The sequence below is a fragment of the Prionailurus bengalensis genome, chromosome A1, assembly GCF_016509475.1.
Source record: "Prionailurus bengalensis isolate Pbe53 chromosome A1, Fcat_Pben_1.1_paternal_pri, whole genome shotgun sequence".
NCBI classification, from domain to species: Eukaryota; Metazoa; Chordata; class Mammalia; order Carnivora; family Felidae; genus Prionailurus; species Prionailurus bengalensis.
In genome coordinates, this window is record NC_057343.1 from 62,254,494 (window position 1) to 62,326,582 (window position 72,089).

Consider the following 72,089-nt stretch of genomic DNA (forward strand, 5'->3'; position numbering starts at 1 on the left):
TTTCAAGACCAGGTAGACTAATGTGAATAGGGAGGTTTATAATGGGATATCACATTGACAGTAATGAAAAATAACAGCTGACACATTGATTGCACAGAGAGAGAGAATGACAAACAACACCCTCAAAAATGCACAAAGCTTAGACGTCAAGAAAATTTAGCAGAGTGAGTTATTTATATACTTACTTGGGTTCTGTGGATGTGTTGTATTATAAGAGGATGTAAAATAGACATTCTCAACAGTCACCTGAAATCATTAAGATAACTTAAATCTATTTTGAATATTTGTCTTATATCAGTGGGGAATATTGCCCTTGCCTATTTCATCCTTGTGTCAGCTATTGCCAATGAGCAGTTGTAATAAAAAAATGTAGGGGCGCCTGGGTGGCGCAGTCGGTTAAGCGTCCGACTTCAGCCAGGTCACGATCTCGCGGTCCGTGAGTTCGAGCCCCGCGTCGGGCTCTGGGCTGATGGCTCAGAGCCTGGAGCCTGTTTCCGATTCTGTGTCTCCCTCTCTCTCTGCCCCTCCCCCGTTCATGCTCTGTCTCTCTCTGTCCCAAAAATAAATAAACGTTGAAAAAAAAATTAAAAAAAAATGTAGAGTCTTTGTATTAAAAGACACCATTTCCTGAAAGTATTCATTCAATTAAATAATAAAAATAAAATAATAATAATAATAATAGAATGTGCATTTAATGAAATTCAATTGCCTTCTTTTCCTTAACTCCTAGGTGTAGATCTCATCAAATTATTAGGGTTATTTAGGCATGTTGTCTTATGCAAGAAGTCTGAAACACAGCCCACTAAGTTCATATTTATATTTACACAATTGGATAAATTAAAAAGGACTGATAAGTTTACAAATGTATTAGATAACATGTTATAGTCACAAATTCTTTCTAAAAATGAACCTACCTACTAGTGAGTGCTACTAGACATTAAGGGTTTGTTTTGTTTTTTTTTTTTTTCATTTTTTAAATGTTTATTTATTTTTGAAAGAAAGAAAGAAAGGCAAACAGAGTGTGAGCTGTGAGCAGGGCAGGGGCACAGAGAGGAAGACATAAAATAAAATCCAAAGTAGGCTTCGGTCTCTGAGCTGTTACAACAGAGTCCATGGCAGGGTTCGAACTCACGAACTGTGAGATCATGATCTGAGCCTAAGTTTGACGCTAAACAGACTCCTAGACATTATTTTTTAAAAATAAACAGCATAAATATTTATGTCTAGCAGATCAAATATACTTGAAAACATTTCAGCCTACTCCAAAATGGTGTAATACTGTTCAAAATCAGATATTGTAAGTAGAAATCTTTAATGGCTAACACTATAGTTGGTACTATCACTATTTACTCTTTCCATGTCAAATTTAATTGCACGTATCAAATGAGTATTATGTCTTCAGCAGATACACATATCTTTTCATTGTCTTTTAAAGAAATATTTGGTTTATATACCAGAGAAGATACATTGAGTGTTCACCAAAACAAATACATGTCAGCATTCTTAGCTTTCAATATAAGAATGAAACCTTAAGCCTTGATCACTTATTTCTTAGGCATATATAAATTTGTCAGCATACAGTAAAGAATATTTATACCTCAGACACTTCTCTGTTTAACATATCTTCTTAAATATATATTTTAGGAAGGTCTCTCAAATATTTTTTATGATAGGTCAAATTGTATAGTTGAAACCAATATAATTGTATTATCTTTAGAACTACTAAAGAACTTCGATAGCCAATAAGATCAAATCTATTCTATAAAAAGCAAGAAGGTAAGATATGTGTAATATAACTGTATAAGAGATGGAATTATCAGGGACTAGCATATTATTCTATTTAAAAAATAATTGTGTTTATTTATTTTGAGCGAGAGAGAGAGAGAGAGAGATCAGGGGAGAAACAAAGAGAGAGAGGGAGGGAGAGAGAGAATCCCAAGCAGGCTCTGTGCCAACGTGGGGCTCAAACCCATGAACCATGAGATCATGACCTGATCAAAATGAAAAGTAGGATGAATAACTGGCTGAGTCACCCAGGCATCCTCCTATTTTTTTTTTAGTATTTTTAACCTATTCTTGATTTGCCCATTGCCTATGAATAAATTGACCTATTTTAGGGGCACCTGGGTGGCTCAGTCGGTTAAGCATCCGACTTCGGCTCAGGTCATGATCCACAGTTTATGTGTTCGAGCCTCATGTTGGGCTCTGTGCGGACAGCTCGGAGCCTGGAGCCTGCTTCAATTCTGTGTCTCCCTCCCTCTCTGCTCCTCCCTGGCTCACACTCTCTTTCTCTCCCTCAAAAATAAATAAACATTAAAAAATAATAAAATAAATGGACCTATTTTATTTCCTGGTGAGACATTGTAAAAAGGATTCATAGGAGTCAATAAATGATTTAATAACAGTAAAACACTATGCATACATTGACAACTATTTCCATTCTAAAAGTGACATGAATAGAACATACAAATATAGGCGCCCATGGCCCAGGATGGGAATATAAGGAGCAGGAACTATGGTAAATATCTATTTTTCCTTTTAATTTTCTCCATGCTGTTATTAAAGTGACATGATAAACATGATTAACCTATGCAAATACATAAGGTAGAACTAAAATTGCATTGTTACAACTCTTAAATCTACTTAAAAGCTATCTGCAAGACATAAGAGATCATACAAGGGACACGTTTAGATTTTTTAATGTTTTTAGCTATTATATATCTATCAAGTTAAAATCTCCTAAAACTACATTTGGTTTACAACTCTCTGGCTTCCTATAGTAACCTGTTGGCATGGCTCCAATTCCATGTAATATTCATTTGAATTGATGGAATTCATTTTTTTCTTTTTTTTTCCAATTTTATTTTTTTAATTTACATCCAAATTAGTTAGCATACAGTGCAACAATGAGTTCAGGAATAGATTCCTTAATGCCCCTTAGCCATTTAGCCCATCCCCCATCCCACAAATCCTCCTTAACTCTATGTTTGTTCTCCATATTTAAGAGTATCTTCTGTTTTGTTCCCCTCCCTGTTTTTATGTTATTTTTGCTTCTCTTCCCTTTTGTTCATCTGTTCTGTGTCTTAAAGTTCTCATATGAGTGAAGTCATATGATGTTTGTCTTTCTCTGACTAATTTCGCTTAGCATAATACCCTCTAGTTCCATCCATGTAGCTGCGAATGGCAAGATTTCATTCTTTTTGATTGAGTAGCAATTTACATATTCAATGCAATCCCTATCAAAATAACACCAGCATTCTTCACAGAGCTAGAACAAACAATTCTAAAATTTGTACGGAACCAGAAAAGACCCTGAATAGCCAAAGCAATCTTGAAAAAGAGAACCAAAGCAAGAGGCATCACAATCCTGGGCTTCAAGCTATACTACAAAGCTGTAAATATCAAGACAGTATGGTACTGGCACAAGAACAGACACTCAGATCAATGGAACAGAATAGAGAACCCAGAAATGGACCCACAAACATACGGCCAACTAATCTCTGACAAAGCAAGAAAGAATATCCAATGGAATAAAGACAGGCTCTTCAGCAAGTGCTGTTGGGAAAACTGGACAGCGGCATGCAGAAGGATGATGGAATTCATTATAAGGCATGTATATTTTATGCACACTTTGAAGAAATAAAATTCAGAATAATGCTTATTATGTTACTTTATTATTTTTATAAAGTGACCCATGTGCTACATTTTTATTTGAATTCAATGCTAGGAAAAAATTTTATCTTTACAGAAAAACAAAACAAATCACTACAAGTAAAACACCAAACAAGTAAAAACAAGAAAAACTTAAACAGTTTTATTTGTGACACAATGAGAACTGAACATCTTTTCAAGGTTTTTTTTTTTAAATGACTTGCTTCCAGAAATCTAACAACAACATAAATATTTTAACCTGATTAGTTTTGCCAAATGTTGCCTGTTAAGTAATTTGCTTGTATAATCATGATGCTCTGTTTAATATTTATTAAATATATACATACATTTGTGTATTTTATATGACTTTACCTAATATTCTATATGCCAGAGAAATTTGATTTATAAAGATATAATCTGTATTTCAGTAAAAATGTGGATTGTTTTGCTAAACAACAAAACCCTTATTTGCTATTAAAGCCATATTGTGTATTGTTGGATCTTATATGGCTTGATAGGTTATGTAATGGTACAAAAGTATTTTCTAATACTTTTCTTCCCTCTTGGCCAGTCCATTTTTTTAATGATTTATTGTTTCTAGGAATACAATTTGAAGATATTTATTTTTTTCACATTTTAAAAATATATTGATTCATTAATACACTTAAGAAATATTTAAATAATATTTAACAATTTATTCATTTTTCTAAATATTATAATTCATTGCATATATGAAATGATACTTAAAAATTATGACTTTATTAACTCTGAAAATTTTGCTTTATGTTTATTTAGATAACTTAGAGGAAAATTAATTAACTTTTTATTATAGTCTAATAGAGAGCCATCCAAACTTGTGCACAAGCACAAACATACAAAGTTTAATTTTTGCAAAAATGGTGCAGTTATTTACCCCTTAAATAAGAAAACTCGCGTACATTAAATGCATGTATTCCACGGCTAACTTCAAAAAATTATTTGACTGATGGAGTGCCTCCATGGTTCAGTCAGTTGAGCATCTGATTTGATTTCAGCTCAAGTCATGATCTCAGGTTTAGTGAGATTGAGCCCCTCATTGGGCTCTGTGCTGACAGTGCAGAGCCTGCTTGGGATTTTCTCTCTCCCTCTCTCTGCCCTTTCCTTACTCATGCTCTCTCTCTCTTCTTTCTCTCTCCAAATAAATGAACAAATAAACAAACTATCTAACTAACTAAAAAATAACTTGATTGAAACATATTAAATTGTCAAATTTGTTTTTTAAAAATAGTTTAAATTCATAAATTTCACTTGGCTCAGTCTAAACCAGAATCTTTGTAAAAATATACCTTATCAGCTTGGTTATTGCTATTCTTTCTAATAAAGGTTACATACCTGAGAGATTAAACAAAAGTTTATAGTTAATCTGAAAAATATAAAGAGCTCAACTGTAATCAGAAAGAGAGCATTTAAGTATTTAATCTTACATAACCTGAGTGGTCTCTTCCTTCACATTCTTCCTATGGCCACTGGAATATAAATAGGTCTTAACTTTCTGTATTTCATATTTGAGGATATTTTCAATACAGCACTTGATTATTTTGTCAAAAACATCATTGTAGGTTTTTGATAAAATACAATTGTAATAAATTGTTTAACTCAGATCAAAGAGATTATTGATTTGTAGTAATCATTTCCATACTTGCCAGAAAATCATATATATCAGGTACAATTTCCAAAATTACATTGCTTTTCTTCAACATAGGCCAGTACATACACTGATGACTACAATGAAGAAATAAAATCATTACTAGAATTCCTTCTTTCACAAATATTTCATCAACACAGTAGCAGTTATTAATATTTCCATTTAAACAAGGAGGTAATTGCACACCAAGAATTTCAGACAAAAGAAGATCTGTTAGTTTGTTTAGCTCTCATAACTCAGGTGTTCAGGGCAGGTGCAAATTGTTCTAATTATAAGACCAGAGTCTATTATTTAACTCTGTGCCCTGTAAATTGGCCTTACACCCAGAGTCTACACTGAGATCTCCAAAAGGCTGATGAGTCTCATTTTCTTCAACAGTCTTTTGCCTCATAATCTCATACTATCACTATACATATTCTCATAATTAAGTGATGCAAGTTTTTGGAAGCTATAAAAACCCAAGATGAAATAATTCATGTTTTCTCTGTTTGTATTATATACCACACTACCCTATTTGTGGGCCTAATTGACATTAACATATGATAAATGTTCAATAAATATGTAAATAGGCTTCAGTATTACTAAAACTACTCTTTTTTAATTGTTAAAAGTAGACCCCGAATATATATATGGATATATATGCACACACACACATATATATGGATATATATACATACAGACATATATAAATTACTGCATCTAGAAACTGTGTTCCCCATCTAAATATTTGTAAACCCTGGTTTATTTTGGTTACATGGGACCATTAGAGTGCTTTGCTCTGTATTTGGGGCATGTTCACAACTCAGGAAAGTGATGTCCTCCTATGTTCAGAATCTTTATCAAAGAAAATTCACCTTGATCACAGACTTGCTTTGGTGTGACATCTAATTTCTTTCCATCTGAAGCCCAGCTGACTCTAAGCTGACACAAACTATTTCTAAGTGAGAAATTTCTAGTTTCACGTTAGCCCCTGTTGCCTCCTACATGGTGCCTCTGATGGTGAAAAGTGCTTTCCATGATGTGAGAATGCGGATGGGAAATTCCTGCCACACCTGGAAATTTTGCTTGGTGTAGCTTTATCGGGTCTCTTAGGTCCAGTGACACAGCAATGAATGCTGTTGACATGTAGCACCATAATTGGATCCAATTTAAATTATCCCCATCTTTTCAGTAGCCTTCTCTTTAACTCCAAATTACAGAAGTTTACTGTGCTTTTTCAGGATTCCCCCAATTTTTTTTCATGGCATTGTATTAATTTTTGTGATGGGAAATGAGTCAGACATCGATGCTTTCTGTCAGTATGATTCTACACCTAGATTAAAACTCCAAATCCTTCTCAAGCCTTAAAGGTGCCATAAAATCTGACCCATTGTTATGGCACTGGTTTCATTTCTTTCTGCCCGTCCTCTTGAGCCATACAAGCCATCTATTATACCAAGCATGTTCCCACCTCAGGGCATGTTCTCTCAGGTAAATTCATCCATCAGTTGTTCCCAAAGATTACTGCTTCACTTTATTCAAGTCTTATCAAGACTTCTCCCTATATTATTTTGTTTTTCTTCATATCACTCAACACTATCCAGCATTTCATATATGTATATATGTGTATGAATACTTGTGTGTGTGTGTTTCAAATAGAATGTAACATTCATCCATGTAGGACTTTCAGTCTTACCGGTCTTGTCCATCACTTTATGCTCACTGTACAAAACAGTAACCGGGCCATAATAAGACTTCAATAAATATTGCTTGAAAAAACGAACTGTAGAGTAAATGAATCTGTACCTAAGAAATACTACTGGGGCGCCTGGGTGGCGCAGTCGGTTAAGCGTCCGACTTCAGCCAGGTCACGATCTCGCGGTCCATGAGTTCGAGCCCCGCGTCGGGCTCTGGGCTGATGGCTCAGAGCCTGGAGCCTGTTTCCGATTCTGTGTCTCCCTCTCTCTGCCCCTCGCCCGTTCATGCTCTGTCTCTCTCTGTCCCAAAAATAAATAAACGTTGAAAAAAAAATTAAAAAAAAAAAGAAATACTACTGAAAAATTATAAATTGTGCTTGAAACCATCCTCATATTTTAAATATGATGTATATTGCCTGATCATATGTATTTAATAACTGGTAGTTCATTTCTGGATGTTTGTTCTACCATCATTTTTTTAGAAGTCTTATGACATATGAAATACCAATCAGTGTTAATAACATTTCTGTGGCTTATGTTTGGATACATGGACTCCTTATATATTTAATTAGATTTAACTTTACTTAATATAATTTATATTAGTGTTCAAATTTTTTTAGACTATGGGCCATAATATAAATAATATAGCCACTTTTTGTTGCTAAAATGAAGTTTTAATGATTTCCTCCCATCTGATAGTGTGACATATGTATGGTCTTTCCTGCCCCAAACTTGGTTAATCTTCGTGTGTGTGTGTGTGTGTGTGTGTGCATTGTAGGTATAGTATATTCATGTATATATATCTGAAATGTAAAATCATATTTATTGTTAGGAATAATAAAAGCACTGTTTTTCAAGAATGTAAGTTACATTCAATCATCATTACACCATTTCTCTGATTAGAGTTCTACTAAAGCTACCTTACTGCTTTGTTCCCTAATAAATTCTAATGGCTTAATCTGAAATAGTCATTTAAAGAGAACTCTAAGTCCCTATCACTCTACTTTTTATAGACTTTTTTAACCAAAAAGCAAAAAGTATTACATTTTGAATTGTATAGCAGGAAATATATATGAATATGAATCTTTTGAGTGGTATTTAACATTCAATCCATATAAAATAAATTGAAGGCAATAGGCTAAAGTTGATGACAAACAGAGCTTACAAAATATTGTAATATTTTTATGACCAAACAAAACTCGTGAGAATAATAATGATAATAGCAACCAACTGTGCTTTCTATGTGATATTTACTGTGCCAAGTTTTGTATTTATTAAAAAGTTTTTGATTCTCATAATCATAATAAATATGAGGCTAATTACTTCACTTTTATGGACAGAGAATATGACTCAGTGAGTCCAATATTGGACTAGAATGTAAGTGATGTAGCTGTGCTCTTATCCAAGTTTATAGTACCTGAAACATAAGTTTTTCACAAACACACTGTAATTTTCTAAACAATAGATTTCAGTTCCATTCTGATAAACATTGTTTGACTTTTGTAATGAAGCCTAATTTGAGACAATAAGATCTTAAAATTAGTTTTTTCTTCTGATATGTTCTATTTATAAATTACTACCATGGTTGTTTCTTTCAATTGTTTGTGTGTTTCTAATTGAATAGTTTAGGTAATTTTATATATACATTATTCGTGGTGTTTTACTTGGTTTTATATTTCTTTTACTTGTTTTTATTCCTTTAAATTTTCCTGCTATCTTACGGGTAAAACTAAACATGTTTGTCTTAATATCTGGATTTAGCAACATACTGGTAGATCTTATAGCTATTTCCAAGCTTTGCTCTATATTCCCAGAAATACTGAGATATTAATACATTTGGGGGGGGTGGGGATAACCATCATCTCTTTTTCTACGAGTTACAATTTGATAGGTATTTCTTCTCCATGCCCCAGGACCTTGAATCCTTTTCCTTTTTTGCTTGAAACAATAATGTTGCAAGTTCCTACAAAAACCATCTTTTCAAAGCTTTTGTCTTGCAGAGCTATGGAGAAATGAGTAGGGTAGGGATTCATACAGGCAGCTACTGCAAAAAATCCCTGGCTTGCTTGTCTCTACTGGCAATTTTTATCTCTAATTATAATAATTTTAACCTTACTTCTGCCTTTTCAGGACATCTCTGAATCTGACAAAATAGGATTCTAACCAACAGTATATTATCTCCTTCTTTACTCTGTCCAGAGGTAAAGTTGCTGGTAATGATCCATTTGGTTGCAAAATTAAAATTGAAAAGAGCCAAAGATCAGTATTACTGTACAGAAGGGAATAACACACCTGAGCTATCTAATTGTTCACAGGTAAAGTATAGAAACCATGTATTTCTGTATGATATATCTTCTGAGTTATGGATAGCTTTATAATTAGACAAGACTCTGAGAAAACCAACACAAGGAAAGTAAGACTGACTTCATATATCATACTTTAAATAGGTGTGGTATACATTTCAGCCCTGTCTATGCATCACCAAAGTATCCTCTGATACTTTGAAGATTAGAAACATGAAAATCAGGGCACTTTCCTTTCTCATAGATGTAAACTGATGCCTGGAGATGTGCTGTTCAAGGTGATTATTTTGCTTTGCTTGAAGGCATCCAGAAGCTTTCTAATAGGTGTCATAATTCAAGCTAAAGTCAACATATTTCAAAGCTCCAAAAATATCTGTCACATATAAATGCATAAAATAAAATGGGTGTTAAGGCAGATAGCTATATGTGTCTTATTTTAGAGGAATATGAAATAATATGTCTTTTTAAAAATTTAAGCCTTGGACTATCTTAACATGATGCACAGTGTATGTATTATGGTATAAGATAGTATAAGTGTAATTCACTGGCCTAGTGGGTGAAGTGGATTGCCATAATATCAAGAAGCAGTCTTCAATTCCAGAGAATGATTTACTTAATATGTATACTTTCTATTGCATCTATTTTATATATTAGTTAACCAATTGTATAGTTAGATGATTGATATATAACATAAATACAGTGCTTTTACATCTAATGTAGGATACCGTTTACTATATCTTATGGTGTGTTTTCTCAATATTGTTTTCTGAATATAGTATAGAAATGTCTTAACTGCCTTTTTTAAAGTTTTGCAATACAACAAATATTTTCTTTTCACTAGAATAACCAGTTGCTGTTAGTAAAGTCCAACATCATGAGAGTTATAAGTTCTTAAAGCAAAGATACTCACCCAAGAAAAAATATATAAATTTTATTAATAAAAATAAAAGTATCTTTATAAAAGGTGTAAACATTGTGTTTTACACCTTCATAAGTGTATACTCTTGTTTTCCAAATCTGGAGATTACATTCTAGTTCTGCAATTACATCTTGTCACCATTTAATTACTCTGACATTTTAACTTTTATATGGACAGAAAACAAAATACAGTAAAACCTTGGATCGCAAGTAAACTTGTTCTGTGAGTGTTCAACAAGAGGAACAAACATTTCTAATAAACTTTAACTTGATAAACAAGCGATGTCTTGCAATACGAGTACTACATGATGCCAAATATCACATGATCACAAATGAGCCAATGGTTCTTCTGTGTGTGTGTGTGTGTGTGTGTGTGTGTGTGTATGTGTGTGTGGGGGGGGGATTGTGCTTGATCATCTTCCATACTCAGATATTCTGTCTCAGGCCACAGTATTTGGCAGAAATCGGGGATTTTTCAGAATGTTGGAAGAAGCACACAACTGGAAGTAGTGTATTTTTTGTCACTTCAAAGCACCTATGGACAGTCCTTTGCTTTCCATACAAGAGTAAACTTAGGTAGGTTTTGCTTCATTCTAGGTCAGGCTGCCTGCCTCTGCTGCCTTATTGCCAGTTCCACTGAATACAGTATATGACAAGAGTTTATTAATATCGTACTGTACTGTAGTCAACACTTGTGGGAGTGTATACAACGGCCCCCATGCAGAAAAAATGGTTGAAAAAAAAGGCCATCAGAGGAAGGAGATGATTACGGTGGAAGTTAAGAAGGAAATTAACAAGAAGTACAAATGAGGTATGCGAGTGGCTGAAACTGCAAAATTTTGTAAGAAGTCTAAACCGACCATTTGCATAATATTAAAGAAGAAAGAAGAAATAAGGGGGCTATATGTAGCAAAAGGAGTCATGATAATATCAAAGCAATGGCCATTTGTTCTGGAAGATGTAGAAAAGTTGCTTCTGGTTTAGATAAACGAGAGAACTTTATCTGGAAGAAGGCAAAGGCCTTGTATACCAACCTTGTAAGTAAACTGCCTGATACATCAACAGAAAAGGAGGGAGCCTTCAAGGAAAGAAGGGCATAGTTTGATAATTTTAAGAGGAGAAGTGGCATCCATGGTATTGTGAGGCACAGAGAGCCTGCACTAAGGCAGCCAAAGAGTTCACTACTGAGTTCCAGAAGCTCATGGTTTCTGAGTGTTACCTGCCAGGGCAAGATTTAAATGCAATGAGTCGGATTTTATGGAAAAAAGATACCAAAGGAGACCTACATTAGAGAAGAAAATGCAATGCCCAGTCATAAGTCTATGAAAGACCATCTCACCCTTTTGTTTTGTGCTAATGGAAGCAGGATTTCAAAGTCAAGCCCCTGCTTGTGTATCATTCTGAGAATCCACGAACCTTCAAGAAATGCAAGGTGCGGAAGAGCCAGTTAAAAGTCATGTGGAGGTCCAACAACAAGGCTTGGGTCACCCATATCTTCTTCATTGACTGCATCAAAGAGGTCTTCGATCCTGCAGTGACAAAATACTTTGTCTTTCTTTCTTTCTTTCTTTCTTTCTTTCTTCACTATATTTGACAAAAAATTACATTACTTTCAGGTGTACAACATAGTGATTCAAAAGTTTATACATTATGCTCTGCTCCCCACAAGAGTAGCTAACTAGGTGTTTATTTTTCAACCAATTTCATTAAAAGATTTGACACAGTCAGTCACACTAAAACATGAACAAAATAAGTGCAACACATAGACACTTTAAATGTTTGTGGAAGCTTTAAGATTCTGCTACCAAAAGTATTAAGTATTTGTAATATTGGCATTTCTTCTACAAAATGAGTTTTCTTGAAAGAATTTGGAAGCTCAAGAAATTAATTAAGGAACACCTTTGCTCTTGCCTAGTTTGATAGTAGTTAGAATAAAATTTCAGTCTTCAACTAACAAAAGTCAGGATTCTTGCTGCAGGTAGATAAAGAAGCTATTACCCTCTAAAGACAGCAGCTTTGGTTGAATGGTTTAGTGCTTCGTTTATCATAACAATGGGTGATAAGGCTAATAAGAAGTTGTGTGCCTCTAATGGTAGAGATAAGAAAAGACAGGACATTACTCTTGGGTAAATCTAGATAGGATCAAATTCTGGACTGGCTCCAGGTTGCCTGGTAAACTGTCTAGCCAAAGAAAAAGAACAACAGCAAAAGAAGAAAGAAAGAAAGAAAAAACTTTAATATAGAACATCTTTAGGAAAAGTAACTTGGGAATCTGAAAATCTATACTTCCTCAGCTACTTTTTTACACTGAACCATTATTATCATAATATGGTTTTTGATAATATAAGTGTTTCTTGTGAACATGACAGCATTTCTTGAGCATCTTATATTTATGTGAAAACATAAATAACTTAGCCTAGAAGGATAGACATTTGAAATTATAGAGCAATAAAATGTTATTTGAGGAATATTCTAGCAATATAAAGTATTGTATGAGTGCAAAGAATCACGATTCATCTTAAAGCAGGTGACTTTTGAGTTGGTGTTGAAGACTGAGTAGGCTCACCAGATAAGTAAGGTAAGAGTATTCCAGTAAAGAGAACATAAAGGTCAAAAGCAGATGTGAGAAAGAATGGTGTGTGAGTGAACTTCAAATAGTAATAGGTTACATAATGGAAAGGCTGGAAATGGGACCAGAAACGGTAACTTGTTTACAGATTGTATTTGACTCAAGTGGATGTCTTTAATCTCAGAATGTCATAGTCTGTAGTCCAGAGACCACCTACATCAAAACCACCTGAAGGGCTTGTGCTCAATAAACTTAATCTTATTCTCAATAATCTTAAGCTTACTTTTTTGTGAATGGAAACCAATGTAAAATGTGCATACCCCATGCATTGCCCAAGATGATATAGTGATAAATGAGATGATACAAGAATATTAAACTTCTGTTTCGTTTTTAAGGGGAGAGAGAGAAAGAAACTGTGTGCGTGTGTGCGTGTGTGTGTGACAGAGAGAGAGAGAGAGAGAGACAGAGAGAGACAGAGAGAGAGACAGAAAGGGGAAATGAGGGAGGGAGAAAAAGGAAGATACTTTATTATTATTTCTTATGTACACGTTGATAAAGCATCTTTCATTTTGCCTGTATATTACAGTATAGTATGTAGTATATCCTCATAGAAGAGATTGCCCTCCCATATCCATTTCCTTTCAGCGTGTTGGGATGTATTGCAGTTTAGACATGATGCATTAAATTTTTTTTATATATTATTTTATCTTGTTTTAACTGAGCTTATGCTCAAGTCTACAGTGAAGACTGCCATTTGAAACCACATGTTTTGTGAGTTGTTTCATCCATGAAAACCATTAAAATAAGTATTAAAAAACTGACTTTAGCACTTCTTCAAACTGTTAAAAAATAATTTTTGAGAAGGTATGTTTATACTATAAATATATACATATATATATATATATATATAGAGAGAGAGAGAGAGAGAGAGAGAGAGACATTAAACTCCCAGAACTATATCTTATTATTAAGCCAGAAGATATTTTGGGTTGATAGATCTTTCTTTTATAAAGGAAACATTGTGGTGAACAAAATGACAGAATAAGAAAGACTGTGAAATTGGAAAATTCTAAAATTCAAATTATTATCTTGCTTAAGAATTTTAATATTTCCCATTCTCTGTGACAGTCCTTCAAAATTTTTTTGATCACAGAACCCTCATGAATAATTGTGAGCACAAATGCAATGGTTGTCTGTTTATATTTCTATACTGTTCCATCCTATATTGTCCACAAATATTTCAAAAGTAGAAATAAAATGAAGAAATAACAGTAAAAAATCAGTATTGAAAAACTAAATGCTGATAGTACCAATTCCCTAAGTATTAAATAGAAACATGGAAAATCAGGGCAACATGGTAGTTATATAATATAGATTAGGTCATACTATCATCACTGCTATTGGTGTTGATGTTCTTACTGGCTTGAGTGTCCCTTTGGTATAATTGCATGGCCGTCAAATTTCCTTTTTCATTCTCTTCATTTTGTTTTTTTAATGTTTATTTACTTTTGAGAGAGAGACAGAGACAGAGACAGAGACAGAGGCATGAGTTGGGGAGGGGCAGAGAGAGAGGGAGACACAGAATCCAAAGCAGTCTCCAGGCTCTGAGCTGTCAGCACAGAGCCCTACGCGGGGCTCAAACTCACAGACTGTGAGATCATGACCTGAGCCGATGTCAGACGCATAATCTGAGCCACCCGGGTGCCCCTCTCTTCATTTCTTAACCCTTGGCTTCTGATTTTGTGAACATATATATGATAGTACAAAATAATTTCTCACTTTAAATAGTATATTTAGATCTTTTTCTTTTTGGATTCTTGAAATTTGGTTGCCATCATGAACAATCTGGACAGTAACTGTCACACTAGGAAGTTCATGATCAACAGACTATTTGAGCAGAAACAATAGTCATAAACGTCCTTCACCCTGGGAAGGTGACAGTACCTAAGACAGAAATTTGGGGAAAACTTTCCAGAATGTACAAGACCACATCAGATGTCATCTTCATATTTGGATTCAGAACCCATTTTGGTGGTGGTGAGAAAACTGACTCTGGCATGATTTATGATTCCTGGGACGAGGCAAAGAAAAATGAACCCAGACATAGGCTCTCAAGATATAGCCTGTATGAGAAGAAAAAGACCTCAAGAAAACAACAAAAGGAACACAAGAACAGAATGAAGAAAACCAGAGGGAGTATAAAAGCCAATGTTCGTACAGGAGAATGTTAGCTGGAGATAGGACAACAGAGTGAAGATCTGCATTGACTTTATCTGTGGTGATTTACAGATCTGTCATGAGAGGATTAATAGGCTAAGAACTTGTAGGTGGAAAAAAATAGTATATTTAATGTGTGTTCTAAATGGATTTATTTGGTGAAAGTCAATGGTACAGATGAATAGGTATAAGATTGCTTTCGATATTCTAGGTTGATTTTGTTATCATACACTTTGCATCAGAAAGCAGTTTTCCATACCTCAGCACTTCATTTCCAAATATAAAAGAAAGTTCTGATTCTGTCAAGTTCATTATACATGAATTCAGGGCTTAGAGCCACAAAGTAGTTTAAGCTGTACTTGTCATTTTTTCTGTATTTAATGGAAAAAAAAAAGTTATGTTGTGTTTTGCTTTTTACCCAGAGGTTGCATTTAATGTCACTGATATTCAAAAAGTTTTTCATTCAAAAAATGCACAGATAGTTTTCTATTTTCTTTGATAGTATTAAAACATGTATTTGAATAGATAGTGAACAATAATAATGTTACAAGCACATTTTTACAATAAAATATATATGTGGCATGTCTGTCTAATATACTAGATAAGTATAAGGTATTTTATTTTTTTAAGTTCATTATATTTATTTTGGGAAAGAGAGGCTGTGCACCTGTGTGCGAGTGGGGGAGGAGCAGAGAGAGAGAGACAGAGATGGAGAGAGAGAGAGAGAGAGAGAGAGAGAGAGAGAGAATCCCAACCAGGCTCCATGCTGTCAGTGCAGAGCCCGCTGAGGGGCTCAATCTCACGAACCGTGAGATCAAGACCTCAGCCAAAATCAAGAGTTAGATGCTTAACCAACTGAGCCACCCAGGCACCCCAGTATACAGTATTATAAAAATAGCAATTGATTTATGAAAAACACCTAAAACATCATTCTCAATATCATACTCTATAGATGGCTTTTATTAATCCCTAACCCACAGACAATCTACCAATAAATTCTGTTTTAGGGTCATCCTTCAAAATACATTCAGAATCAGAGCACCTTAACACTGTTTCTTGTAAATTGGAAATAAAATCCTAAATTAGACAAGGTCACACTCTTACTCAAAACACCATGGTTTCGTTTTTGCATAAAGATTATGCTCTACTAGTATCTATAAACCAGCAGAAGGTGACATTGAAGTAGTGTTGAGGCATCTGTTGTTAATTTAGCACACAAAAAAATTAAAGACCTATAACAAAAGACAAAAAAAACCCAAATTAATTAATGAATTGTATAACTATAAAAATATATATTCAGGAAGACATTAGAAAGAAATATAAAATGCCATATTGAGAAAGGATGTTCAAGTCAATATAAAAGTCAGCTGTAATAAAACAATTAATTGTTTTAAATAAAACCCTACATAAAGTTAAATTTTGTGATAAAAGATTTCTAATTACAAATAGAGTAAGGCGACTGTTTTCTCCACAAAAATGAAAAAAAAGTACAAAAAGATAATATGGCATGATATGTGGGCGATATTTTAAAATACATTTTTCAGAAATAAGGAATAGTTATAACCCCAAGGCAAATTAAACAACAGACATAGAGAATGAAACATTCCAGACAATGAAATACTAATAGGAGTGATGACTGACATTTTTCATTGTAAATTATACCCAAATTATACTTTAAAGATCAGTAACAATAATTTAAAAATTAATATTGTTGTTATTTATAATGTACACGGTACAAAATAGTGTATACGGCAAGTTCAGAATTCAATGTAAAAGAAAATAAAATACAGAAATAGAAGCTATACTAAGACTAATAGAAATAGAATAAACATGATATTAAACCCATAACAAACAAAAGAGATGGCATTGAGGAAATCACACAAAAGGAAGATAAGAAGAACAAATTTATAAAATTGATTCTGGAAAGATGAGATATAAGAAGAAAGAATATTTTGTGTATGAGTAATTCATGTTACTGGAATAACAGGGAGAATAATTAAAATTGAAAAATATCCTCAAAGACACAAGAACAAAACTGAGAAGGAAGGACTAAAACTGCTGACGAGGAGGAAAAAATAATATTCGAGAGAACTCGTTTCAACAAAAGCGTTTTCAAGTGAATTTGTTAACACAAGAATGTGGATATCAAACATAAAGAAGTCATATGCTAAATGGTAGTATGAAGCATTAATTAATAGTCATGGATGAGGATCTAACTTCTGGCAATTTGCTAACTCAAGTTCCCTCTCCTAGTCCACTATGAACAGTTTCTTCATCTATCTGAACTCCTCTTTTCTAATTTTTAAGTGGATTTAACAAAATACCAACATAAAGATGCCTTCTGGGCAATGCAGTAGATATCGTGTAAAGGGATTTAATAGAATTTTTGGCAAAATGTAAACTTTCTCCAAGGTATTATACACAAATCTGGAAGAACTCTGAGAGCACATCATCTGTGATTGTCCCCTGCCTTCTTTTTTTTTTTTTTTTTTTTTTTTAGCGTTTTTATTTATTTTTGAGACAGAGAGAGACAGAGCATGAATGGGGGAGGGGCAGAGAGAGAGGGAGACACAGAATTGGAAGGAGGCTCCAGGCTCTGAGCCATCAGCCCAGAGCCCGACGCAGGGCTCGAACTCACAGACTGTGAGATCTTGACCTGAGCCTAAGTCAGATGCTTAACCGACTGAGCCAGCCAGGCGCCCCAGTCCCCTGCCTTCTAAAAACAAACAAACAGGTATTAGATGAAGTTCTCACAAAGCAATTCAGAAATAAATGAACAAACTCAGAAATGATGAAGATATTGAAGAAGTATTAAATCTACCAAAATAAGGTAAATTATTTTCAACTATAAGACTCAGGGCAACACAACAGATATAAATATTATAACAGTTGACTCTATAATATTAATGACATCCATACAGGAAATGAGAAGACTAGTACTGGTGTTCAGATTATTTGCATTAAGGGGTTGCTCGATATTGCCAAGTCATACTAAAAATCGAAAGTACTACAACCACTTAATATTTGTCTTGATACGTTTTTGTAAGTTTAAAGAGGTTTTAGAAACTTATCTCTTGTTATGAAGAAATAATTACTAAAAATTACGGATATCTTTTACTTTGTGTCTGTTTTCCCTATGGTAAATTGAAACACAATTTAGTATAATATATTTTATTTTAAACTAATAAGTCTTTCATCACATTTTATAAAATACTTCCTATTAATTCTATTTTATCACTATTTATCTAATATCTATATTTATATATACATATAGAAAGAATGGGGTTATTGTTAACAATGTTTCTTTATGAATGATGAAATCTGTAGGTGCTTTTCTTTACTAAAAGTTTTCCTGATTTCTCTGAATGTCACGTAAAGAGCACATGTCCTTTCTCTATATTATAAGATCTGTCTATTGTGTGCTGCATACCATCCTATTACATACATATACCACAATTCACTTATACATTGTTATTGATGGAGGGATTCCATTAGGTCCCCCTCTTCCCACCGTCCTTGATAACATTGCATTAAAACAAACAGAAAAGTCTCAATGGTTTCCAAAAACAAATGTTTAGGTCACACTTATGTAGACACATAAGTGTCTATAAGCCAATGCAGGTTGACTGAGATTTGGGTAATCTTGTTTTGGGTTCCTTTGGATAAAGCGGGACCCAGGGCTCAGTTTAGGCCTGTTCTACGGGTCATTCAGAGGGGACCAAGGCTGAAGGAACAGCTGATACCTAGGGATTGGGTTTTTCACTTATTTGTTTGTTGTTGTTGTTTATCATGGAGGATAAGAGTTGAGGTGGACTGGACGTTACTTACTATGCCTCATATAAGCCTCACCTTAGACCTGCTATTCTGCCATATGTCCATATCACATTAGTAAAGCAAATCATTTGGCCAAGTTGAAAGTGTGGAAGAAACAAATACAGGACATAAACTACTAAGGAGCACTGAAATGTCACATTTCAAAGAAAATAGATATGTAACTTTATTGTATAGGTAAGTAGGGAAATGTTAGAAACAAAAATGTACTCTACTGCTGGGTTATCAACAACCCTTGATATTGACTGTTACAAATAATGCTACTGTGAACATTCTGGTACTGATCTTTTGACAGAAAACAAAAATGCCCTTCTGTTCACTACATAAATAAGAATTGAGTTATTGTGTAATAAGTTACCCAGAGATTCACTATAATTTGTAATGTCAGATAATTTTGCAAAGAGGTTGTACAAATTTATACCCACAATAAGACTTACTAATATTTTAAAAATATTTTTGCTTAATGCTCAGAAATGAGATCAATCTATACTCGTAAGCTATTTTTTTAATAAAGGTTATGTTCAGCACATTAAAATAGTGGAGAAGATATTCTCTGGAAGAGTTTCTATAATACCATATTTCCAATCACCTATGTTGTCTTATTACTCCATTACCTGGATAATGAGTGGATCTCTATCTGTTGTTTGCTGTTTCTTTTGATTTTCAGTTTTAAGGTCTTTGCATAGCTGGTTACTACTAAGTGAATGTTATATATTATTTATGAAAAGATCTGAATTATTGGAATGTTATTTTCTTTAGACAGGATCTGATTTCTTTAAAGCTAGCAATTAGGGAATATTCAAACATCCTTGATTCTGTCAAATATTGTCATGTTTTAAGAGTAGAATGCAAACGTTCTGTGAGCTAATCATTTCTAGTTTGGCTTTGACCCAAGGGTGTAGCCTTTTGGTATTTTCAACTCAAAGCCTGGGATGTTTTCTTGAAGTCCTCCTGATTGGAGGGATATATTGGGGTATTACATATATATATATATATGATATATGTGTATATATATAATATATATATTATATATACACATATATCATATATATATGATTTGTTATGCATTTATTCATTTATGTGTAAGTTACATATTTTATGTTACATATATTTTTATATATAAATAAAATATATAAATATTATATATAATATATATTTACATATATAGTATATAAAAATTTTGTATTTTTAGAACTTGAGATTACTGAAAATTCTGTTTAGCTTTTTAGCATCTTAGCTGCTGCTATCAGGTTTTACTCTTCTTGCCATGTGTGTGCACAGCTTGAGAACTGGCAAAATCCTCAAAGGAAAGTGGCACACGACACTCAGGCTCACCTCTCTCAGGTTTCCTTTTCTCCTGGATCTTGGCCTCTCAATCCTGGATGTCAGAACTGCTACTGAGGCTCCTACAGCCAAGAAAGATGACTATAAACTCTGAGCTAAGGTTTTCGGCTCAGCTTTCATGCCCAGTGCCCAGGATGTACACCTAGCTCAAGAGGAAAAGCATCAAAAGTGGACTACATCAACACATCTCTCTTCTTTTTCTTTTCTCTGGTAGACTGTCTCAGAAAGCCTTGGGTGCCTTAGTGGAGTTCCAGTGACTTCAAACATCAAATACATTTTTCCCCAGGGCCTTCATAGTAATTTTAGAGGGAGAATTATTTTGTTACAAGCTATTCAGACAACCGTGAAAGTGGAAATTAGGGAATACGTTAAAGCTTAATTTGAGATTATTTATATTAAAAAAATGTAAATTCCCTGATACTTGTATGCCACAAAAATCCAGGAAAGGATAATCTGAAACAATAATTCCAAAGAAAAATAGTTATTATTTTATTATTTATTCTTTATGGCAGAATAAGACTATTTTAGTTTTAGATTCAATTGTTTTTATTCTCACATATTTAATTATGATTTATTACAGTACTATGTGTGGAAATGTGTATACAATATCCATGTATATATGTATGTATGTTTAATGTTCTAATGCATTGTGTATATTAAGTTTTCTCTATATCTAATTAAGATTGAATACTTGGCAGAGTTATCAACTGTGAATGATATATTATCTATTCTAAGCTAATGATACTTTAAACATTTCAGTCATCTTTTCTTACTTATTATAAGTATCTCCAGAATATATGTTGTTTCTAATGCAAAAAGAAGAGCTAATTTTTTGTATACAGTGTGATAAATGCAAACAAAATCTACAGCTTTAAAAACTTTAATCAATTACTTCCCCATGAACATTTCAAATCCCTGTATAAATCACACAAAATGATTGGACACTTCAGACACTTTTTGTTTTAATATTTTTCTGTGTATAAGGAAGTATTGTATTATGCATAATCATGAGGTATATATCGCAAATAGGAATAATTAATAAAATCATTACCATTTATTGTTTATTCTGTGGCATCTGCTGTGAAAATTCCTTTATTCACCGGATAGAATTTTGTTCCCCGATTTGCAATTTTGAAAAATTGAAAGCCTAGCAAGCCATCCTGTCTTCTAAATCCCATTCTCTGTTATGATGAGCTAAGACTCATTGGACAAATGGTGATTCCAGGGCCGAGGCTCTGAAGAAAAAAAATGTAAAAGTCAGCCTGAAACAACTTGTGCCAAAAGAAACGTAGAGCTTAAAAATATGATTTGATTTTGTTCACAGATCAACTCCATAAAAATGATTATTCCCCTTAATGAAACTGAGGCTCAAGTGCCTTCCCTAATGACTGATTTAATCCCTGGTCTGATTTAAAGTCTAGCTTTTTTCCTCCATCCATTTACTCATCCATTTATTCGATGAAATTTATTGAGTATTTTCTGTGTGCCAGGAATGACATTACGCTTTGAAAACGTAGAAGGTTAGGCTGCTCTAGAGATATTCAGAGGCAATTTGTTCATTTTGGAATTTCGTACAGTATATTGCTATGGAGACTTCGGTGTCTGGACAAGACACAAGCCATCCATAACATCAGTTAGTTCGATATTTGCTGGAACGTTATGGGGCTATTTTGTCTTGGGTTTTTATTGTGTAGGAGGATGTTCTGTTGGAGGATATATGCTGTATCAAGCAAACCTGATACATTTGATGTAGGCCCCAAATCATGTCACGGCAGGCCCAGCTCCCTCACAGCCAAGCCCTGGGGCAGGGAGGTGGGGCCGAGACCTGTGGCAAGGCCAGAGTTCCAGGACCTGGTCCCTTTCTGTGTGGCTCCAGCTCCTCACATCGGGGGCATTGGGTGCGGACCTTGTGCTCATCTGGCCCTTTGGTGGCCTGAGTTTCTGCGCCCGCCCACGCCCCCACATTGGAGCCTCTGGCTCTGGTCGTCGCCAGGTAGGATATCACCACAAAACTAGGGACACTGGGACTGTCCTAGGGTTTTTTTGTTTTGTTTTGTTTTTTTGTTTTTAGTGGCTAATGGTGCTTATTAGTAAGTGCTCTAAGTGATGATTTTAAAATATGTTCTTCAGTAGCCAAAAGTCTTGATGAATTCTGTTGGAAGTTAAAAGGTGTACTTATATCTATCTAGAAATAAGAGATAAACTGGCAAGTCTTTAAGAATTTAGTATATATTCTATCAATTATAGGAATACATTAGTGTTGAATTTCGGCTCCATGTAAAATAATTCTAGTCTCCACCAGAAATGATACCAGTTACATCCTGTTATGAACATTAAAATATCCACTAAGTATAAACCACCAAAATTTTATTATTATTTTATACTCTTTTAATTTTATAATGCCAATTAAACATTGATGAAGAATTGAGTCTAATAAATATAAATATTTTAACAGTTTAACTTATGAGAGATAGTTAATTCTCTCCATTTATGGTTTATACCTTATGAGGATTTCTGTGACTTCTACTTTCCTGATCTTATATTTGCCTTAAACAAGACTGGACATTGACTCGTCCATTTATATTAGAGGATCTAAACCCCAGACCATAGTTGACTGTACTAGAAGTGGCCATTGATCTAGGTCAGGACAACAATATTCTTTTTTCCAGATTTTGGAATTGGGCTAAATAATTCATTATAATCATTTTGATTTACTTGAGGACTTGGGATTCTGAAATGGTGAAGTTGACGTGATTTCAACAAGACTATTAAAGAAGTAAAAATTCAGTTTACATAAAGAGAGGGATGAATTGGAGACACAAAAAAGCAGAAATGTAAGTCCATGCAAGTTAAACATAAGTAAATCAAAGAATAAACGTCTCTCAAGTTCCTGAAAATTCCCCTGTTCCTGGGTGACAACCCACAAGAATCCTGGTGGCACCTCTTGGTATTTGTTTCCATAAGATACTCCTAATTCCCTGTGCTCAATTTAATTGTCTGCTTCCTCTGTTTTAAAATGATTTGCTGTTTCTTGGAACAAAGCATCTTAACTATCCAAGCAGAGACTAGTAAAGAATATGGGAGGAATTGTTATCAAATAAAAAATCCTAAAAGTAATCAGTATTTTATTAACATGGATAATAATGGATTAAAAATAGGTGTTGATAGGGGCGCCTGGGTGGCTCAGTCGGTTAAGCGTCCGACTTCGGCTCAGGTCATGATATTCCGGTCCGTGAGTTCGAGCCCCGTGTCGGGCTCTGTGCTGGCAGCTCAGAGCCTGGAGACTGTTTCCGATTCTGTGTCTCCCTCTCTCTGACCCTCCCCCGTTCATGCTCTGTCTCTCTCTGTCTCAAAAATAAATAAACGTTAAAAATTTTTTTTCAAAAAAATAGGTGTTGATAATTTTATTTGAATCAAATTATATTGTTTGAAGCCAAATATTTAACTTTATTAGTAAATTTCAAAATCATTTAAATAATTTTGATCACATCAACTCTTATCAGTTACAGATAGCATTTTCTAAATAAACTTACCCAGATTAATTTTTAAAATATTTATTTATTTATTTGAGAGTGAGAGAGACTAAGCACAAGTGGGGGAGGAGCAAAGAGAGAGAGAGAGGGAGACACAGAATCTGAAGCAGGCTCCAGGCTCTGAGCTGTCAGCACAAAGCCCGACATGGGGCTCAAACTCACAGTGAGATCATGACCTGAGCTGAAGTTGGACGCTTAACCGACTGAGTCACCCAGATGCCCCTATCCAGATGAATTCTTAATGTAGTGGCACATTTATAATGAAAATCTGGGATGTCTGGGTGGCTCAGTCGGTTAAGCATCGAAATTTAGTTCAGGTCATGATCTCATGGTTCATGATTCTAGTCCCTCACCAGGTTCTCTGCTGACAGCTCAGAGCCTGGAGCCTGTTTCCAGTTCTGTGTCCCTCTCTCATTGCCCCTCCTCTGCTTGCACTCTGTATCTCTCAAAAACAAATAAAAAAAAAATTGTAATGAAAATCTGTATTCAAGTAAGTAAATTATGAAAGAAATTTCAGAAGTACACATAGATTTGCCAAGTATTGTAGAAGATGCACTTTAATTTCTCTGTAAAATTAATAAATTCCAATTATAAAGCAAGAGGAATTAGATAATTTCCAAGATATTAAAGTAAAGTAGAATATATACTTAGAAGGGAACAATACGTATTAATCCTCATGGAAAATTATTCTGACTAAATGAAGTATATGATTTGTACATTTCCTTTTAACATTTTAAATAAAGCTTCTGTCCACTTTTTTTTTAAATAAAATCATTACTTGAATAATTTCTTCAGACTTTGGCTGTTTCTCAAGTCCTCCATTTTAATTAGAATTCTATAACCATTAATGCTATATCCTAATTAAGAAATCCATTAAGTCTCTATAATAGTTGCTTTAGAGATAATATTAAATTTACTGGAGTTTTAAATAATAAATTCATATGATGGGATTTTAATGTGCAATAAAGAAGCTATTAATATTTGAAAGAAGTAGTCATTGCTTCTGTGTTCAATCAATAATCAGTTTTTGTCATATACTTAGTTATCAATTTTACCATTTCTAATATTTCATGAATACTTTTAGATGTTCATGGAAAAGGATATCTTACTTTAGTGAACTTCTTTGCTGAAGTATTTATATTCATTTATCTCAAAAAAAAAAAAAGTGCCTGATATAGATTAGCCCTACCTCTTTGTGAAATGTGATCTACTATGACTTTTACTCAGTCAATCCTTTTTCATTCCTGAGCTCCCAAATGCATAATTTGTATACTATATAGCCTATACTTATAAAAAAGATGATACGTAAAAGAAGTTGAGGGAATCTGTGAATCATAAATTAGCCTGACAATCTAGGGAGCTAAATGTAGCCCTGGGACTATTGTAATTTGCCAAAAATTCTTTTTGGGCATTGGTTTCCTCATCTGTAAAATAAAGAAGCCCCAGTACACTAGTAGACTGGGCTACATTTCATCCATTAAGGAATAAAAAAGAAAGAAAACAAAGAAAAACCACCAAAAAACCTATTTTAAACCATATAGTTGAGTAGATTTTTTAGGCTGTTTCAAAAGGCACATATAATCAACTCAGTTGTATTCTGGATTAGTTTTATAAGTCATCACCAAACACACATTTTTTGACGTTGAAATTGGAAAATGTATTTTCATTAAATTGATTGTATCCTAAATTTCTTGTGCAACTGAAAAATTAAGAGGGGTAATTTAACATTGAGGTCCAACTGGTTTTTAAAATTCAGTTGGTTCATTTTGTAATTTTATCACTTAAGAGATTCGAAACTAAGCTGAAGAGATAAAGAAGGAAATATATTGATGCTATCATAAAGCAGGGTACTCAGTAGATAATTGCTGTTCAAGAACAAGGATTTTCAAAGCCTTACGATAGGAACCAAGAGCAAAGAAGGTCCTTGCAACCAGAGTACACAAGAGAGTAAAAAGGGGAAGGAGGTAAATTCCGCAGTACAAGGGCCAGAGACTGAGGTTATGTCAGCCAAGACCGTGAATTTTGAAGTCACTGTGAATGTAGTGGGTCACTATGGCAGAGTTTGAGCAGGAAGCATTGTAATTATTACTAATATTATTTTAACTTTTTTACTTTAAATAATATTTGATGTACTGAAAAACTAAAAAGATAGTTCAGGGACTTCCCACTTGTCTCTCGTGTAATTTTGCCCAATAACATCTTATGTAACTCTTCTATACTAAAGAAAATTAAGAAATAAACACAATAACAATATTATTAAATGATTTTACAGGATTCAACAGTTTTTCCACTGTGTTCTTTTCTGTTCAAGTATCCGATTTAGGATGTCATGTCTTTGTGTCTCCTAAGCCCTCTCTGGTCTGTGACGGTTTCTTAGTCTTCCCTCAATGTTCATGACTGTTCAGGTATGAAAAAAATGTTTCTTTGTTTGGGTTTGTGTGATGTTTTATAATGATTGGACTGGTTTATGGATTTTGGGGAAGAATACCAGAGAGATGAAATGTCCTTCTCATGGTACCATATGGGAAGGGATGGCATGATGTCAACATGACTTAGTACTGGTGCTGTTAACCTTGATACTGTGAATAAGCTGGTGTCAGGTTTCTCTATGCTATTTCTTCCCCTTTCTAAACTCTATTTATTAGAGGTGAGTAACTAAATCCATTATTTCTTGCTAAAAAGAAGCAAAATTGGGCTCCACTTCTCTGCAGGAAGTATCAAAGAATTTCTAGATATTTTTAAATGACCACAATGTTTAATAAATGTTTTGGGGTTGATACTTCAAGAATATCCCAATATGTTGTTTTCCTAAAGTTTTGCCCACCAAAATGAACACTCACCTATGGATGTTGCCTGTAGAAATCATAGAATTTGGATTCTATGTTGATTTTCTGTTTCTTCATTTCTTCTAAATTCATTAATTGGAAATCTTTAAGGAAGATCTGTCCCTTCTCCTCCATTTATTATGTATGAAATCATTTAATTATCTACATGGGCTCATAGATATGTATTTTATTCTTTGGGTTATAGTCCAGTACTATTGTTATTTACATCGTTGGTCAAATTGATCCAAATTTAGCTATCAGGAGAGTTTTCCACTTGGCTCCTGTGTCTCTCTGATGTGGTCATGTCCTTTTTATTTTTCTGCCACTACAACATGCCATAGGCTTATGTTCTATTTCTTTCACCACAGCCTCAGAATCAGCCGTTTCTCCAGCGATCCTAAATTCCTTTCTTTGAAGAACTGGATTTAGACTTTGAGACAAGGATGCTAGCTGTACTCACTGGTACTGGATTGTTGCTGTTTCTAAATTCACTGCTACTAGACTGTTGCTTCTTCTAGGCCACCTTGGCACATTGAGCTAAGATATATATGTATGTGTATTATCCCATACCCACACTTGGTTATACTTACTTCTCCTTCTATCTGTATCTATATCTATATCTATACTAGAATAAACATGAGTTCACACTGATATCTCCAAACTTAATCCAGCACCATAGGGTTCATTCAGTTTCATTTACCTAACCTCCTTAAATTTTTGTAACTTCTTTCTCAGAGCTAAATGGGGCTCCTATTGTCAACAATTTAATATTTCAATTAATATTCTTATATTTTGGGGCACATTGGTGGCTAAGTCAGTTAAGCGTCCAGCTTTGGCTCACTGAGGTCATTCATGAGTTGGAACCCCCCACGGGGCTCTGTGCTGACAGCTCAGAGCCTGGAGCCTGCTTCAGATTCTATGCCTCCCTCTCTCTTTGCCTCTCCCCGACTTACGCTCTGTCTATCTGTCTCTGTCTCTCTCAAAAATAATCATTAAAAACACATGAATATTCTTATATTTTCAGAATTCTTAATCCCTACTCCCGTAGTAACAAATTAACCAATTGAAGTATAGTCTTTATATTTTGTTTTTAATTGTACAGTATTCAGTCAAATGTTCTTTTCCAAAGTTATATCTGTGTTGATTTTTTAAAAACTTTATATAGAATGAATTTTACTCTTTATAATGTGTAGGTTCTATGGATTTTAACAAATGCATAGAGATTATTATTTTCTGTATCATTAGAGCAAGGGAGAATATTTGTGGGCAAAATTGGTAGCAATGAGAATAGTTTAAAAGTGATTTCTGTAGATTGTGGGAGAAATGATGTCAATTTTAACAAGATGGATTATTTCTGGATTTCCAGTGTCATTAATATTATATTCTCTTCCAGACAATCACAATGTTCTTATTTTTATGAGGAAGATTTTTTTTTTAAATTCAATAGAGAAGAGATTTAGTTTTCTAGTTTGGATGTAAACACATTTTAAATATGCCAGATATAGCCTTGTATTACCTCTTTCTTATTATATGTGGCAAGATGTGTGATATATTTGAAAGTAGAACTAATATGCTTCATGGGTAAGCTGGGGGTGGTGGAGATGTGAAGTAAAGAGGTCATTTAAGAATACCTTCAAAGTTTTTATCTTAAATAAATGATGGTATCATTTAAAAGAGCTAATGAATACTTTTATAAATGGGGTGAACACATTTTGTTTTCTAAAACAACAAAAACAAAAATCATACAGATTAAATGAATAATGCAACTTTTAAATGCTAAAAGGTTTATTCTCCTAACTAAATATGAAAAGAAAAACTCTGTAGTTAATTTTGTAGTCTCAATAAGTTTCCTCCATCTTCTAAATGTACAGTGTGGGAAAATGGGCTTACATAAGTATATTCCATTAATACATTTTCTGTCATTGGAAGGTTCTCTTACACGCATTCTTTACAAATCTTGCTCTTCTAAGTCATATAAAATAGAACTAATTTGTTAATTCTGCTCCCTTATCAGAACGTACCTACTATAGTACCAGTATAGTAATTTTGAAAATACAAGATTTTCTTGATTCTTTCCTCCAAAGACTACACAAACATTATCCTGATTTAAAACAAGCCTGAATCTGAGATGCTTGTGTTAGTAATTTCTCCTTTCAAGTAATAACCACAAAGCCATCAGACATAAATGGAATATCAGAAGTCCTTTTGTTATCTGTTACCTACCATTCCCAGGTCCCTAGTATGCTACTGCCTATTTTTTCATTCACTTATCATCTATAACTATTAATCTTGCATACCTGATAGCAAACTTCAAATAAGAAGTAAAATGTTGTATTTCAACGTGCCTTGTTCTTTTAATTATCCAGTTTAATTTCTATTAATGTTCGCTTTGATTATATCCTAACGGTTTGCAAAATTTTTCTTCGTGCTGCCCTTTATTGAAATAGCTACTTTTAATTGAAGCAGGAGAAAAACCTAAGAGGCGCCTGTTCCTTTAAATAATATTAAAAACTTATTTAAAAATAAATTAACAAGTCTCTGGTTTTACTAAGCTTTTGAATTGTTTAAACTGCTTGATTTTAATTTTAAAAAGATATTTGGCTGTTCAACATGGCGAGTTCTACCAGCCAGCAAAGGATAAATGGAGAGAGAATTCAAATGACTATATTTTTAACATTTTTTGAGGTGTTTTTTTTTTTTTTTGAGGTCTGAGAAAATGGTTTGATGTCAGGACTTTCAATAAAAAGCAAAGATTAACAGCGTTTATGTAACTAAAGTCTGTACAGATACTTTAGAAATAAAAATCATGTGAGAATATACATTCCTGATAAATCTATGTCTCTGGATCAGTGCGGAGATCAATGGGGATCATGATCTTTTGTGAGGCAATGGAGTGAAGTTTAGAAAAAACAATTAAATTTTCCAAGTAGGAGAACCATGTCATGGTATATGGAATGGGAAAAAAAAAAGGAAATGTGTATGAAATAAAGAGGATTTTGTAGTCTATGCTATAAACAGTGCATTCAAAATGTCACTTTCAAGGGGAAAAAAAATCTCTCCTGCTAATTAAGTACAACACAGAAATATATTCCTAAAAATTAAGTAATTCCTTTGCCAGTAATGCAATTAAAATATATCACCTTTGACAGAAAAACAAAATGTAAGTTGGGGGTGTATCTAGTATAATTACTCTTAAGATTATTTACAGTCAAACTAGAAAATTATACCTATGTTTTATGTTTTGTTTTTTTTTTAATTCTACCTTATAAAATTAAAACATTATAAATTAAAAAGTCATGGGGATATAATGTACAAGACGGTGACTATAGTTAATAATATTATATTGAATATTTGACAGTTGCTAGGAAAGCATATCTTAAAAGTCCTAATCACAAGAAAAAACATTTTGTACTATGAATAGAATGATGTTAACTAGACTAAATGTGGTGATAATTTCTAAATATATATGCAAATACTGAAACATTGTATTTTATACCGGAAACTAATATAATGCTATAAGTCAATTATACCTCATTACACACACATACTCGCACTCCCCCCATGAACACACACATTATACATGTCTGAGAATATAATTTTAATTGTATTGCAAATCCAGAAGTAAGTTAACGAAATAAGTTCTCAAATAAATTATTATATCATGAATCAATGCCTATAGAGGTAAGCAATTTATCTTCTTTTCCTACTGCTTTATTCTAATCACACAAATATTTTTCAGAAAAAAGGATATATGATACCTTTAGGTTTAACACCATGATTTTATATTTCTTTTTTTGTTAATATTTATTTATTTTTGGGGAGTGCACAAGCAAGGGAGGGGCAGAGAGAGGGGGACCAAAGGTCTGAAGCGGACTCTGTGCTGACAGGCAGCAAGCCCAATGTGGGGCTTGAACTTCTGAACTGGGAGTCATGACCTGAGCCAAAGTCAGGCGCTCAACCAACTGAACTACCCAGGTGTCCCCTGATTTTATATTTCTAAGGCATGTTTAATTGACTAGAATTTTCTAGCTAAATTTTTTCTATATAATTGGAAAACAATGACTTCATGAGTATATGGTATCTTCCTAATGTTAAAATTTACATCATCATTATTATTACTTATAATTTTTCAGATGCAACATTTAAACTTAAGCTTTTGAGGTATACTTTTAACTAATGATAGTCAATCTTTTAGTTTTGCATTAAGTACTTTTCATTTATTGCCCATAATGCCTCATGAGTATGTCACCATTCTTCAAATTGATGACTTACTAATTTGTAATAAAAAGAAAAGAAAAAAACTTTTGATATAAATGTTATTAAAAAATTGACATGTTTAGGGGTGCCTGGGTGGCTCAGTTAGCTGAGCATCCAACTTTGGCTCAGGTCATGATCTCACAGTTCACGAATCCAAGCCCCACGTCGGGCTCTGTGCTGACAGCTCAGAGCCTGGAGCCTGCTTCAGATTCTTTGTCTCCTTCTCTCTGTGCCCCTTCCCCACTCATGCTCTGCTTCTCTCTGTCTATCAAAATATAAATTAACATTAAATTTTTTAATTGATACATTCAAAAGTTTGATTATGTATTTATATCTAAAGATAAAGCAGACATTGTATAATTATTAAACCAGAACAGCAATACAAACTTAAGGCAGATATAGTGCATTTCCAAATAAATCACTATTCCTCCAAACAAAACCCAATTTGTGTATCTGGAAAGATTTAGAGCAAAACAGGTGCATAATATTTTTCAGGCTAAGAATAGCAATTCTAGGCTGATGGAAAGTGTTTTAGTAACCCTCCTTCACACCAACTTCTCAGCTGTACTAGGTCTCTATGTGCACTAAAGCCAGTTTGCAATTCAAGCAATTTCAAAATTTGGAGACTCTAAAACCTTTCATAGAGTACACACTTTTTGTGTTACAAAAGGTAGCAAAAAACTTGGGTATCTGTTTTGAAATACCTTAGCAAACATACTGCAAGGAAGTGAAATAAAACAACAACAACAACAAAAAACCTTGGGACAGTAGGAAGAGAGTGGAATTCAAAACGCAGGTGAGAGTTCGGGGGAGCAGTGCTAATTCACCTGAATAGTTGCAAGAAGGTTGAACAAAACAGGTTACAGATGTGCTAAATCTCGACTCATGAGCAGAGCTTGCAAAAGGACATGGTAGTTAAGACAAAAGATGTCTTTGTGGGGCAAAGAAACAGAAATAAATCAACATCAGGTATTTAAGAGGTTAATTACAGCTCAGATATAAAATAGCACTGGAATAGAAGTTTAGAAATTGCTCAATCTCGATTTATTGAAAAGTAGTAAATAGTGGAATAATGAAATCAAGTTTGTGTTTAACTATGGCATTTAATAAATTCACTTCTCATAACTAATATTTGTTGAGTGACTGTCATATGCAAAGCGCTATGAAGCTGTATTTTCAAAAAAAAGGAAAAGCACAAAACGATAGTGAAGTGTGGCACATTATGCCCCCAAATCTTCTACTTTGGCATGAGGATTATTTTGAGCTGAAAGCACTTAACAAAAGAGCATTCTAATCTTCCCTTTTCTTCCTGAAAATAGGAGATAAAAACTCTTAGGTGAAAGATGCCCTCCTTGTTTGCGGGAAAAAAAAAATCTTTCATAGGGAGTTGAAACTAAGAAAATTCTGTACAACAGACTTTGTTAAGATACTTCTTAATTTTCTTTAGCCTCCCATATATTTTAGTCACTTTTCCACAATTGCTTCTCTGTTCAACCTGGTATAAAAGCCACTAGTTTTGCCACTTCTTTGGGTCTTCATTTCTTATGGGAGCTCTGATGTCATGTAAAACTTAAATACATTTTATACCTTACCTTTATCCTGTTAATCTGTTTTATATCAGCTTAATTCCCACTCTCCCTTAGAGAGTGGAGGGGAAATTTTGCCTCTAAGACTAATATAATGGTCATCAAGATATTGGGGACCTTTGTAATTTAATGCCAATCTAACATCTGCATAAATCTGCTAGTTAAACAAGTTTTTCAAAGCTTTTAACAGTGTACGAAATATACCATCATTTTCAAATAGTCCTAGGTCACATTTGGCAATAGATTTATTGCACCCAGTTAGGAAAGGAGAAGCTTGTTTGTTTGCTTTCTATCTTTTGCTAACTTTGTTTCTCTGTCTCTGGAGTTCTGCTCCAGATTCAAAATACTTTTAAGTTGTTTCCTTCCTAAAGTCTCATCTCTCTTTTATACATGAAAAAGACATATATTTTCTAGTGAGAGATAAATTGAAAAGTGCAAAAAAAATTTAGCATTCCTTATTTTTCCAATATTTATATAAATACCAGACTTGGTGCTTTGCACTCTGGGTAATATATTGAGCAGGAAAAACAAGATGCCTGCCCTAATAGAATTATACTTTAGTGTAGGAAACATAAGATAATGGAACAAATGACCAAAATAAAAATAGATTATTGAAGGGTTATGAAGGAAATGCTGTGATTCTGGGAGTGATACAGAATAACACAGAGGATGACCTCTTGGAAGGAACAAAATTTCAGCTGAGACCTTCAGGATGCTAGGGGCCAGTAGCAGCAGGTAGCAGGGGAAAACAGTGACCAGTGAATGCAACAGGGAGAATGTGGCATGTCTGTTCTTGTAATTGCCAAAATTTACTGTGATCATAGGAGAGTGAATGAGTTAAGGAGTTCTCAGAGACGGAGTCAGCAAAATGGGCTAGTAAGGATTTACAGGACCTGGGAAAAGTCTTCAAATAGTTCTTAAGCATAACGAAAAATCATTTGTAAATAATAATAATAATAATAATAATAAATTTAAAAAATTCTATCTGCTAAGTGGAGAGGCTGGAGAAAGAAAGGAGCAAAGCTGGATAGGAAGCCAGTGCACTCAGCTGAATAAGCAATGACATTGACTTTATAAAATTGTAGAGAGACAAATATGAGGATGCAGCACACAGATAATTTGGAGGTGATTCAAACAAAATTTGAGGGTTGATGGAACATGGATTTGAGGATGAGTTCTTAGTCTGATTATACTGATCGTGAGGACAGATTCTTCTTTTTCCTAAGTTATATAATTAATTTTATGAAATATTCGCTGTAGCTTTTTCTGGGAAGGGTAACACCAGAGAATGTAAGGAAGATATTTCTCATTCATACCATTTATTGATAAACACAAAAGACCAATGATAACCAAACTGATTTTAGTTAAAAGTAGGAATTAGAGCAAAATATATCCTCCAAGGAATTCAAATGATTCTGTTGGCTATAGTACTAAATGAAAAAATCAGAAAAAGTTAGCAAGAGTTAAAGATAATTTCCTTGCCTAAGATAACAATGACTTCTCCCAGGAAGAAATTAGAGGGGATTCTGACAAACCCTGTTGGTATCTCATAAGACTTCAAAATGGACTGTGTCGACCAGCCATGGAAAAATGGGAATCTCTTTCCTGAGAACCTCATTCCTCTGTGCAGACCAGCACATTACAGTGATTCATGGAAGGCTTTCAGTTTTATATTGAAAAGAAAAAAAAAAGAAATTAATATTAGCATGGGATCCATTGAATTAAAAGAAGAACCCCATTGTTCTCCTATATCTACTCTCTGATTGTTTTCTTACTTTATTTCTAACTTTTGCCTGCATTAATTTTTCTCCTTTCCCTAGATTTGCTTTGCTGTTATTGTAACTTTTAGCTTTTTGAGTGAAATGAGGAATGCATTTTTATTGTTTCAGTAATGAAATTACAGTGTGATGCTATCCTCCAAGTATAGATTTGGCCAATTCATATAGATTTTTCTGTGTACTTCTCTCATGATTGGTATTTTCCAAATATTTTGTTTAAACCACTTTTATTATCCCACTGAATCAAAAACTACCTATGAAAGTGCTTTTTATTTCTAAATATTTGTTAAAAGATATTTTTATTTGTTCATTTTATTTAAATATCTGTAAGATTTTTTTACTTTTTTTGTATTTTGATTTTTTCAATATTGTCTGTGTTCATAGATAAGTTTTACTCTGAAAAAACTCTGAAGCTGTATAATCTATGATCATTTGATTCTTTAAATCTTCACTTCTTTAAATATTCTAGAATCTCAAGCTGTCAATATTGGAAATGACAAGCTGTCATTTAAAATATATTTCAGGGGCATCTGGGTGGCTGATTCAATTGAGAATCCGACTCTTGATTTTGGCTCAGATCATGATTTCATGGTTCATGAGATGGAGCCGATCAGGCTCTGCACTGGCAGGGCAGAGACTGCTTGGGCTTCTCTCTCTCCCTCTCTCTCTGACCCTCCCCTGTGCACACTCTCTTTCTATCTCTCTCTCAAGGTAAATACACATTTAAATATATTTATATCTATTTTAAAGGAGTACAATTGTACTTTTTTTCTATTTCCTCTGTCATTTGCTTCTACATGCAGTCTTGCTGGTATACTTCTGTGATTTTTTCTTCCAGTCTAATAGAGTGAAAGGTTTAGAAATATTTTAGTGTGCTTGTCACTTCACAGCTTATCATTTAAAAAAGATTTTTAAAAAAACCTAATTGCCTTCTGAGCTTTACTAATATTGTCAAATCTAATGGCAATATATTCAAATAAGATTAGATCATAAGTACAGAATATTTAGACAAATACCAGTCATGGGATCATGGTGTATGGCAAAAAACAGCTTATTTTTAAATTTTTATTTTCTACATTATATTATTAGATGATAGGAAAACTAGAAGTTTTATCAAACATTTTTCGACAATTAATCAATTTATACCTTCAGAAATGAATAAAATAGAAGACAAGATAATAGTAGTATTTTAAAAAGTAGAAAAAATTATGGGGTGCCCGTGTGCTCAGTCGGTTAAGCATCTGATTTTAGCTTAGGTCATGATCTTGTGGTTCGTAAGTTCAAGTCCTGCATCAGGCTCTGTTCTGACAGCTCAGAGCCTGGAACCTGCTCCAGATTCTGTGTCTCCCTCTCTCTGTGCCCCTCTCCCCTCACACTCTTTCTTTCTCTCTCAAAAACAAATAAAACATTTTAAAAAATAAAATAAAAAGTAGAAAAAATTAAAACCAAAGTTTTTTTTTCTCTTTAAGCATATTCTACCTGTTCATATGCAATAAATTTTATGATATATATAAATCATTGACTTCTTAAAAATAGAAATCCATAACACACTCAAAATATTTAATTACAATAATAACTTTTGCAAAGTAGAGAGTTCTTTAATAAATGTTACATATATTTATTGTGTACACATGATGATTTGATGTACATATACAGAGTGAATTAATATTCCATCACTTCACATAGTTACCCTTTTTTATTGTTCATGGAGAATAAGTTTAGGAATTCCCTGAGCTTGCACCAATGGGTTAACAAGCCTTAGGACTAAAATGTGCGAGAATAGGTATACAGGTAAACAGGGCAAGAAACTACTACAGCAGGGTGGAATTGCCCAAAGGTATTTAGCAAAAGAAAACAGTACCTTGTTGACCCTGAGGTAGCATACTTTATCTGTCTTATCCCCCAGGCAAGTTAAGATAAACAGACATGGCACCTGGTGCCTGCCATAAACAGCTATCTGCTTGGTGCCAGGATTTTTTATTGCCTCAAAACCCTAACACTGCGTATCTTCGAAACCCCCTTTCTCTCACACACTTGAGTGAATGATCACTGTTTCATTGTCTCTTTCTGCATGCCCATCACGTTTATAAGCCTTCTGATCCTAACAAAAATGGAGCAAGGACCCTTACTCAGGCTCATGTCTCCTCCGCACATTAGTCTCTCTCATATTCAATTCTGCATCTGCTCTTTTCCTGGACAAGGGAGTACTCCAGACTCAAAGTCTGCGGCAATCGTTATTGTGGTGACAGCCCCTAAATCTATTCTCTTAACAAATTCCCAGTATTCAAATCAGTATTATTGACAATAGCCATTATACTGTACATTAAATTTTGAGACCTATGCATCCTATGTAACTGAAGCTTTGTGCTCTTTGATCAACATCTCCCTATTTCCCCACCTCTCTGTCCCTGGTAATCACTATTCTCTTCTCTACATCTGTATGTTTGACATTTTTAGATTTTACATATAAGTGAGATCATACAGTTTTTGTTTGTTTGTTTGTTTGTTTGTTTTTTCCTGTGTGCCTGGCTTATTTCACTTAGCACAATGTCCTCAAAGCTCACCAATGTTGTTATAAGTGGTAGGTTCTTTTTTATGGATGAATAATACTCTCTTGTACAGATATACCACATTTTCTTTATCTATTCATATGTTGAGGAAACAGGTTGTTTCTATATCTTAGTTATAAATAATGATGCAGTGAACATGGGGATGCAGATATCGTTTCAAGGTTTTGATTTCATATCCTTTGGGTATTTGTCAGAGTAGGGATTGTTGGATCACGCGGTAGTTCAATTTTTATTCTTTCGAGGAATTCCTTCACTGTTTTCCTAAACAGCTGCACAATATTACTATCCTACCAAGAGCCTATAAGAGTTCCCTTTTCTCTGCATTCTTGCCAATACTTAGTTATCCTTTGTCTTTTTGATGATAGTCATCCTAACAGGTTTGAGATGATATCTCATTGTGGTTTTGATTTGCATTTCCTTGATGATTAGTGATACTGAGGGACTTTTTGTGTATCTTTTGGCCTTTTGTATGTCTTTGGAAGAATGTCCTTTCAGATGCTTTGCCCATTTTTAAAATCAGGCTGTTGTTGTTGGCTGTTGGGTTGTATGAGTTACTTTATATATTTTGTATATTAACCCCTTATCAGATGTATGCATGCAAGTATTTTCTCCCAATCCATAGGTTCCCTTTTCATTTGGTTGATTATTTACCTTACTGTGCAGGAGTATTTTAGCTTGATGTAGTCTCATTTTTAAATTTTTGCTTTTGTGGCCTGACCTTTTGGTGTCTACTCTAAGAAGTTGTCAAGACCAATGTCAAGGAGCTTCCTCCTCTATTTTTTTTTTTCATTTTTAATGGTTTTAGGTGTTGTGTTTGAGTCTTTAATTTATTTTGAATAATTTTTTTGTGTATGGGGAAGATAAAGGTCCAATTTAACGAATATGGATATTTTGTTTTCTCAGCACCATTTATTGAAGGGACTATCCTTTCTCCATTTTGTATTCTTGGCACTCTCGTCCAAATTAATTGACTACATATGCTTGGTTTATTTCTGGGCTCTCTATTCTGTTCCATTGCTCTATGTCTCTGTTCTTATGTCAGCACCACACTGTTTTAATTACTATAGATTCATAGTATAATTTTAAATCAGGAAATGTGTTGCCTCAAACTGTTTTTCTTTCTTCAAGATTACTTTGACTCTTTCAGGTCTTTTATGGTTCTATGCGAATTTTATAATCGGTTTTTATTACTGAGGAAAGAAATATTTCAAATAATAACTAAAATATATGAACACTAGTCTGTATATTATTCATTGATACATTTTTTGAGACTTCAGCCTTAAGAACTTAACAAATATAAATCATGCAAAGTAACAAAAGTCATTTGAGTTTCTTCCTAAAAATCAAAAATATTTTTTAAAATTTGTCTCAACTTACATAGTTTTGTGAGTTTTAATCAGTTTTTCCTATAATCCCCAAGGACACTTTTTAAATAAAAGTTTAAAAATTAGGATTTATTTTTCTATTTTCAGAAAAGCAAATATTTCTCTATGCAATTTGTGTGGATCAGAAATATAAAGAACTTACCCATTCTGTTTACAAAGTTAATTTATACATTGTTTTTCTTTTGAAAGACAAAATTTTTGGATTAATGACTACTTTATTTGATATAATAAAACAAGTCTTTCTTTTAATAAAGGATATTTATTTGCTACACAAACAAGCAGGTTTCAAAAAAAATTTCAGCAGTTCCTAGCAAAGTGGTGGTCAAGGCCTACTACTTTCATTAATAATCTTTGTGGAAGATGTGCTAACAAAATGGTAACACAAAAAATAACTTTGAAAAAGTCAGCATACATGAAGGTATTACAGGGATGGTCAGGTACTAAGTAGACTGTCAGCTATATGGTTTGATTTTAAATTACTAGAAATCACCTCCAAACTATGCCTAAATATTGCCAGCATCCTTCTGGCATATTGCTTGCAGTCCTTGCACTGATCATGTCTTCTTTTTATGAAATTGCTACAAGTAACAAGGAAGTATTTATTACAGTCTTCCAAATTCAATATGAATCAGAGTCCTAAGAGTTTCCTTCTAGTAACTAACACGTCTTCTTTCCCTTTTGCTTTCAGTATTTTTAAAATTAATAGCTAAAAGGAATAGAGAGCACACAAAGAGGTAGCATAGAGAAAAGGGATGCTCTGTTCTAAAAAACTCTCAGTCCCTTAATATTCTCTAGTGAACTGAATCCCCAACCCCTCTTCAGTGAAGACAGTGGATATCTTGAGAGTTGTGCTGTAGGATTTGAATTAAACCTTCTATTTTTACAAACATAAAGGTTCAATGCTACTTCATATATATAATTTAAAAATAATAAACATACGTATTTAATATATATAAAATTTAAAATGACCTGTGTTGATCTCTCTTACTTTTTCAAATTGACCTACAATTTTTAACAATAATTTAATATTGTGAACACTTGGCTGTGAGAGTTTCTACTATTTAATGGCAATTACAACCCTAAGAAATATATTTTTTTGACAGAAACATTAGTTCTTAATTCTGTAGTTGAACCAATGAATGTAGTTGCTAAGCTATGTTCTCTACTTTTAATCAATTTTGGGTAAATTAATGAAACATCAAGAGATCTGCTGAAGTGATAAAGGGATTAATTAGTTCATGGACAGAAAACCACTTTTTTAATGCTTTGAAGCAAGCTGCCTATGCACAAAGCTTTGAAAACGATCATCAGTATAATTGAAACAATTTCACTAAGAAACATATGCTTAAATTCTAGAAAATGTAAATTCATTAGCTGACCTAATGGGAACTATGCAGATAATTTCACAACTAAAATAATAAGGCTATGCATACCAAACTACCAAATGGCAGTAATGAAAATAGACAGAATATCTAATAACTGGGGGAAAGCATTTTGTCAACAGTTTTAAGCAATCAGAATTAATGTCTAGAGCATTTGAAACACTGTTTCCTTCATTTTATAAAGCCCAAGTTAACAATCTTTCTCAAATTATGAGTTATTGTAGTTCTTTTTTTTTAATTTTTTTTTAATTTTTTAATTTTTATTTTTTTTAACGTTTTTTATTTATTTTTGGGACAGAGAGAGACAGAGCATGAACGGGGGAGGGGCAGAGTGAGAGGGAGACACAGAATCGGAAACAGGCTCCAGGCTCCGAGCCATCAGCCCAGAGCCCGACGCGGGGCTCGAACTCACGGACCGCGAGATCGTGACCTGGCTGAAGTCGGACGCTTAACCGACTGCGCCACCCAGGCGCCCCTGTAGTTCTTATATTATCCATAGAACTTTCATTGGAAAATACATGGAATGCTCTAGGGAAAAAATAAAAGAATAATTTATTTCTGGAGGACAATGCAATTAGAACTATTTAACATCAAGAAGATTTGGAAAGAGTATAAAATGATGTCCTATACTTATCACTAGATAATCATAATTATATAGCATAAATTATTGTTTTATTTATATATGTGCTCATACTTGAATGGGCTTATATATGTGCTCATACTTGAATGGGCTTAATGAACTTATATCATTATTTCTCTTAATGAATACATAATATTTGGAATGTGATATGATAGGCTGAATAATGTCTTCCCTACCCCAAGGTAATCATACCCTAATCCTCAGACCTGTGGATTTGTTACTTTATAAAGGACTTTTCAGATTTGATCAACTTAAGGATCTTTGGATGGGAAGATAAACCAGATTATGCAGGTAGGTATCATGGAATCATAAGTGTCCTTTTAAGAATGACACAGTCAAGTTAGAGGCAGAGAAAGAAGACGATGTGATGGTGGGAGGAAGGAGAGGGAACAAAGGTGACCTGATGCATGGCCACAAGCAAGGGGTAAGGACTGCCTCTAGAAGTTGATCAAACACAGAAACAGATTGACCCCTAGAGCCTCCAGAAGGAACTGGCTCCTTTAGCTCAGACTTTAAATTCTGACTTCCAGAATGGTAAGATAATACATTTTTGGTTTTTTTAAGCCACCGTTTGTCTTCATTTGTCATAGCAGCCATAGGAAACTAGTACGGATTTGGTACCAAAATGGGACTCTGATATAACAAATATGAGAAAATGCGGAAGTGGCTTTGGAATTGGGTAACGAGTAAAGGACAGGATGAATCTTGGGAAGTGTTGGTAGAAATATGAATGTTACAGGCCCTGTTAATTAAGAATCTGAAGGAAATCAGGAACGTGTGATTAGAAATGTGAGCAAAGTGGGTTGTCGTTATATAGCAACAGGAAGCTTCACTGATTTGAGTCCTACAGTTGTATAGAAAGCAGAATTTTTAAGTGATGAACTTGGTTGTTTTGCTGAGACTTCAAGGAGTGTTGAAGATAAAACTTGGTTTTGAATTGTTATTTATAGTAAAATGCAAGGAGAAAGAGATAAATTGAAGGAAATTGTGTTAAACAGAAGTAAGCAGGACTACATTTGGGAAACTTTCAACGTATCCAGATTGCAAAAGAGCTAAAATTAGGAGATTCACTTAAGAATGATCTTAAGAGAAAGCCATGGGTGTGCCTGGACAGACTTTTTCTCGTGCCTCAGAAGTAACAAAGGTGCACATTATTTAGTCACACAGAAGATTCTTTAAAGATCTTAAGTATGTGACTCATGTGACTCATGGATCTACTCACCCATTTTAGTGGAAACCAAAAATAAGGATGAGATTGTCTAGGAAAACCTTTATAGAAGTTGATTGCTTAATGGAATGAATCCTCTAGACATACACAGGAGATCCATAAGATACCTAAAAACGTAGTATCAGCAGAAATGCTATTGGCTTGGACCAAAGGGAACATAGAAAGGGCAGATGATAGAAGGCTGTCAGATTCCAAAAATTCTATTGGCAGGAAAAATACTGATAAAAGCAATTAGCTGCAAACACATGCTACCCTTCATGAAGAAAGGAGCATGACTCATAAGGTAGAACTGAGTGAGAGTCCAGACACAGAGCTGCGGGATCAGAGGGTAGAACCTAGTGTCAAATGGACTATTGCCAAGGCTTGACACCTAATGGAGTATGTACAGTTAGATTATAAATTTACTTGAAACTGATGATTCTTTTTTTTTTTGCCCCTTTCAGTTTCTTCCTTTTGAAAGGAAACTATGCCTATCACACTATTGCATTTTGGGAGTAGTTGTATTGATTTTACTTTCTCAGTGATACATTTGGCAAGGAAGTTTGACCAGCATAGATCACACCCAGACCTCACCCATACTTGATTTAGATGATTTAGATGATACAATTTGGAACTTTGGAGGTGATAAGACTTCTATGAGATTTGGAATTGAGTTATTCTGCAACTGGTTGAGACTTCTGGGGATGTAGGGGTGAATGTATTTTACATATGAGATGAATATGGGTATCTGAGGCAATGAGCGCACAGTGGCAAGATGCCTTCCAAATGCCCTTCCAAAGATGCATATACCTGAACTCTGAAGCCTGTGAATACATTACCTTACATGGCGAAAGAGACTTGTAGACATGATTCAGTTAATGCTATTGATATGGGGAGATTATCCTGGATTATATGGGTGGACCCAGTCTTGCAGGAGCATTAGTAAATTTATGTATGTGCCAGTTTTTTCTCACAGCATCCATCATGATCACCATCAATAAGTTTTATTGAATACTTACTAGTTATTTACTAAACTTACTTATAGTTACTAAACATGTTGAGTGCCAGAGGATTTCTTACCAGAGTCTTTGTCCTGGTAACTTTTTAACATTATTTTATTTAAATTACAGTTTAAGGTGGATATCATCACCCATAGGGAGGAAGACGGGGGCTCCCAATTACACATACGTCTATCCTAGAGATCAAGTTTAGAGAGGTTGTTATATTTATACAAATCAATAAGGTCACATGGTGTTAAAGGAAAAACTGGAGAACAAGAAAATAAAAGGCCACGTACAAATGTTAGGGAATATGAATATTAACTGAATATAAGAGATTGAAGATGAAGTACAAAAGTGACTGAGCTACTGGAACAGTTGGTAGAAGGAGAAAGATAGTGTTTAAAAAATTGTAAGAATGAAGAAAGTTTTAAAGGAATTGCCATCTAAAGTGACAAATATATGGATAATAGCTCTTTTAATTGGACAATTAGAAATTATTGATCACAGTTTTCAAGAGAAATTTTATAACTTTCCATTCAGATTCCTAACTCTAACAGTGGAAAAGAATTTGTATTCGTTTGTGCATATAAAGCCTCAGATATTATCTGCCCCATCTAATATTTTATGCTTCCACACACTATAATCTTGTCTAAAGAAATTACATAATAAGGTCTAGAGAAAAAGGCAATCTTAAAAAAAATTGTAAAATAAAACAGATCATGTGTAATATTCTCTTTTACCCTGACTTTCTCTTTTGTGTTGTTTGTTTTCTGACCAATATGTGATTGACTCTTAATCTGTTAGTATGAAAAAGAAGGACCATCTAAGACTGTAATTATGTTACATTTTACAGCTTTTGCATAAAATATCTTGAGTCCACAGATGACTTGTTTGACAAAATTTATTGAGCTGCTACTAAGCAAAGAATAGATAACAGAAAATGCCATATTGAGCCTTTAGAAAGCCTTCTTAAGATGATAGATGTTAATTGTGGAGGTTCGTCAAATAAGTATAGAATTACTACTCAAATAACTTGCAATAAATATATATCTAAATTACTGCAAAATCATTTGATGTATTTGTTCTTTTTCTCATTAGCAAAGCTGCAAGAGCTAGGAGAAAGAGAATGTGGCACTTTAAAATGCATGTAATTTATAGATATGGTCGTTTGTCATTTGAGAAATATACTGTGTTCATTCATTAAAACATATTCAAAGCATTTTTTAGACATAAATCTTGGATGTGCATTTACTCTCTGATTTAATTTCAGTACATAAATAATATTTCATTATAAAAATCTTTCATATATCCCCTGAAATTTTCTGGAAGAAACACATATTTACTTTTATAATAGGACATAAAGGGAAAATAAATTCATCATATCTAATTTTTCAATCTAGACAACGATGGAGCATTAAAAAAACCTTATATTGATGGGCGCCTGGGTGGCTCAGTCAGTTGAGCGTCCGACGTCAGCTTGGGTCATGATCTCACAGTTTACCAGATCGAGCCCCAGGTCGAGCTCTGTGCTGAAAGCTTGGAGCCTGGAGCCTGCTTTGGATTCTGTGTCTCCCTCTCTTTCTGCTCCTCCCCTGCTTGCACTCTGTCTCTCTCTCTCAAAAATAAATAAACAACACCAAAAAAAAAAAAAAACCCAAACAAAAAACCCTATATTGTTAACTGATATATGGTATTGTTACTGTTACAAACCATAATAAAGCCTAAAAATGATTATGTTTTGCCAAACACAGTTCTTTACATGTATTTAATAATTTAATTAAATACTAAGACAAAGTTTTTAAAATTATATTAGACCTCCATAGAGGTATTATAAACAGACTCACCTGTCCTTTCTTGAGAATCACTTCTCTAACTATGAAGCAACAACATAATCCCTTGAAAACGAATCAAGCACATCTGGTAACTTTATTTCATTATTAAATGTTCTTATGGAAAGGTAGTTGCATTAATCATGATGCTTCCTTGTCATTCAAAAGGGCAGGGAATTTTAACTGACATTTTTAAATGATAACATAATGAAGTATCTCTTTTTTAAAAAACAGCCATATTCTTTGGAGACTGTTTTAGTCACCTCTGATTTTCCACAGCTTCTAGAAATGAAAATTGCTGAAGCATGTGAGACATTTTAAAGTTAACTTCTAAGGTAAATAAACATTAACAAATTTAAAAATAAACAGAAGTTTTAAAAATATGACAATTAGGTTATAGACGAATCATGCAAATTTTCATTCACGTCCATTGATTTAACAAATCTGATTCATATATGATGTGCCAAGCATGATGCTACATAGTAGGGAAGATGGATTTGGCAAGATTCCTTCTTCAAAGAATTCATAGCTCAAGAGAAAGGAAATACAACAAAAATGTGATTATATTCCCAAGTGTTACTCTGGGGGTATGTATAACATAACCATAGGTATCTTGGAGGTATCAACTAACAGCCTGAAGAATCACGAATTAGCTAGTAAAAACAAATGGGAGTTGAGAATAAAGGTAATAGAAAGTAGATCAAAAGATTCCACCATGGCATTCTCATTATGGTCAGTGTCTATGTAATTCCTCATCATGCACTCTACACCTTTAGTTTACTCTCAAATTATACATTTATTGAAGCGAGGGATTCTTTTTAATTCTAGCAGACATTGAAGCTGTTGCATTCAGAATAATTAAACGTGCTTTAAAAACTAATGTCCTCAGAGCTTCAGTCTCAGAGGTCCTGATTTATGGAATGTTGTTTTTTCAAGGTAGAGAATTCAGTGGGATTGGGAAAAACTTATGACATAATAATTTAGGATTAATGGACACAAAGAGACTATAGTCTTAAAGAAGTTTACAAGTAAAATATTGTCTAAGAGAACTGATTGAGCAGAAGAGATTTTACCCTAATGAACAAACTCTTTCTAAAATAGATGGGCTTGCAGAATTTTTGTCAAGCAATGAGTGAAATTATATATTGATTTGTTGTTTTATCTTCCTGGGTAGGGCTTTACTGGAACTAAAACTTAAGTTATTATTGATACAAATAACCTCAGTTCTCAATCTTCATTGTTATGTTGATGCAGGTAGGTGGTCTTAGTTCTTAGCACTTGGACAGGTTCTTGTATTTTCAATTACTGCACAAATATTGTTTTTAATCAATGGCTTACACTCTCATAATAATTTTTCTGAGCAATGTAGTATATTGGCTACACATATTTTATCACAGTGTTATATTTAAACATTTCTTACACTTGGCTAAATTACTTGATGTGTTGGTTCACTAGGAGTGTGTGAGAATTCTGATTTCTCTACATTTTATTTCTTAGAGTTTTATGTTATGTTTCTACAATTGCAGTCATCCCTCATATTTATTGACCTTTTATGGTTCTTTCTTTGGGAATTTATTATTGATAGCATTTGCACGTATTCCAATATTTTCTTCCATTGAAGGTTTTTAAATATATATTTATTGTTACTGACACTTCAAACTTTTCTTAGTCTGTTATTTATGTTTTAATACTTTTATAGTATTCAGTTTTATAAACTTTACTTTTGATATAATACAATTTTCCAGTCTTTGGTTATTCATATATTCTGTTTCTTATACTTAAAAAAAATATTTCCTACCCTAATGCCATTTATTTTTCATTCATCATTTTCTTTTCCATGTGTTAAAATGTTGTTTAATCTATTGAATATAATTTATTTACATTTTTTACGAGTCAGGGATATAATTTTAATATTTTTTAAATACATGTACCTACATCTATGCATTTTTCTTCAAATACTATTTGCTTTCATTCCGCACATTTTGAAATGCAGTACTTTTATGTGTAATCCAGTTGAAATATTTCAAAACTGCATTTGTGATTTTCTTTTTAACTTTAGGTACACTGAAGAAAGTGTATATGCATTTAATTCTCAGGGATGTAATTGACTTTTTTCTCTTGTTATTATTGGTATTGTGATACTTCTGTTTACCTTTTTTATTAGTGATGAATTTTAACTCTGCAGCCCTGTGGCTTCTGATACAGAGATAGAATGTTTGTCTATCTTTAATTTATTTAATTCTACTTAAGTATAAATGTGTTTAATATTTTCTATTCACTCTCAACTTCCAAGAGAAGAACTTTATCAAGGTGTCTTACCTCCCTAAACTATCTTGCTGCCTCCTACTGTTTATTTCATTTCTGTATGGCCAGTGTTTTTATTTTAACCCTTCTTTAAACAAAAATTATTATGGACTTGATATTTATGTCTACCCAAATCCATATGCTGAAGCTCTAATACCAACTGTGGCTATATTGAAAGATGGGGCACCTAAGAAATAAATTAAGGTTAAATAAGGTCATAAGGCTGGGGCCCTGTCAATACGATTACTGCCCGTATAAGAAGAGACATCAGAGTACTAGCTTGCTCTTTCTGCATGAGTTCACTGAGGAGAGTCCATCTTCGAGAGGATGACTATATCCACAAACGACATCAGCCAGAACCTTGATCTTGGACTTCTAGTATCCAGAGATGTAGAGGCAAACTTTTCAGTCTTAGTGGCTCAAATTATTACATCTCCACCATTATCTCACAGTTCTTTTTGAAATGCTACTAGGCATATGTTCAAGTCACTCAAAGTCTATCTCTCAACCTCATACTTTAACTCTTTTACTCTCTGTAGTGATTTGTCAGTGTTTTATAGATACTGTCTTAAAGTCTCTTCCCTCCACAGTGTACAATATATAAATTATCCTATCCAAAACGTTTGGTTTTGTCTTCTAGTTAATAAATGAATCTGGATTTTGTTATTGTCTAATATTTTTGGGTTTGTTTTTGTGTGTGTGTATTCTTGTCTAATGTTTCCATGTTCTTATTAATAGTTTATTTCTTTATTATGTAGGTTATTTATATTATACATCTTTTAAGATGTAAAACATATTTTGAAAATTAATTTTGGGGACACCAGGATAGGTCAGTTGGTTAAGTGTCTGGTTCTTATTTTGGCTCAGATCATGGTTTCACAGGCTCATGGGATTGAGCCCCATGTTGGGCTGTGCAGAGCCTGCTTGTGATTCTCTCTCCCTCTCTCTAACCCATCCCTGCTCACACTCTTTCCCTCTCTCAAAAATAAACATTTAAAAAATTCATTTTGAGGTACTGCTAATACTTGATTTTTTGAGAATCGATTTATATTCTAATTATCTCTTTTGTTGTGTCATCTTTCTTAGTATTACTTTCTAGATAGGATTTGCCACTCCATCTCAAGGATTATATATATATGTGTATATGTAATAAATACTTATAAATATATATGTATACATATAAGTTATGATTTATTGTTATGTATATAGTTTGACCAGAATTTTTGGATTTTTGTTGTTTTTATAATTTATGTGTGTGTGTTGATTGCTCCCCCCCCCCCACTTTGTCTCCTTAAGACCCTATTCAGAGTCATCCTCTATAAGTAGCTCAAAATTCCCGTCCCTACAATTATACAGAAATTACAGAGCCTGGTGGCTAGACCCAAGTCTACCTATTTTCTTTTTCCCTTCTATCATCTCTGTCTATAAATACACTACTTATTCTATACTTTGTAGGATGGTCAACTACTTTAGGCTCTAATTTTACTCAAAGTCTAATACTCTTGCTGAATATCAGGTGTCTTGTTCCCTGATGTCGAACTCCAAACCACCATTGTCTGTGTCTGGTGTCAAGGCTCCACAAGTTGTGGTTTCATCTTTGACTAACAATTGTGTTTCCTGTTCCACATCTGACACAGATTGGGCCTTACTTTGTTTTGAAGCAGCAATCTTTTTATTGGCTTTTTAAAAATAACTTATTCCTGGGGGTTTTCAGAAGGTAATTTTAGTTATGTGTTTGTTCTTTAAGAGTTAAAGCACGGACCCTAAGTGTGTCTTGATGTAGATGAATGTTCACCACCTTTCTTGTAGGACAGAGACAGGACACAAAGAAACTAAATCCTTTCTCGATCTGGGATGTTCACAAGCTTAACAAACAAATATTTGAGAATAAAGTATGCTTTACAAAACGTAGATGAAAAGAAACAAAGAGGCCATTGTCTGCTTTTATCCTATGTAGTAATGCAGTTTTCCAAAAAAGAGTAAAGTAAGTTATTTATTCATGTGATCATTAAGTTAACGACATACAAGGGGAGAAGTACTAAGAATCTATGAACTATGCATTAAATTTAATCATCCTTTTTGTAATTAATAGTCTCTGAAATACATATTAAGCCTAAATACATGAATAACTTTAAATTGAGGGTCACAATGTTAAATCCCCATGATAAATCTCAGTGAATTTATAACAAGCTAATGAACATAATATGTAGTACAATTATCTCTTAAATTATTATGACTGATAAATGCCCTATTTCCAATCCATGACACCATGAATTGTAGATCAAATGAAATTTTGAATGTTTAAACTGTTGTTATTTATCTCTTGATTTTATTTTATTATTTTTAATGCCTCAAAATACAAAGAACTTAAAAAGACAGTTCTAAAACAGCTTGACATATTATGAAATTTTAATACTCTGAACTCAGACTCAAATTATTTCTAAGATTGTGTTTCAATTAATGTGTAAGTTTTTGCTGTCCTCTGGAGGCAGCTTCTAAAGCTCGCCCTTCTATTCCATAGGACTGTCTAAAACAATAAACACTTCTTATGAAAGGCCTTAATTAAGAATAAAATGAAGGGGGCCCCTGGGTGGGTCAGTCGGTTAAGCGTCCGACTTCAGCTCAGGTCACGATCTCACGGTCTGGGAGTTCGAGCCCCGCGTCGGGCTCTGGGCTGATGGCTCAGAGCCTGGAGCCTGCTTCCGATTCTGTGTCTCCCTCTCTCTCTGCCCCTCCCCCGTTCATGCTCTGTCTCTCTCTGTCTCTGTCTCAAAAATAAATAAACGTTAAAAAAAAATTAAAAAAAAAAGAATAAAATGAAGAATTATTCAGTTTTCTAACATTGTCTAATGTATGTAATTTTTGTCATATTATTTAACTCTAAACAATGCAACTCTAATATTCAGTGATGGAGTATACACCTGAAGTGAATATATTTTAAACAATTATATGCATATTGTCATATAAATACAAGAAAAAAAATAAAAGCTTTTTAAGAATCTCACTAACCAGAGAATAATATCATTAACCCATTGTTCTATTTCCATTTCTGGTTTTGTAATGAACATATCAGATCTATGTTATCCAATTGAAAAATAAATATTTGTCTATTTTTTATCAATTCCTCATGCTATAAAATAGTCACCATAAATAATGTTAGTAGCTTCATAATATGCTAGTGTAAAAAATTATGGTACAGTTCTGGTGTGCAAGAATGCAGTAAGTGACCTGTAATTGTAATTTAGGTTATCTTTAGAAAAAAATATTGCTTTTCTTTTCTATATCTTAATTAAATACTTTAAACATTAACGTACGTATCTTTTCCCTACTACATGACACAAGGTTTGGTAAATACTTTTTGGAAGCATGTGTGCATTGTTTTCCACTGCAACATCTTTTTATGGAGTTCAAATATGCATGACTTGTATTTTTATTAAATTGAACAATAAGTTTATCTTAACTAAGTTTACCATGTTTTTCAATATTCACATCAACATTTATAGTGAATATTTCCCAGGAATAGCACTAGCTTAGATGTGTTATTTTTTAAAGGAGTCACTATGTCTGAAAACAATTCGGGGCTCCCACAGGGGCAGACCCAGTTTTAAGGATAACGACACTCAGAGAAACTCATAGCTGTGCCTTACAATCAGGTGTTTGCGTTTCTCCCAGGCCAGCTGCAATTTCCCCATCAAGTATCTTCTTACAAACACAATGCTACTTACTTAGATCATGTAGCACCTTATCAGGTTATCAGAGGAACAGAGCTAAGTAATTAACCAAAGATCAATTGTGCATGTAGAAGAGGAAAGAATTTTGTCTACCCACATATCTTGCCTTGTATAGATTTTGGTTTCTACATCTGTCTTGACAAATGTCTTTATATCATTGATTATATAAATTATTTATTCCATTCATATGTAAATTACATAACAGATACATGGTAGAAGGAAATTCATAAATATGTAATTTAAATATTCAATTCCAGTATATAGGTATTATATATATAGTGACATCTTAAAATGTATGCAGAGCTTCATTTTCTTCCTACCCACTAGATTTATTGAATTATAATTGATAATTCAAATTATATATGTTTAATGTGTACAATTTGACAATTTGTTATACCATACATTAGGAAATATTCACCACAATCAAAGTAATTAACATATCCATCAGCCTACATACTGTTTTCTTTACTTTTTTGGTGTGATGATAATAAAACTTAAATTCTATTTTTTTAGCAAATTTCAAATATACAATACTATATTGTATATTGTATATTTTTAACTATAGTCACATTTTTGTACATTAGGTCTCCATAATTTGTTCATGTTCTATAACTGAAACTCTGTACCCCTTGACCGATATCTCTACATTTCCCTCTCCCCCAGCCCTTGGTAACCACTCTTCTACTCTCTATTTCTGAATTCAGACTTTACATACAAGTGAGATCATGCAGTTTTTGTCTTTCTGTGTCTGACTCATTTCACTTAGCAAAATGTCCTCCAAGTTCACCCATATTGACATATATGGCAGAACTTCCTTCTTTTTGTGGCTGAATAATATTCCATTGTATGTATATGTATGGAATGTATATAACGAGGCTGAGTCCATATCTTGGCTATTGTAATAATGCTGGAATGAACATGGAATACAGATCACTTCAAGATCTTTATTTTACTTCCTTTGGCTTTATATACAAAAGTGAGATTGCTAGATGATAAGGTGATTCTATTTTTAATTTTTTCCCATGCTCCTTGTCATAATGGCTGTGACTTACTAAAATTTTCTGTTGATTCCCAAGTTTGTATATTTTGAAGGAGAATTAAATATCCCTCTTCCTTGCCCCCCCCCCCATACACTGCTTTATATTACATTAATACAGAACTCAGTCTTGGCTGTTTTGTTTTAATTACCACCTGACACTCAGACAAGCAAACAAAATGCATAGCACTGATCTAATTTGCATTTGAAATAGTGGAATTTAATCTTTTCAATCATGTGATTAAAAAAAATTTTTTTTAATGTGTATTTATTTTTGAGAGAGACAGAGACAGAATGTGAGTGTGTTAGGGGCAGAGAGAGAGGGAGACACAGAAGCAAAAGCAGGCTCCAGGCTGTGAGCTGTCAGCACAGAGCCCGACGCAGGGCTCGAACTCACAAGCTGTGAGATCGTGACCTGAGCCAAAGTCAGAGGCTCAACAGACTGAGTCACCCAGATGCCCACAATCATGTGATTTTTAAAAGTGATGTGTTTTGTTCACTACGGTGATGGTAGTAAGTTGAATCAGGCTTTAGAGACTGGTATTGGAAACCAGATCTGGGCACGAGATTTGCTCATTACTACTGGGATGTCTCTGCATGTAGGCGCGTTAGCTAAGGAATAAGAAGTTATATGACTAATTACCCCCAATATATACACTTATCTGCAAATATATCTATGCATAACCATCTGTTATGTTAAGCCAAGGATGAGTTCACTCTGATGTTGCCCACTGTAATCCGTTAACGTATGCATCATTCTGGCCTCTTCCCCTTGCTTATCTGTGGCCTGCTACTCCAACAATGAAGAACCTGGCTCCCACTTACTGCCATTCATTGGCTCCCACTTATTTGCTTAATGTTTTAACTCCAGTACTCTTGTAGAGTAGTTTCAGAACTGTTAAATTGTATCTCCACGGGAAACAATTTTAGCAAATGTAATGTATGCATTTGACTTTGAGTTCCAGTTGTGTTTATTTCTGCTCTGATTATGTCATCCTTAATAATCAATGAGCAAGAATATTTTTATTATGACAGAAACATGAAAGGAAACTATCAGAGAGAAGTCAATAAGAATAAAATGCATCTATGATGATAAAAACAAATAGATGATAAAGCATGCCAGTTATTATCTTATTTACACATTTAGCTTAAAATGTATGTTAAATAGTTGAATGTTTATTTTAACTGAAACTAAGCCATTGTATTTGTGCCTCTTGTTTGCTTACTAAGGATACTTTGTGGTGAAAATTTAACCCTTGTAAAGAAAGAATTTGAGTCGGGGCGCCTGGGTGGCTCAGTCGGTTAAGCGTCCGACTTCAGCCCAGGTCAGGATCTCACGGTCAGTGGGTTTGAGCCCCGCGTCGGGCTCTGGGCTGATGGCTCAGAGCCTGGAGCCTGCTTCCAATTCTGTGTCTCCCTCTCTCTCTGACCCTCCCCCGTTCATGCTCTGTCTCTGTCTCAAAAGTAAAATAAACGTTAAAAAAAATTAAAAAAAAAAAAAAAGAAAGAATTTGAGTCTTGACCTACTAAATTTTATAAGGAATTGAAAGCTTAAACAAGGACGCCTGGATGGTTCAGTCAGCTAAGCGTTGGACTCTAGATCTCAGCTCAGGTCATGATCTCACGGTTTGTGGGATCGAACCCCAAGCTGAACTCTACGCTGACAGCATGGAGCCTGCTTAGGACTTTCTTTCTTCCTCTCTCTTTCTGCTCCTCTCCAGCTTGTATGTTTGTATGTTGGTGCTCATGTGTGTATGCTCTCTCTCTCTCTCTCTCTGTCTCAAAATAAATACATTAAAAAAAAAAAAAAAAAAGAAATAGCTGGGCTGTCTGGGTGGCTCCGTTGGTTAAGCATCCGAATTCAGCTCTGGTCATGATCTCATGGTTCGTGAGTTTGAGCCCTGCATCAGGCTCTGTGCTGACAGCTCGGAGCCTGGAACCTGCTTCGGATTCTGTGTCTCCGTCTCTCTCTCTCTGCCTCTCTGTGCCTCTCTCTCTGTCTCTCAAAAATGAGTAAACATTAAAAAAAGAAAAAAAGAAATAGCTTAAACAATAATGTGTATGTGATAAAAAATCTTTTGGAAAATAAAATTGTTTAATTAAAAACACTCATAATTACTCTCTTCTACATCTTAAAACTGTTTAGCCACTTCATCTCACCTAAGAACTCTACTAGTTGGTTAATGACCTCATATTAGTTTGGACAGAATCCGGTGAGTGAATTCAATACCTTTCATTCAGAAAACTGCCTATATTCATATGTTTTATTGTTCTTCATCTTCATAATGCTGAATTCCTGTGTAAACGAAAATGTTATGCCCTCTCTCTAGTCAGAGAAATTACATTTGAGGGAGTCTATTAGTTTTGAGTCCTGCCACACAGCAGTATAGAAATAAAAATACAATATAATAAGCAAACTAGACGTAATCAAAGAGAAGGGGAAAAATTCACTCATTTGAGAAAGAAATCTGAACTTTAGTTGTGACTATTTTTTTTAACCTTTAGCAAGTGCAAAATACTGACATAATAGATACTTACCTATAAATAAAGACCTGCTTTTGGTTTTCCATCCCAGTAACACTTGCTGTCATAACTAATATCCTCCTCCCTGTAGTAATATGGTGTGAACCCTATTGAACTTTCCTGGTCTTTTCCCTGACCAACAGCTTGCAATCCAAAGTTAAATTTTATAAATGGAGAGGACCAATTAGTATACTACCTTGCAGTGTGACCTTGGTAGAGGGGGGAAAGTCTCTCTCTTTCTCTCTCTCTCTCTCTCGTAAATTTAAGATTATGTAACAAGTGAAGTATAAATCATTTTTTGTTTGTGAATCCTTGAAGAACTTGGCCCAAAAAAGTAGCTTAGTAGTGATAAATGTATTAGACTCTTTCAGTTATTTGGGGAAAATTGCAAACTGCAACTCAAGTGTTTCTTGTTCCTGAACACCTCTGGGACCTGAAGTTACTATTTCCTTCTCTCTAGGAGCAGAATCTGTCAAAAGGAAATTTATGGAAGATTGCCAGCCTTGTATAATTTATAAGAACAATGAAGAATCTTGGACATTGCTGATTCTTAAGGACATTTAGCAATTTTTGTTCATTTGTTTCATTTTGTTTAATTTTGTTTTATTTCAATAGGAGATGAATATATTGGAGTAAAAAGAAAAATGCAAAATAGGACTGTGTGGAGCAAATGAAGTAGTATTTGGAAAGGAGAAGGTGTCCAAATAGGAAATTCTCTGAAGGTAGAGGAATTCAAATTGTAATAAAATTTTGAAGAAGTAAAATGATTTAAGGATTGGTGGAATTGCTATGGCCTTAGTTTATCCTCAGCTAACCAGGACAAAAGAAAACCTAGAACCAACTTATAAACTGCTTTCTGGAGCTCCTAAAGAAAATGAATATATTGTGTGTGTGTTCCATCGTATAATCTGATAGAACTGCGAATATATACAAATTACAAAAAGAAGTCCATCTATTTATAGGGTAGGTTATGATGAACTTGGGATACCTTAGAGGAGTTTTGGAGAGTAGAAAATGTGCGAATGCTATACTATTTTTTGACTCAATCCTACAAGTCTACCAAGAGTAGCCAGATTTAACGGACTAGCATCAGTCCATTCAAAGTTTTGGTCCACCGTTAGGTGCCATAAGCCAGTAACTGGTAACTACCTCAGATTGAGCTACACATTTAATGCATGCTGGGAAATCAACAGACCAAGGCCGCAGTGCAGGAAGAGGATATTTCTGTCTTACACTAGCTGATTAGGACTTACAGGTAAAAGACAAAGACTCTGATTAGCACTGCTTTAACCCTTATGATTTTACAGTGCCTACGGAATTTTAGCTGAGAGCCATTTTATTCTTTATTATTATGATACGATATAGGCTATGCTAGAGTGGTAGCTACATCTAATATTTGCAAGGCCCCAGAAATATTAGACAGTTGTCCTGTAGTAATTATTTTTGTCAAGGAAAGTCAATTATTTGGAGAACTTGATTAAAGAATTACTAATTAATAGCATTATCTCAAAGTACCAAGCCCACATTAATTGTGAATTGTTGTAGGGCAGAAGAAATTAGAGAAAATTAATATGTGTGCAGATTATCACAAAAGATTGATTTGTTTAAATTCTGCTAGGCACAGAATGTCCTAGATTGCTTAGTAGCAAGCTGGTCTAGTTTCAGATTAGCAGATAATTTGAGTTTAGGAAAGCAGATAAACATATTCATCTGGCCAATAGGATATTTTTTAAATTCAGAGATGCCTTAGAAAAATCTCTGAAACCCAAGCCTCCTTGCAAGCACTGATGTTTGAGTATGTTCCACTATGTTCAGGAATATGAATTATCTACAGGTGCAAGTCTATTTTGATAACTATTGAATTTAAAGAGGTTGGAAAAAGCATGATCAATGAATTTGGGGAAAAAAGATTCTAACTGAGCACATAATAATTTTCAATTTTGTCATATCTTAGTGAAGTCATATCTTAGTGAGTAGTATTTTGGATCCATAGTAGCCAAACAATCGATAAAGAACACACACACACACACACACACACACGGCTTCCCCATATTTTTTATACCTACCAATGAATATAAGGAAATTAAAAGTGTTTACGGGTAGCAGTTAATTAGCCAGTGTGTCAAAAAATTCCTCAAGATAAAAAGAAAAGAAGTCTCTTATAAAGTTGGTGCTGGAAAAGCATATGAAGGAGGATGAGCTCAGTGTAGGCCCCAAAAGGATATTCTGTCCCCTCTCCGCCAAACACAACATTGCAGAAGTTTCTCTTTAACTTTTGTTATGTGTCATTGTAGTTACTTTTGTTAGTTCTATTATGTGTTTATATTAAATGCTGATGCTATATCTGGGGTTAGGATACAGTATCTTTCCATGGGAAAAATACATCACATTTTCTCATGGGTATCTGATTGTAAATTCTACTTACTTATTTAACGTTCTTAATTGATAGCTATAGAAAAGAACTCTGGCTAATTCAAAACAAAAAAATGAGTTTTCTTTTATGCTTATAGTATGTGAAGCTATTTTCATGCAGCCTATATTTAGAAGATAAAGAACCCTGAATATTGTACTTTTTTCAAAAGTGAAATTGCTACCAAAACTAGCATATTTTTGTCTATATATTGAGAGGAAGTAAAAAAATTGCATGACAGTGGATAAGGCTAGAATGATAAAACTATGGAAGTAAAGCCATTCCAGAGAGGCCCAATAGCAATTCTGGCCTAGACGTGGAAAGAAGTGGTGAACTTAGCAAGTTTATAGGAAATGTAGAGGAGTCAGTACCAGTGCTGAATACAATAATTGTCCAAGAAAAAAAAGGAGATAGATTTGTTCTTTAGTATCAATCTTATTTTGTGTAGTAGATTTTATTTTATTTTTTTCCAAGTTTTTATTTAAATTCCAGGTAGTTAACATACAGTGCAATATTAGTTTCTGGTGTAGAACTTAGTGATTCATCACTTACATACAATATTGGGTAATACATTTTAAAAATGAAATCCTCACTATTATAAACCCGAAACTCCCTCAATATATTTAATAGTACTTCTCAAGGACCTCTATAACCCATGATAGGATACTTAACTATTTCAAAGTTAAGGCTTTGACTTAAATGCTATCTTGATGTAAGCATTTCATTTAAAAATATTAAATGTCTACTATATGGAAGGCATTGTACTTGATATTTTAAAAATCAGGTTAATTTTTGATGTTATTTCAATATTATAGATGAAAAAAGCATGAAATTAATAACTGGTAGTGCCAAATTCAGATTTAGATCCACATAATGCCAAGTACTGTTTTTTGGTTTTGGGGGATTTTTTTGTAGGTTGTTTTTGTATTTTTTTTTTTGTTTTTGGGTTTTTTTTTGTTTTTTGGGTTTTTTTGTTTTTTCGGGGTTTTTTTTTGTTTTTTTTTGTTTTGTTTTTTGTTTTTGTTTTTGTTTTTTTTTTTTGCTATAAACTTTTAGCTCTCTGTATGTATGTATGGATCTACTTCTAGGCACCTAGTTAGTGTACTGACTTAGTTAAGGCTGATCCTGTATGCTCTCTAGAATCCTAAAGAGTTCATGTTCATAGGAATATGAAGTTTTCAGACTCAAAAGAAAGTGCCATAAAGGACGTCATCGAGATAAAGAGGCCTCATATGTGCAAGTCACACAGTATGCAGTTTGTTTTTTAACAAATACACAGAATTTCAAATAATATGCTTCAGCACAGTCATATATGTGCTTCTTACATGTGCTTAATTCCAACATATCATAAATGCTGTTTTGATTTTTGTCATATCTACAGTATCTTATCCTAGGATGCCTGAGATTGTCCCTTAACTTTGGTTAGCTCTCTCCCTTACTAGGCAATATAGCTCTGTTCCAAACAATGCAACACGCATTCAATGTCTTCACTTCTTAGCCCACATTCTATAATTAACCCGAAATGTGGAACATGATATTATATTATGATATTCTGTTATGACATTATAGATTATGATATTGTGTTATACTATATTATATATGTTATGTTGTATCATATCATATCATATCATATCATATGGTATCATATCATATCATATCATTGACTTCTTAGTGATCTCAACTCTGGCCTAAAATAAGGAGATAGGTGTAACTAGTTCTATATTATCAAATTGCAATACTTCTTTGCTTTTATTCATTTTGTAATGAAGTAATAGAATCAATCATGTAGGCAGTATATGTTGGAGTTACTACTTTCTTCACTTAAAAATGAGAAGATAGTATCATGACTTCATTAGACAGAACAATATTACTTCTTATTTACTTGATTAATTTTCATTTATTTCCTGTTTTGTTCAACTATTTTAAAATCAGTCTCATAATATATAGAGATACATCTGTGCCTTAAATTGCATTTGGAAATAAAAAATTCCAATAATACAAGTTCTTAACATTAATAGGAAACGCGCCAAATTTTCTAAACCTTTCCCCACATAGACACTTATTTGAGTCTTTGTGCACAAACAGCAACAACAGACTATGTGTTCATTTTCCTCCCTGGTTCAAAAGAAAACATACACCATGGAAGACATTGAATGACTGAATCCTGGCTCTCACAGAAAGATTCAAATACTGGCTTCAAATACACTTTTAAGAGTGCTCTGTATAATAAATGTGAAATTCAAGCTTCACACAAGTATTTATTTAGCCTGCAAAAATAAATCAAAAGAAATACAATTTAACCATTGACCAATGTGCTACCCTTTTTTCGAAGCAGGTGAGTTTTTTTTTTTCTAATATCGATGTTTTGAAGAGTTGTTTTGAGATACAAAAAGTTCTTTTCTCCTTTTCTTGAAGCAAAGAAAAAGTAGAAATTTTATGATTCTTCCTTATCTAGAGAATTCCATTCTATTCAGTTAATGTCTAACTTTTATGTTCTTATATTAATAAACGAGCTCTTTATGTCATCAAATGCAGTTCACATCTGGCTTTGCTGATTGTTAATCCATGCTGTCATGAGCAAGGCCACTTACGGACAGAAGAAATACTGCCACCAGGAGCTTTTGTTTGGGATTTTTATTCCTTTCTTCTATTTGTTATGAAAAGACACATACAGGGCATTTTGATTCTACAAAAACATGTTGTAGATAAACACTTATTCCTACTCAAACATTATCAGCTTTTAACAGAAATGAATTCTTGACACAGTGTTTTGTAGGTAATTAGCCAATTTAGTAATCTGCAAAAGCAGAAAATAAATCAGCACCTAAGGGTGAGTGGCCAATATTTGAGATACTAAGCATTTCCTTTTTGAAATATACAGTCTATATTTAATATGGGAATTAAAATTAGTCACTGCCAATAGAACTGGCAGGAAAGACAACTCATTACAGATTGGAGAAACTTAATCCTTTTATAAAGACTTCATTGTGACTATCATTCTTATATATAGTCTTAAAGGCATACAGATGCAAGTGATTATTTTAAGTGATTCTTATTAAGCATTTCAGATATTAACTACTAAAATAAAAATTATTATACTAAACTATGACATGTTTATGCTCTCTTTTTGAAGTGTGCTAAGAGAGAATATGATTTTGTATGCTTCACGATTATTGGCATTTTTTTCTGGAGTTTGCAAGGACAGAATACAATTTTAGGAGAAGAAGGTCTAAGGGGAAACCTAATGCAGAAATGTTTTATAGATGAACAAAGTCAAAAATAGCCTGTTGGGGAGTGAGGTGGTATAGTCACATTATACAAAGGAGACTGGAAGAGAGAAACATAAAAAACAAAACATAAAAAAACAAAAAAGAAGATCCTTTCAAAAAAGAGAGGTTTTGTTATAACTATTCCAAGCAATTGAACCAAATAAAGGAAGAAATGTGACTCCTGGATATAAACATCAGAGTAAGGTAGATTTTGTCTGTAGTATTGAGAGCAAAAAAGAACTAGAATTGGGGAAAATTTGTTTCCCTTTCAATAAAACAGTCATGGTCAAAAGAAGTGGGGCACCACTTACATAAAAAATAAGAGATAGGTGTAAAAAGTAGGTGTTAAAAGGGGCACCTGGGTGTCTCAGTCGGTTGAGTGTCCGACTTTGGCTCAGGTCATCATCTCACGGTTTGTGAGCCTGAGCCCCACCTCAGGCTCTGTGTTGACAACTTAGAGCCTGGAACATGCTTCCAATTCTGTGTCTCCCCCTCTCCCCCCGTCTCTGTCCCTCCCCCACTCTCACTCTGTCTTTCTCTCTCTCTCAAAAATAAATAAACATTTAAAATTTTTTAATAAAAAAAGTAGGTGTAAAAAGTAAAACCTAACAATAGGATTTACTGTTGATGATGTTGTTGTTTTTGTTGTTTACAGTCATAGAGACTTTAGCCTCAGGCCTCTGCATTGCAAGTTCTCCATCAATGTTAGTAAACTAATATTTACGTGCTGACAGAGGAGGCTCCAGGAAAAGGGGGTTTGGAAGTATTCCAGGGCAGGAAGCACAGACAGTACAGCAAGTTCTTAGAGAAGTAGGAAAGGAATGTTTGAGAAAACAATGAAATTGTAGGGAAAGACCAGCAATATGTATGTGAGGAAAGTATTAAGTCTACAGTGAGGATTGTGGAAAGTTGTGGAATTCCAATGTAAGAACATGTACAGTAAGAGGGCACATGAGAGGTTTCCTTTTGAGGTTTTAGAAAAGATTTGCAGAACAAAATGAGGTGATGTCCAGGGAAACTTTGTTTTTGAATTTGTTTTGATGGAAGGGAACTGAACTTTTTCACTGGTAATGGGAAAGTAGGAAGAAGAAAGAGAAATTTACAAAACGGTGAGAGAGATTTCAGTTTGTGTTATGTCACACTGTCGTCTCTCCCCCATGAGTCCCTCTCAGAACCTTCAACCATTTCATGACTTGCATGGATCACAATTGTGTTTGTGATGAGAAATCACTTCTTGAACACATCTGCCTTCTGTTTAATTTTGTGCCTTTGAAAAAAAAATAGTGTTTATTTTTGAGAGAGAGAGAGAGAGACCACGAGCAGGGGAGGGGCAGAGACAGAGTGGCAGACAAAGGGTCTTAAGCTGGCTTTGTGCTGACAACAGAGAGCCCATGCAGAGTTCGAACTCACAAACCGTGAGATCACGACCAGAGCCTAAGTCAGGCGCTTAACTGACTGAGCCACCTAGGCGCCCTCATTTTGTGTCTTTTTAGAGAGCTTATATTTTAGGTCATAAGTGCCTGCCTCTTTGTACCCTAAAACGATGTTCAGTTAATGAGACCTGATTGTTCTTGCAGTCAGAGGCACTACCACCAAGAGAAACATGGAGTTCTCTTGCAGTTGAAAAGGGAAGTCCCAGGAAATCACATGCAGAATTTGAAGGAGGGTACAAGGTTTGATCTGACAAATGAATGCATTTTGCAGCCCAGGTAATTCCCTAACATTATTGGCAGCTTTTACTTTTAGATTATACCGAGTTGGAGAGCAAAGTTTCTGAGGAAGCTATTGATGCTGTGCAGTGGTAGGTGGATGGGGATTCTGCACGCAAGATGGTCAAGATGGTAATGCAGGTTATGCATTACAGAGTTTCCTGACCAAGGAGGACAAAAGACATAGAATCAAGCTTGTGCTCTGCAGACAAGGCATGCCCTTTCTACCATTTTCCTCCACACAAGGTACTGTGTATTCACAAGTTATTCAGTTCCAAGACTGCAACCACCCAGAAAGAGAAGCACTTTTTTCTAAATTACAGGAAGGTGACGTATGGGCTAGAAATAGGACTTGAGCAGGAGCAATCTCTGCCTCTTTTTTACAGAATTCGAACTGTTTTCCTAATCATAACTTTTTTTCCATATTTTATAAAATCATTACGAATCAAGTTAATTTTATGACTTCATTAAGTTAAATATTAAATATATGTTTGAATTAAATATGTCACATGAATCCACTGTAAATATATGTAAAATACCAATAAAAGGCAAAAGAATAAATGAGTGAAGGGGAGCGAGAGGTACAGGCTCCAGTTACGGAGTGAATAAGTCACAGGGATAAAAGATTCAGATTTCGTTGCAGGGAATTTAATCAATGGTGCTGTACTCATGTGGTGACAGGTGGCAGCTACTTGTGGTGAGCTCACCATAACAGACAGACTTATCAAGTCTCCATGTACACCTGAAACTAATGGGACATTTTGTGTTGACTAGATTTCAACAAAGGATAAAAGAATAAAGGAAGCTTGGGGCGCCTGGGTGGCTCAGTCGGTTAAGCGTCCAACTTTGGCTCAGGTCACGATCTCACGGTTTGTGACTTCGAGCCCTGCGTCGGGCTCTGGGCTGATGGCTCAAGCCTGGAGCCTGCTTCGGATTCTGTGTCTCCTCTCTCTCTGCCCCTCCCCAACTTGTGCTCTGTCTCTCTATGCCTCTCAAAATAAATAAATAAGTAAATGTAAAAAAAAAAAAGCATAAAGGAAGCTAAAATGGAATGAGAAGAACAAGATTACTAGAAAACATTAGGCATATGAATATATAAAAAGAAAAGAGTAATGTTTAAAACATTACCTACAGTTATGTGTATCCATTTAAAAATCAGATCGGGTAAAATGAGCTCTAAAATGGATGGAGGGACACAGACAGCAGCACGGAGTCTGCACTGAACGTGTCTGCACATGAAATATGGCATTTCCTACTATATTTTACCCCAAATGATCACAGATAGTCCCTTGGTATATGAGGTCCTCAGTTTGGAGGTGCTCAGAGGAAATTTCTTTATGCTCTATCCCTTCTCTTTGTGCATTCTCAAGTTGCAACTGTGTATTTAGAAATGTAACAAATTGCTTGGGCTGGGGTAGGGGTGGCGGTGGGAAGTGGAGGAAGTGGGAGAAGAGGAGTTAATTAATCCTTTCCAGCACATTTAGGCTGATCTGCCTGCCAACTCAGGCACTTCTTAAAGCTGATCTCCAAGCTAAAATTAAATGCAAGTTTAACACCATTTCATGTTAAATAAATCTTTAATATACTTTAAAAAATACAATATTAAGGCACCTGGGTGGCTTAGTCATCGGCTAAGCATTCATCTTCAGCTCAGGTCATGAACTCATGGTTGGTGGGATTGAGCCCCGCATCAGGCTCTGTGCTGACAGCTCAGAGCCTGGAGCCGGCTTGGGAGTCTGTGTCTCCCTCTCTCTCTGCCCCCTCCCCTGTTCATGTTCTGTTTCCCTCTTTCAAAAAATAGATAAACATTAAAAAAAGTAAAATAAAATAAAAATTACAATATTATGATTTTAAGGTATCTTGTACTCACTGTACAATTACTTATCTGCACATAGTTTAGCTCTCAGAAACTAGTGTCTGGGTATCAAAAATACATTTCCAAAAGATTGGTTGACAAAAGGCTGTCGGTAATGCAGTGTCAAAAAGTTGAGGAGAAACATTTGTAAATATTCATTGTCTACAATGGTGGATCCTCTCTTGGGTAGGAAATTAGTTGTTTAGAAAAATCACTTGTCTGCTTTTCTAAATGGTAAGGATCATGTTGTATGCTTACTCAAATAATAATTTCATTATGAATATTTTTGAAACGGTTAAGTATTTTATGTACATATGATTTCTAAAATGCTTAAAATATTTTGTATAGAATTATTATGCTGTTATTAGACTCAAAATTGATATTTAGCCATGTTTATCATTACATCAACAATAAATTTCTACCCGAATCTCTTTGCAATTTTTGTAGGATTATCTGCACTATTCTTTTTAATTACAATGTTCGTATGCATTACTCCGTGGCTATTTTACTTCTAATTAGGTTTATTTGAAAAAGCTAATTACATGCTATTCATTTTCTTACACTTACCATTTAATCACAACAGATTTTCAGTGAACCAAGAGGCAGACATTCCGATAATAAATATATCATAAAACCTAGAAGTTAAGCATTGGCAATGTATTTTTCAGTGTTCTGTCAGATTTATGGGTTATTCTGCTATTTTTAACCTCTGTATATAATTTATAAATATTTTTGCTCATATTCTATAAAATATAATGAACATTCATGTTGAACAAGCATGTATACTCCATATGGTTTCCTGTTAGATTCATTTTGTTGCACTGAGAGATTAGTGCACTAAGAGATGATTATTGCTTTACACAAAATAAAAAGGACATCAGCCATCATCATAATATCCATCAACACAATAGCACATTGAGCTTCTATAAATATGTAGCGCCCTGCTGGCAATCCATAAACCAAATTATATAGCCTAGTCCCCAGTACTCTATAAACTTATGATCACTGACAAAAACATGCCACTATAACCCAACCAACAAACATGAATAAAGATAAACTTTTAGAACATACATAAATACCAATAATGATCACCACTAAACCAATGCTCAGTAAGGTAGAATTATTTATCACACCACAATATAAAAGAAATAAAATCAAAAGCTAATTCCATTCTATTTTTATGAATTCCTTAATTAACTTTATGAAATCCTTAATTAACTTGACTGCCCAGCTCAGGATGAGGAAAGCAAGAATATTCGGTTTGCATAAATGATATAAAGCGCTTCACATTTTTTTCTATTCAGCTAAGATGCTGTCTGATTATCAAATAAAACCTGCACCTTAACAAAGCTTTCAAGAATTCTTCTATTTTTCCATTTATCTCTTGCAATTGAGAGAACAAAAACCATGCTCACACACTCTCCTGCATAAGGAATAGTTGCCTTATGTGGCTTGTCAGGCACTTTCAAAGAAGCTGAATACTTAGAAATGTAAATAATGAACACTCCTTGCAAATCTAAGGTATCTTCGTACGTGGTTGCTTTTGTTGACTAATGCAGTTCCACATGTGAAAATGAGTGTTCAAAGCTCATCAAACAATCCAGTATTGTTGTTTTAAGAAGATAACTTTGCATATTCTATAGATTTATCAGTAGGCTTCATTTATTAAGATTTATGAGCTATACCTAATGTCAAAAAGAATATTAGCATTCATGTTTTATAATTATATCAACTCTCTCATGTCAAAGAAATCAGGTAATGTGTATACAAGAAGATGCTGTTAGCTGACACCCTCCTGGAATAGGAGAGAATTAGGTGGGTTTCCTCCCTTCTGCCCACTGTAAATCTACCTGATCTTTGACATAAGCTTTTGTTCGGAAAATAAAGCCCTTTAACAGATCATTATTTACAAAATATGGTATTTTTATTAAATGTAGACAAAAATTCCTTCCTTCAGAGATTTGGGGGAAAATTAATTGAGCACATACATGTAATTAATCACCTAGCCCATGCTTGTATTCAAATATTTTCAAAAAATATTAATCTTTTTGCCTTCTCATATTCCTTTATCCAACCAATTAGTTCAATCATATTAATAATAATCAAGTTCTTTAGAACTCAGAAAAAAAGCAGAAAATATTAGAACTAATGTTTATATTATTACACTATTACACAAAAGTCAATTTTATTAAAAACATTCTTTCTAGTGAATTTTTTTGACTTTTCCCTGTTTTCTAGAACAGAAGAACTATAACTTACATTATTTAAATAAAATACACAAAAATAGAAGAGAATTTTATAGAGGAAATTAAATGGTATGTAGTTTTATGTTAATACAGAAATACGTGCCTGGGGTGCCTGGGTGTCTCAGTTGGTTAAGCAACTGACTTTGGCTCAGGTCAGGATCTCACGTTTCATGGGTTTAAGCCTGCATCGAGCTCTGTGGTGCCATCTTGGAACCTGGAGCCTGCTTCAGATTCTGTCTGCCTCTCTCTCTCTCTCCCTCTCCGGCTTAGGCTCTGTCTCTGTTAAGTGAATAAACACTTAAAATTTTTTGTTTAAGGGAAGAAGATGGCGGCATAGGAGGACACTGGGCTCACCGCGCCTCCTGCTGCTCACTTAGATTCCACCTACACCTGCCTAAATAACCCAGAAAACCAGAGAGGATTAGCAGAACGGAGTCACCGGAGCCAAGCGCAGACGAGAGGCCCACGGAAGAGGGTAGGAAGGGCGGCAAGGCGGTGCGCGCTCCAGGAACTGGCGGGAGGGAGCCGGGGCGGAGGGGCGGCTCGCCGGCCAAGCAGAGCTCCCGAGTCTGGCTTGCAAAAGCGGAGGGGCCGGGTGGACTGTGTTCCGACAGCAAGCGCGACTTAGCGTCTGGGAGGTCATAAGTTAACAGTTCTGCTCGGAAAGCGGGGAAGGCTGGAGGACAAAGGGAGGGAGAGCTGCTGAGCCCCCGGATGACAGATCTCAGATTGGTGGGGAACAAAGGCGCTTGCCAGCGCCATCTCCCCCGCCCATCCCCCAGCCAAAATCCCAAAGGGAACCGGTTCCTGCCAGGGAACTTGCTCGCTCCGCACAAACACCCAACTCTGTGCTTCTGCGGAGCCAAACCTCCGGCAGCCAGCGGGTCTGACTCCCTCCCTCTGCCACAGGGGGCAGATGATCCTGAAGTGGATCACCTAAGGAGAAGCGATCTAAGCCTGCCCCTCCTGCCCCCGTGCACCTTGCCTACCCACCCCAGCTAATACACGAGATCCCCAGCACCACAAGCCTGGCAGTGTGCAAGTAGCCCAGACGGCCAAGCCACCCCACAGTGAATCCCGCCCCTAGGAGAGGGGAAGAGAAGGCACACACCAGTCTGACTGTGGCCCCAGCGGTGGGCTCGGGGCAGACATCAGGACTGACTGCGGCCCCGCCCACCAACTCCAGTTATACACCACAGCACAGGGGAAGTGCCCTGCAGGTCCTCACCACGCCAGGGACTGTCCAAAATGACCAAGCGGAAGAACTCCCCTCAGAAGAATCTCCAGGAAATAACAACAGCTAATGAGCTGATCAAAAAGGACTTAAATAATATAACAGAAAGTGAATTTAGAATAATAGTCATAAAATTAATCGCTGGGCTTGAAAACAGTATACAGGACAGCAGAGAATCTCTTGCTACAGAGATCAAGGGACTAAGGAACAGTCACGAGGAGCTGAAAAACGCTTTAAACGAAATGCATAACAAAATGGAAACCACCACAGCTCGGCTTGAAGAGGCAGAGGAGAGAATAGGTGAACTAGAAGATAAAGTTATGGAAAAAGAGGAAGCTGAGAAAAAGAGAGAGAAAAAAATCCAGGAGTATGAGGGGAAAATTAGAGAATTAAGTGATACACTAAAAAGAAATAATATACGCATAATTGGTATCCCAGAGGAGGAAGAGAGAGGGAAAGGTGCTGAAGGGGTACTTGAAGAAATCATAGCTGAGAACTTCCCTGAACTAGGGAAGGAAAAAGGCATTGAAATCCAAGAGGCACAGAGAACTCCCTTCAGACGTAACTTGAATCGATCTTCTGCACGACATATCATAGTGAAACTGGCAAAATACAAGGATAAAGAGAAAATTCTGAAAGCAGCAAGGGATAAACGTGCCCTCACATATAAAGGGAGACCTATAAGACTCTTGACTGATCTCTCTTTTGAAACTTGGCAGGCCAGAAAGGATTGGCACGATATTTTCAGTGTGCTAAACAGGAAAAATATGCAGCCGAGAATCCTTTATCCAGCAAGTCTGTCATTTAGAATAGAAGGAGAGATAAAGGTCTTCCCAAACAAACAAAAACTGAAGGAATTTGTCACCACGAAACCAGCCCTACAAGAGATCCTAAGGGGGACCCTGTGAGACAAAGTCCCAGAGACATCACTACAAGCATCAAACATACAGACATCACAATGACTCTAAACCCGTATCTTTCTATAATAACACTGAATGTAAATGGATTAAATGCGCCAAACAAAAGACATAGGGTATCAGAATGGATAAAAAAACAAGACCCATCTATTTGCTGTCTACAAGAGACTCATTTTAGACCTGAGGACACCTTTAGATTGAGAGTGAGGGGATGGAGAACTATTTATCATGCGACTGGAAGCCAAAAGAAAGCTGGAGTAGCCATACTTATATCAGACAAACTAGACTTTAAATTAAAGGCTGTAACAAGAGATGAAGAAGGGCATTATATAATAATTACAGGGTCTATCCATCAGGAAGAGCTAACAATGATAAATGTCTATGCGCCGAATACCGGAGCCCCCAAATATATAAAACAATTACTCATAAACATAAGCAACCTTATTGATAAGAATGTGGTAATTGCAGGGGACTTTAACACCCCACTTACAGAAATGGATAGATCATCTAGACACACGGTCAATAAAGAAACAAGGGCCCTGAATGAGACATTGGATCAGATGGACTTGACAGATATATTTAGAACTCTGCATCCCAAAGCAACAGAATATACTTTCTTCTCGAGTGCACATGGAACATTCTCCAAGATAGATCATATACTGGGTCACAAAACAGCCCTTCGTAAGTTTACCAGAATTGAAATTATACCATGCATACTTTCAGACCACAATGCTATGAAGCTTGAAATCAACCACAGGAAAAAGTCTGGAAAACGTCCAAAAGCATGGAGGTTAAAGAACACCCTACTAACGAATGAGTGCGTCAACCAGGCAATTAGAGAAGAAATTAAAAAATATATGGAAACAAACGAAAATGAAAATACAACAATCCAAACGCTTTGGGATGCAGCAAAGGCAGTCCTGAGAGGAAAATACATTGCAATCCAGGCCTATCTCAAGAAACAAGAAAAATCCCAAATACAAAATCTAACAGCACACCTAAAGGAACTAGAAGCAGAACAGCAAAGGCAGCCTAAACCCAGCAGAAGAAGAGAAATAATAAAGATCAGAGCAGAAATAAACAATATAGAATCTAAAAAAACTGTAGAGCAGATCAACGAAACCAAGAGTTGGTTTTTTGAAAAAATAAACAAAATTGACAAACCTCTAGTCAGGCTTCTCAAAAATAAAATTTTTTGTTTAAAAAGAGAAATATATTCCCAATCGGTAGCCAAACCAAAAGATCCTCTGCCCAACAAAATATATAATAAAGTCCTCTCCATGCCAGATGCAAAATAAGTAATAAGAGAAAAACATAGAGACTCAGGCAACTAAACAATAATCAGCCATGGTAAGTAAAGAAGGAGATGAGGGGCACTTGAGTGACTCAATAGGTTAAGCATCTGCCACTTGGTTTTGGCTCAGGTCACGATCTCGCAGTTCTTGAGTTCCAGCCCCCCATTTGGCTCTGCGCTGATGGTGTGAGCCTGCTTGGGATTCTCTCCCTCCCCCCCCTTTCTTTCTCTGCCCCCACAGCACTCTCTCTCTCTCTCTCTCTCTCTCTCTCTCTCTCTCTCAAAATAAATACGCTTAAAGTAAGCAAACAAGCAAACAAAAAGAAAACAAAAATGAAAAGAGGGAGATAGCATCCACAGGTTGTAAGGACCTAGAATAAATACTATGTTGGAAGAAAACAAACCTTCTTGGGAATTTGGTACACAAAGAAGGTTTAGAGAAAATGAACTTTGACTTGATCTTATGCCTGGATTGGGATTTTTTTCCAGTTATTAACAAGCATTTAGCCTAAGGAAGTGACACAAATGAGAAAGGTTTGGGTAAGGCAGCAGAAGTGTTACTGAGGAATATCTTTACGATAAGAATGAGCAAAAGGAGGCCAAACTGGGATACAAAAGGCCCCTTTAGCTAAGTGTTCTTAGATATCGAAAATGAAGAAACTTGGGAATTTATGTATTAATTTTACTTGGATCTTCTATGCTTTTTAATATGTTATGCCCCCCCCAAAAAAGATTCATGGTTATCATTATAGACATGATTTGTCATTTTTGTTTATTTATTTCTTTAGAAATATTTATCTTAAGGAAATATTCTAGGCATTATGAAATATAGAGTAAGAATATTATCACAGCCCAGATTATGGTTCACAGAACAAAAGTAAGCAACTTCAATTAAAGGAACTATATAGTGACCTAAAAGTGTAAAGGGCATGGGAAATATAATTATGAATGATAAATAAATTAACCCCTAAGTATATATGGTCTCCCAGGGAAAATTAAATATGTGCTTATGAAATATAATAGAAGTTTAAAATTATGTTTCTGAGTATAAAGATATGATGCAGTCAGTCCAACTACACACTTGTTTTGAAAATGTGGGCTTATTCCAACATGATTGGTATATTAGGGATAATTTGTGCGTAATGCAAGTTTTATGTTTGCTTATGTGTGATTTTGTTCATGAGAAACACTAGCTGAATGCAGGAAATTACATCTAGTTACATGAATCAAGACATGTAAGGATATAAAAAATGCACAAAAAGCGCACACACACACACACACACACACCACACACACCCCTCAGACATCTGCTATGAACTACCTCAGTTCCACCCTGTTTTGTGTAACTCCTTTTCCACCATTTCACATCCATCCAATGCCCAATCCATACCGGTCTTTTTCAAGATAAAGTGACATTCTAATATTTATCTAGCACTTAATCTTCTAAGATTTGTAAAACTGTGCTACTATATTTATTATGCTCTTATCTTTTATTGTGTTTGTATCACTGAGGAATTTTTTGAGTATTTTGTCTCAACCTTATTTTCCCCTTAAACCCTGTGGATTTATTGGACAATTCTGCATAGTGAAGTGCTACTTAGGAACACATATGTCACCTTATAATAGAACTGACTGTATTAGAAAGTCCAAAGAAATAACATTGTCATAGACTGAGTCAGAAAAGTCTATAATATTGTATGTTTGAATACGATACTTGAAGAAAGGTTGTGGAGAAATAAAAAAGGAAGAGACATTTCTGTAGTTCCAGTGACAGCAAACAGGAAAACAGAAGGCACAAAGAGAGAAAGCACATGGCATGCACGTTGAAAAGCAAGGAAGTAAGCTGGTTTGGGCTAAAGATTACATCAATTGAAAAAGAAATAAGGAATTATTTGTAGTGAAAATATCTTGAGAAGAAGATGTACTGTATTTTAATGACCATAGTAAAATACATTTTTTTTTGTCTCAAAACACATAAAGCAAGGAAGATGAAAGCATTCCCTTTCCATGTCATAGTGTATTATTTCATAGGCCAAACTAAGGATTACTTCATTCTTTAGGAATCCCAGACATTATGAGGTTTAAAGCAGAATATTGTTTGCTAGAACCTCAAATATATAGTAGAAAGATAATCTAAGATTGTGTTTCCCTGAAGGACTGTTTTACAATTCTTGAAGGAATTGAAGTGTTCTTAGGTTGTTTAACAGAGAGTTAATATGATGAATCCTTTTTTACATAAGGGTAGACTTTTATTCCCAAATTCAGGATGGTCCCTTTATTTCTGTAGGTTTCTATTCCTGCCCAGGTCCTCTTGAACAGGAACATTAGTGGTTGCCACATTTTAATCATGTCTGACAGGTGCAGGAGCTCTTTTTGGTTAGTTTCCTGGCTTTAGTTAATGGTACGCCTTTTGAAAATTAGCTGTAATTTGCTCATTCTCTTTCCACCTTTTCTTCATTCCTTTGAAGGAGGCTCACTTCAAACAGCAAGAACAGAACACTAAAACAGGTTGGACTGGCAATCAATGAAGGTTCATACCGCATTCCACCTGAGACCTTTAGGAAATTAATGAATTTAATTTTTATGAATTATTTTGACATATTTGAAATGAGTATCTGCAATGTAATGGGAAATGTGATTAGGGCTGTAATTTTCACATGGCGCATAATACGCTTTCTCTTCTCAAGGATAGTATCTGTAAAAAGATGGGGCTGGATCCTACCTCAGTTTCCTTTGAGTTTGATTGGCACAGCATTTACAACAGTATCATTCATTATGACTGCTATTTTGCCTTAATGACCACTTATTGCCAAGTTTAATAATGATAATAAAATTTAGTTTAAATTTTTGACAAATTATAGACCTAGAACCTAGATTATGCCGTGGGACTATTTTAATTAATGCAATTCTGGAAATCATAGATTCTTAAGAAGATATTGTATAATACATGTTTAAATGGCTCTATATTAAATCAGAGCTATGACAATTAGAATTGCATAAAAATAAACATTCAAATCATATATTTCTACTATTTAAGAAAATGTATGGGGAATACTTATGATTTGCATTCTTAAATAATTTAAAATTATTTATATTAAGGAAATAAAAATCCACTTTAAATAATATATCAATGTTCAATTATATTTTAGAAACAAAGAAGTAAAGTCCATTTTTTTTTTCAAACATTCCATTTTCCTTCAGTGTTTTGCACATTGAAAAGTATCATGCAATATATTGGAATACTAATGACATTCTATAGTATCAAATCTATAAAAGGCTTTTTATCACCATTTCTATCACTTTAAACATATGCTAAGATATAATAGTTTTTAATTTGTTATTTAATAGACAGGTTTAAAAAAATTTAACGTTTAT